This window comes from Anomaloglossus baeobatrachus, chromosome 8, assembly GCF_048569485.1.
Source record: "Anomaloglossus baeobatrachus isolate aAnoBae1 chromosome 8, aAnoBae1.hap1, whole genome shotgun sequence".
NCBI lineage: Eukaryota > Metazoa > Chordata > Amphibia > Anura > Aromobatidae > Anomaloglossus > Anomaloglossus baeobatrachus.
The window spans coordinates 82,972,770-83,044,858 of record NC_134360.1 but is presented as its reverse complement, the minus strand read 5'-3'; the positions used below and the strand labels follow the sequence as shown (position 1 = coordinate 83,044,858).

Below are 72,089 nucleotides of genomic sequence, written 5' to 3'. Positions count from 1 at the left end.
CAAGTACTGATACCCTTATGTGAGATCGCTCAGTGAGGCTACTGTACAAAAAGATTTTTTTCTTTTCTTACTTTCTCTAGAGATCGGGCCGATGCCCACAGGTGCAAACCACTTTATGTTTATTTAATCGCTCAGTGAAGCTACTGTACAAAAAGATTTTTTTTCTTTTTACTTTCTCTAGAGGTCGGGCCAATGCCCATAGGTGCAAACCACTTTATGTTTTTTAATCTTAATCCTATTAGGAAGTGTAACCAGTCAATCCTGAAGCAGGAAATAATGAGATTAGAAGAACGAAATAGGTTCCTGGTGGTGGAGCAACTCCTGTGTGAATGCCAGTGTGAATCCTGCGGGGTGACTATGACTAACTGCAGGCCCATCCATGTCCACAGGCCCATCTGCTTGGAAGGATTCCTCCTACGCCGCAACCTACAACCCAAGGCTAAAGGAAGCAGGTCACTAAAGACCCCATCACACGCTACGATATGTCTAACGATATGTTGTCGGGGTCACGGAATTTGTGACGCACATCCGGCATCGTTAGAGATGTCGTAGCATGTGACATCTCCGAACGACTGTAACGAGCAAAAATACTCACCTTATTATCGTTGCTCGTTGACACGTCGTTCATTTTCATAATGTCGTTCCTTCTTCTGCGCTCCGGTTGTTCGACGTTCCCGAGGCAGCACACATCACTACGTGTGACACCTCGGGAACGACGAACACAGCTTACCTGCGTCCCGCGGCAATGCGGAAGGAAGGAGGTGGGAGGGATGTTACGTCCCGCTCATCTCCGCCCCTCCGCTTCTATTGGGCGGCCACTGTGTGACGTCGCTGTGATGCCGAACATCCCTCCCCCTTCAGGAAGAGGATGTTCGCCGCCCACAGCAACGTCGTTAGGGAGATAAGTACGTGTGACGGGGATTAACGACTTTGTGCGCCACGGGCAACTAATTGCCCGTGACGCACAAATGACGGGGGCGGGTGCGATCGCTCTTGCAATTGAATGATATATCGGCGCGTGTGACGCAGCCTTAATAGGAGGGTCCCTGGAGGGGTATCTGCAGAGCCGAGGTCTCAGAGCGATATCCAATGAAAGTCGCTCCGGTGGCCTGGCTCTGCGTGGACAAGTGTCAATTATACAGGCAATGACTTCAAACTGGTGCAATTAATACTGGTAATGAGCGCAGAGTAGGAGCTTCTTAAAGAAAAAATAACAGGTCTGTGAGACCCGGAATTCTTGCTGGTTGAAAGGTGATCAAATTCTTATTTTATGCAATCAAATGGAAAGTTGGCAGTGTATCAAATACTTATTCCCCGCTGTAGTTAAATAGATTGACAAAAGACTCAGGGCAATCAAGACCAACCTTTCTCCAACAGTTCTACATTCTCTATCGCTAGATTCAATAACCCACAATGCTATTTGTCGTGAAAAAAGCATTCAGCCCTTTTTTTAAAGACATAGTCAGTAACTTTAACTCAAGCAGAAGTTCCAAAATACAGTATATTTTTAGACTATATGTATTCTTTTAATTGTAAATTGTGCTAATTTTACATACTGTATTTATAAACAATGTTTCCTCTCTATTGGGCTATTTTCACACAATTGTATTAAAAAAATAATCTGCTTTAAACCAGAATCTATGGACGATTTTCCATCTCAATTGTCATCCACTGTTATAAATAGTGCATGGTGTGATTTTTATTTTACATGCAGATTCAGTCCCTGAAATAATAACGGTCACCTCTGCAGCCCCATTAGATATCAATGGTTTAATATCATGGGTTTGAGTCAGTTTTCTTCAGAGAGGACTCAGAATGAAAATACATTCATGTGAATGAGCCTTCACTGTGATTACATCGTGTGCAGGACTGGCTCTGGGCAAAGCAGAGCTGTACTCTGTGGCCCCAGTGACAAATTATCATGGGGTGTGATAGGATAACCGGGGTCTCTTAAACTGGTCCTCAGACTGGGGCAGCTTTAGCTATCCCTGATCCCAGAGATACGGGTAATAGTGATGATGTCTGGGCCACCTTCCTTACCCTGGTCTTGTACAGCCCTGATTTAATACCCCCTCTCCCTCACTCCAGGTGAGGGCTAGTATAGGAGACATAGAACCCACAGACAAGAACAAAAAGGGGAAACCAAAACTAGATCACAAAGCACGGTCACACAGAAGTATTACACAACAATTGATAAGGAGGAAAATAAGAGCAAGGAGAAAATAACCAGACAATGAGACAACTCGACAAACAACTCCACGCACAAGATAATATAATCACCAGCAGGACTGGGACAAAACAGCAAATGGACCAGTGTAGCTAAAGCTATAGTCAGCATGGGAAGATAGGCTCCTCTATCTTAAAAATGAAAAAACAGAAGAAATGCTGCTATTTCATGAGGAGGCTCTGCATCGGATCGAATGGCAGGAGCTCTTGCCAACACTCAATATGAAGAGGAAAAACAAAATCCAGCAAGCTCAGCAGTAGATGAAATATAAAATATTCTTCTTTATTTCAAAATTTGATACAAAATATCAGATAGCAGCATATGACAAGTTAATTCAGGCAGAGATGGAAAAAATTATTACTGCTTGAATATTGAAATAAAGAAGAATATTTTATATTTTTTCTACTGCTGAGCTCGCTGGATTTTGTCTTTCCTTTTCTATCTTAAAAAGGCGAGGAGTGACTGTGATAGGTCTCCCACAACATATGATCCAAGAGGTAACCAGCAGGCTAGCAGAAATTAGCTCCTGCAAGCCTGATCACTAATGAGAACACAGCGGGTCGACACCGTAGCCTGTCTGTGTAACTCAGAAGCACCAAAGGAAGCATAGTGAGGAGTGTCAGACTCTGTAGTGTGAACAGCGTCAGATTCTGCCATGACACTCGGCACGTTTAGAGCCAAACACCGTATGACAGAGGTGCACAATTTGAAGGATCTCATAGTGTGAGCTCTACCATCTTTATGGCACTCACAGTGAGAAGAGAGGAGTAGAGGTGCCGACGTAGCACTCTCCCGCTGTCACTGTAATGACGCCACCACAAGAGTGAAAAGAGGAGTGAAGTCGGCACTAGAGTTGAGCACGGTTCGCGGTTCGTGGTTCTCCAATTCGCGGTTCGAGTGATTTTGGGGGCTGTTCTAGATCGAACTAGAACTCGAGCATTTTGCTAAAGCTCGATAGTTCTAGTTACGTTCGAGAACGGTTCTAGCAGCAAAAAGACAAGCTAATTCCTAGCTGGCTTTCCGCTGTAATAGTGTAAGTCACTCTGTGACTCACACTATTATGAAATTTCAGCGTGTAGTGTGCGGGAACAGCGCATTCAGATCACTGCTGTATGGATAATGGCGATCGCCATTTTTCATTTTTTCCTTGTCTTCCTTCCCTAAGCGCGCGCGTGTAGTGGGGCGGGCCAGCATGTCTGCCAATCCCAGACACACACACAGCTAAGTGGACTTTTAGCCAGAGAAGCAACGGCATGTGTGATAGGATGTCCATGTCACATGTCCCTGCATTATAAAAACGGACATTTTCCTCCAGCACGCCATTATCTGCCTTCTGCGTCTGGGTGTCAGTCACCGCTGGCGTAGCTCCTGTCTCCGATACTGCTGTGTACGCTCTACACACAGTGCTATCCAGAATAGGGATAGAAGTTTCTATTAGTCCTTGTAAGGGCTAATACCAGCAGGGTCAGAGCCATAGGTGACAGTCAGGTCCGTGAAAACAGATTTTAACAGCTACACAAGATGACAGTGTCTGTGTAGCTAAGGTCAGGGATTTCCTCGCTGTATTTCCCCATTAGGAGGGATAGAAAGTGAGGCTTCCTTTCCTCTACCCAGACCCACAACCCTGCCACTGTACCCTCCTACCCTTTGCACACTCAAGCTCATTGTTACTAAGCCATTATACTAGCAAACACTGAGTAAACTTAGTGGCATCCTAAAAGTGGCTGTTGGACTTCCATTAGTGTCCCACTAGTGCAAATCTATGTGCAGCACCTCTGCATTGCACACTCAAACTCATTGTTACTAAGCTATTATACTAGCAAACACTGAGTAAACTTAGTGGCATCCTAAAAGTGGCTGTTGGACTTCCATTAGTGTCCCACTGGTGCAAAGCTATTTGCAGCACCACTGCATTGCACACTCAAACTCATTGTTACTAAGCCATTATACTAGCAAACACTGAGTAAACTTAGTGGCATCCTAAAAGTGGCTGTTGGACTTCCATTAGTGTCCCACTGGTGCAAAGCTATTTGCAGCACCACTGCATTGCACACTCAAACTCATTGTTACTAAGCCATTATACTAGCAAACACTGATTAAACTTAGTGGCATCCTAAAAGTGTCTGTTGGACTTCCATTAGCGTCCCACTAGTGCAAATCTATGTGCAGCACCTCTGCATTGCACACTCAAACTCATTGTTACTAAGCCATTATACTAGCAAACACTGAGTAAAGTTAGTGGCATCCTAAAAGTGGCTGTTGGAATTCCATTAGTGTCCCACTGGTGCAAAGCTATTTGCAGCACCACTGCATTGCACACTCAAACTCATTGTTACTAAGCCATTATACTAGCAAACACTGATTAAACTTAGTGGCATCCTAAAAGTGGCTGTTGGACTTCCATTAGTGTCCCACTGGTGAAAAGCTATTTGCAGCACCACTGCATTGCACACTTAAACTCATTGTTACTAAGCCATTATACTAGCAAACACTGAGTAAACTTAGTGGCATCCTAAAAGTGGCTGTTGGACTTCCATTAGTGTCCCACTGGTGCAAAGCTATTTGCAGCACCACTGCATTGCACACTCAAACTCATTGTTACTAAGCCATTATACTAGCAAACACTGATTAAACTTAGTGGCATCCTAAAAGTGGCTGTTGGACTTCCATTAGTGTCCCACTAGTGCAAATCTATGTGCAGCACCTCTGCATTGCACACTCAAACTCATTGTTACTAAGCTATTATACTAGCAAACACTGAATAAACTTAGTGGTATCCTAAAAGTGGCTGTTGGACTTCCATTAGTGTCCCACTGGTGCAAAGCTATTTGCAGCACCACTGCATTGCACACTCAAACTTATTATTACTAAGCCATTATACTAGCAAACACTGAGTAAACTTCGTGGCATCCTAAAAGTGGCTGTTGGACTTCCATTAGTGTCCCACTAGTGCAAATCTATGTGCAGCACCTCTGCATTGCACACTTAAACTCATTGTTACTAAGCCATTATACTAGCAAACACTGATTAAACTTAGTGGCATCCTAAAAGTGGCTGTTGGACTTCCATTAGTGTCCCACTAGTGCAAATCTATGTGCAGCACCTCTGCATTGCACACTCAAACTCATTGTTACTAAGCCATTATACTAGCAAACTATGCTGCCAGTTTAAGGGCCGTAGTTGCATTGTCAGGGATAGTTATTGTTGTTTATTCTGCTGTTAATAAAGATAGACCACCGCTGCAATCTACACCACCTCTCAATTTTTACTACCACATTTTAAGTGCACAATCTTGTAGCAATCAAAATGAGTGGCAAAATGACAGATGCTGGTGGAAAGGGGAAGAGGCGTGGTGGAAAAGGAAAAAAAGGGTTTGTCCATGGGGAAGGTGGCAAAGCTACATTAACATCTGCTGAAGATAGACCATCTTCCAGCAAAAGTAAGATGTCTACTACTTACCGTGGACAATCCGATGTGCTCCCTTTTTTACAGACACGAACAACTGGAACAAAGGTAGGTGATGGCCAAAAAAAGAAAATGCTTGAATGGATCTCAAGTGGTCCAACAAGTGCCCTCTCCTCCACCTCAACTACCGCATCCAAAAAACACCAGTCCTCTGAGTTGTCATCCCAATCACACTTGCTTTCTCCCAGCTCTGAAGTCTCCATCCGCCCTGCACAGTATGGTGGAACTGAGATGGCTGAGTCTGCAAAGCTGTTCAGTCAAACTATAGCCTGGGAATCAGAGGTCTGCTCCCAAGCTACAGTGAGTACAGAACAGGAAATGGTCTGCAGTGATGCCCAGAACCTTTGTGACTCAGATTCAGGCCGTGATGAACAAGTTTCTGAGCATAATGTTGACCCTTATTCACAAACTGAAACACCTGTTGTAATAGACAATGAGGAACATACTGATGACGATGAGAAGCAGATACCAGATTGGGATGACAACTTAAATATTCGGTCAGGGCAAGAAAAGGCTCGGTCTGAGGGTGAGGGGAGTGCAAACACAACAATTGATGAGGAAGTTCTAGATGCCACCTACTGTCAACCCACAGTCAGGCCCTCGAGGAGGTCAACAGAGACGGTGGAGGAGGATGCAACTGATGACGAAGTTACCTTGCGCCTTCCTGGACAGAGTCGGAGTACTGGTAGCACGTCTACAACTGCATCCTCAGCCACCACTGTGCCTCTGAGCACTAGTCGGGGTGGATCAGCAGGTCGCATGCCCTCTAAGCCTTGCCTAGCTTGGTCCTTTTTTGACATAGCAAAAGATCGCCCAAATTATGTGATCTGTAAAATTTGTCGTGATTTTGTTAGTAGAGGGCAAAACCTCAGCAGTTTGACAACTTCTTCCATAAATTGTCACATGAATAAATATCATATGTCCCAGTGGGAAGCTCACCGTGCTGCAATGCGGCCTAGCGGAGTGAACCATCCACCGCCTGCCCCTTCCAGTGCATCCGCACGCTCTTCATCTTCTAGGACTGTGGGGACAGCGGTCACACCTGGTTTTCCACGCACAACTTCCACACAGCTCTCTCAGACATTGTGTACAGCTCTCTCAGACATCGATAGCACCAACGTTGGATGAAGGCAACATCATGTCTACGCCTGCACTTTCCTCACAAACCTGCATTTTTCCAGGGACACCCTTGTGGAGACACGGGGCTCAGTGGGCGCTCTCGTCCACTAAAACCCGCCGCCTTTAGAAAGACAGCGTGGCTCAGGGCTCATCCCAACTGAACGCCGGCCTCCTTAACCGTGGGCGTAACACTACTCAGACAACACAGGGTGAGGGAACCACAATAATTAGACTTTATTGGATCCCCAAACAATTAACGGCACATAACACATAACCAGCAAAACACACAAATGTAACAGGCAACAGAGTCTCACCCTTCCGCTGGCTCACCAGGGATTATAATGTCCATGCCTCACAGGTTCCAAGCTGTCTGAGGTCTGCAAAGTCTGTAACAGGTGACTGAACTGTCCCAACCTGCGTATCCTTCTTAGGTAGTCCTGGTTTGATGTTACAATCCTGGCAGCTGGAGTCGAAGTCCCTAGGCTGTGGATATGGTCTCCAACCGGGTCCGGAGTCCCTAGGTTGAAGCCATAAGATGTCCTGATCCTCCAGTCAGCTCCAAAGAGCTTAGACTGAATCCCTCAACCATCAACAACCCCTGGTGGCTTAAAGAAGTCCTTTTTATAGCCACAACCTTCCACTTGGGTACACTGCGTCCTCATCGATTGGTTGGACAAGATTGCTTCTCCCATTGGAGGAATTTCAAGCTGCATGGACAATGTTCATTTAAATGATATGGGTAGAAAGCCTGAGGGTGTACATGTAAACTGGGAGTCACCGTCTAGACAATGGCTACTAAGGTAATTACATTATCAATACACAACTACAATACGTCTAGCTTTCAGTGGCCAACACAAGTACATTGAGTCAACAAGAGTCTTGTAAAAACAATGAGGGACTTCTCCCCCGTCTATAGACAATCTATCATGCTGTCTGGCTGGATTTTAAGAAACTTTAACCCATGTCGTCACATTCCTCCCCCTTCTTAATATTAGCCAGACATGATAGGCTTCCGATCATCCTTCTCCTCTTGTCGGGAAAGCCCATCCGCATTTCCATGGTTCTTGCCTTGTTTATGGGAGATGGAAAAATTGTAAGATTGTAATGCCAGACTCCACCTGAGCAAGCGTCCGTTGTCCCCGGCAGTGCGATTTAGCCAACTCAATGGATTGTGGTCAGTGAGGACTGTGAACTCATTGCCATAGAGGTAGGGCTGCAATTTTTTTTAGGGCCCAGACTATGGCCAGGCATTCTTTTTCTATGGTGGCATAAGCCCTCTCTCGGTCCAACAGTTTCCGGGAGAGGTAAGCTATCGGATGTTCCTCACCGTTGTCCCCCACTTGGCTAAGTACAGCTCCTAGTCCTGTGTGCTATGCGTCTGTTTGGACAATGAATCTGCGACGGAAGTCAGGAGCAGTCAAGACTGGGCTTTGGGCTAGCCGGTCTTTCAATTGGAGGAACGCAGTTTCACATTCTGGGGTCCAGATAAGGTTACGGGCATATCTTTTGGTTGTGAGGTCAGTGAGCGGTTTTGCTATGGTACTGTAATTGGGGATAAACGTTCGATAGTAGTTTGCGGTTCCTAGAAATGCACGGACCTGTTTTTGATTGACCGGGCGTGGCCACTGGATAATGGCTTCTACTTTTGCAGGTTCAGGACGAATGCATCCACTTCCCACCCGATGTCCCAGGTATAGCACTTCGGCCATCCCCATTTGGCATTTGTCAGGTCGGATGGTGAGCTGGGCTTTGGCTACCCTCTGCAGCACCTGGGACACATGCTGAAGATGCTCTTCCCAAGTGTCGCTGAAGATAGCGATGTCATCCAAATAGGCCTGGGCATACCCCTGACATCCCTCTAGTAAATGGTCTACCATCCTCTGGAAGGTGGCTGGGGCGTTTTTCATCCCAAAAGGCATGCTGGTAAACTCAAAGAGGCCAAAAGGGGTTATGAAGGCCGATTTCTCTTGAGCGTCTTTTGTGAGTGGGATCTGCCAGTATCCCTTGCTCAAATCGAGGGTAGATATAAACCGAGACCCCCCTAACCTATCTAGTAGTTCATCCACCCGGGGCATGGGGTAAGCATCTGTAATCGTGACCTCATTGAGCCGTCTATGGTCCACACAGAAACGAGTACTCTTGTCCTTTTTTGGCACCAATACCACACTGGCAGCCCATGGGCTATGGGAGGGGACTATGACTCCCATATTTAACATGTCATCCACCTCGGCCTTCATCATTGCCAACACAGGAGGGGTCACCCGGTAGGCGGGTTGTCTTAGTGGGGTGGCTGCCCCTGTATTGACATGATGCTGGACCAGGGGGGTTCTACCAGGCTGACTTGTGAACAGGGTTTCATATGTTCCGAGTATGTCTGATATCTGTCGCTTCTGTGATGGACAAAGCTGCTCCCCTAGTGATACATCTTTTACCCCCATTTCCCTTTTGGAGTCCACTAATAGGTCTGGGATCTGGTCCAACTCTGGATCATCTAACTCTGGACAGCAAACTGCTAAATTGGTGACTTCTCGTTCCTCATAAGCTTTTAGCCTGTTGATGTGGTAGGTACGCTCACGAACACCTGCTCGATCCAGGGCCACGGTGTAGTCAGTATTGCCACATTTCTTGGTAATGGTGAATGGACCCGCCCACATGGCTTGCAGCTTGTTTTTCCGCACCGGTACTAGTACTAGGACCTTCTGTCCACAGGCAAATTCTCGGGGCCGGGCAGTGCGGTCGTAACATCGTTTTTGCCTTTCCTGAGCCACTTCTAAATTCCCATGGGCTAACGCCATGAGGTGCCTCATCCTTTCCCTAAACTTTTGAACATAGTCCAGTATGGGAACCTCTTCTGTGGGGAAGGTGCCCTCCCAACTCTCTCGTACCAGCTCTAGGGGCCCTCGTACTTTTCGGCCGTACAGCAATTCAAAGGGAGAGAACCCAGTGGAGTCCTGCGGCACCTCCCGGTAAGCAAAAAGGAGCTGCTGCAAGTTTTTCTCCCAGTCCCCCCCCTCGGACTCCACATATCGGCTAATGAGCTGTTTGAGCGTTTTGTTGAAGCGCTCACACAATCCATTTGTTTCAGGATGGTAGGGGGTTGTGCGCATGGGGCGGACTCCATGTTTTTCCCACAGGGTGTGAATCAGTTCACTTTGGAACTGTGCCCCCTGGTCAGTCAATACTTCCTGTGGAAACCCTACCCGGCTAAAGATGTCCAGTAGAGCTTGAGCCACGTGCTCTGCATCTATGGAGGTTAAGGCAACGGCTTCTGGGTAACGGGTGGCAAAGTCTACCAGGGTGAGGATGAATCTTTTTCCACTGCGGCTGGGGATGGCTAAGGGGCCTACTATATCAATGGCAACTCTCTGGAACGGTTCTCCTATCAAGGGCATGGGTTGAAGTGGGGCACGGCATGGGGCTCCCCCCATACGCTGACACACTGGGCAAGAGGCTCTGTATTTTTGCACTTCTTGAGTGACCCTTGGCCAGAAAAAACTACGCAGCAGGCGGGCCCGAGTCTTTTTGGTCCCCATGTGCCCTATATACCTCCCCCTGATTTCCTCCCCCAGGTTGGGTGGCCGCACTACGGATAAGCTCTAAGGTGGGGTCTGACAGTTGAGCTTCCCTGAACTCTTTACGATCTATCTCCCCCCAATCAATGGCCACAGTTGGGTCTGATGTACTCACATTTGTTGGCTCTGATGAGGAGGCTGAAGATTGAGGAGTTGGGTTCTCCTCTGATGGGCTGGAAGAAAGACCTGCACCAGGATGGTGTTTGGCTTGGCTGCGGGTGATGGCGGTGACAAACTGGCTGGATAGTCCTTGTCCTAGGTCATTTCCCAAAATTACAGGGGTGGGGAGGCCGTCCATGAGCCCCACTTCAACCTCTCCTTGGTCAGTTCCCCAGTCCAACTGCACTCGTGCCAGAGGGATGTTCGAGCGCTGGCCCCCAGCAAGGATGATGGTCACTTGGCGGCCAGGTAAATGATGTTCTGTGGGAACAATATCTGGGCTGACCAGGGTGATGGAAGATCCCGAGTCTCGAAGTCCCTGAGCCTGTATATCACCGACCTTGACCGTCTGGATGTGGGGATGGAGGTTAGCTGGTGTACGGTGTCCGGCCTGCCGTAGGGTGTGGACTGGATAAACCACTTCCTCAGCTATTGGTGTTTCTCGGGAGTAGCATTCCTCAGGTCTCGTTGGTTCATCTCGGCATATGTTGACTGGTAGACGGGCTCCAGGCATGGGGCCCCGGTTTTGTAGACACTCTTTGGCCATGTGTCCAAGGCGCCCACACGTATAACAGCGCCGTGGGTTAGACAAGTCACCCACCCTGTTGGTAAACCTTTGTCTTGTTGGGGCTTCTGTGGGGTAACGAGTTAGTCCAGCACGTGAGTCTGGGGGTCGCTTGGATCCATGGTTGAGGGACCTATTGGGCCTCCAGCTGGGTCGGTTGGCTGTAAATTCGTCAGCCAATCGCGCTGCTTGCTCTGGGGTGTCGGGCTTCCTGTCAGCTACCCATTCTCGGATTTCTGGGTCCATCTGCACCAGCAGCTGTTCAAGCACTATCACATCACGGAGGGCAGCAGCGGAGTGGGCAGCCCGTCCATCGAGCCAGCGATTACAGTGTCGTCGGAGTTGACTGCCAAATTCGACGTACGAGACACCCTGGCGAGACATAGTCCGGAACTTAGTGCGATGTCTCTCGGGTGTTATGGTAAAAAGGGCCAACAAAGTGTCCTTAATAATTCCGTAGTCCAAGCAGTCCTGAGGCCCAAGTGATCGGACAGCCTCCTGGGCCCGGACCGGCAAGCTTGTCCACAGGTATTTGGACCACTCATCTGTGGGCACCTGGTGCATACGCATTAGCATCTCAAAGTTTTGCAAGTGTTCATCTATCTCAGTGCTGGAATCATTAAACACTGGTACATCCCTGTAGCGAAGATGACTTCCTTGGTGGTGGTCTATCCTGGAGGTAGGTGCTGATGGTAAGGAAATTGGAAATCCAAACACAAATTGCAGAACACCAGCCCTCTCTTCCCTTGAAGCTTCAGGCCCCAATGCAGTAAACAATTCCTTGACTTGGTCTGCTTGGTTTTGGTTTGTTTCCAGACTGTCACTGGATCTAGGATGAGATACAGGGTTTACCTCCTCTGATACCACAACGGCAGTGTCCTCATCATCCTCTGCATCATTCTGGGCATCCCAACAGACTAATTTCTGGATCAAGTCTGACCGAGTGTCAGTGTTCCTATAGTCAACCTTTCGCATCTGGCACAGATCCTGTAGCATCCATTTACTGCTGCGGTCGTAACTCCTCTCTGGTCCTTGTCCCATGGCTGAGCTGGTGGGGTTGGACATGGCAGCGTCCGAAACCTGAATGCCTCCCCTATGGCCTGCTGGGTATGCTTATGTGCCTCCCTGGTTGTTGAGCCCTGGACGGTGTCCAAAAACACCAGTCCACTGCAGCTCCCCTGGGTAAACCAGGCTGAGTAGTATCCCACCGCTGCCACCAATTGTGGAGACACGGGGCTCAGTGGGCGCTCTCGTCCACTAAAACCCGCCGCCTTTAGAAAGACAGCGTGGCTCAGGGCTCATCCCAACTGAACGCCGGCCTCCTTAACCGTGGGCGTAACACTACTCAGACAACACAGGGTGAGGGAACCACAATAATTAGACTTTATTGGATCCCCAAACAATTAACGGCACATAACACATAACCAGCAAAACACACAAATGTAACAGGCAACAGAGTCTCACCCTTCCGCTGGCTCACCAGGGATTATAATGTCCATGCCTCACAGGTTCCAAGCTGTCTGAGGTCTGCAAAGTCTGTAACAGGTGACTGAACTGTCCCAACCTGCGTATCCTTCTTAGGTAGTCCTGGTTTGATGTTACAATCCTGGCAGCTGGAGTCGAAGTCCCTAGGCTGTGGATATGGTCTCCAACCGGGTCCGGAGTCCCTAGGTTGAAGCCATAAGATGTCCTGATCCTCCAGTCAGCTCCAAAGAGCTTAGACTGAATCCCTCAACCATCAACAACCCCTGGTGGCTTAAAGAAGTCCTTTTTATAGCCACAACCTTCCACTTGGGTACACTGCGTCCTCATCGATTGGTTGGACAAGATTGCTTCTCCCATTGGAGGAATTTCAAGCTGCATGGACAATGTTCATTTAAATGATATGGGTAGAAAGCCTGAGGGTGTACATGTAAACTGGGAGTCACCGTCTAGACAATGGCTACTAAGGTAATTACATTATCAATACACAACTACAATACGTCTAGCTTTCAGTGGCCAACACAAGTACATTGAGTCAACAAGAGTCTTGTAAAAACAATGAGGGACTTCTCCCCCGTCTATAGACAATCTATCATGCTGTCTGGCTGGATTTTAAGAAACTTTAACCCATGTCGTCACAACCCTACTCAACACCATCTACACACAGCAGCCAGATCTCTGTCCCTCAGATGTGGACAAATAAAAGGCCATTTCCTGCGACCCATGACAAAGCTAAGAGGTTGACTTTATCCCTCTGTAAGCTCTTGGCTATCGAAATGCTGCCTTTCCGCCTGGTGGACACACAGGATTTTAGAGACCTTATGTCTGTTGCTGTGCCCCAGTACCAGATGCCCAGTCGCCACTACTTCTCTAAGAAAGGTGTGCCCGCGCTACACCAGCATGTCGCACACAACATCACCGCTTCCTTGAGAAACTCTGTGTGTGAACGGGTGCATTTCACCACCGATACTTGGACCAGTAAGCATGGACAGGGACGTTACATGTCGCTGACTGGGCACTGGATAACTATGGTGATAGATGGTGAAGGGTCTGCTGCACAAGTCTTGCCGTCCCCACGACTTGTGTGTCAGTCCTCTGTCTGTCCAAGTTCCGCCACTGCTTCTGCCTCCTCCACCTCATCTGGGTCCTCCACCTCCACCCCAAGCCTGCCTGGTCAGGCCACCAGCGTTCTCACTGCGCAGAAGGAATCACGCACCCCTCATTACTATGCTGGCAGCAGAGCGCAACGGCATCAGGCGGTCTTTAGCTTGAAATGTCTTGGAAATAAGAGTCACACAGCGGCTGAGTTGTGGGCAGCTCTGGAGACTGAGTTTAATAAATGGTTGTCTCCACTCAACCTGCAGCCTGGTAAGGCCATGTGCGACAATGCTGCAAACCTGGGTGGGGCCCTTCGCCTGGGCAAGGTGACACACGTGCCTTGTATGGCTCACGTGTTGAACCTTGTTGTCCAACAATTTTTAACACACTATCCCGGCCTAGATGGCTTTCTGAACAGGGCACGAAAACTGTCTGCTCACTTCTGCCGTTCAACCACCGCTGCTGAGCGACTTGCATCGCTCCAGAAGTCTTTTGGCCTGCTGGTTCATCGCCTGAAATGCGATGTGGCGACACGCTGGAATTCGACTCTCCACATGTTACAGCGACTGTGGCAGCACCGCCGAGCCCTGGTGCAATACGTCATGACGTATAGCCTGGGCCAACGAGATGCAGAGGTGGGGCAGATCACCCTGATGGAGTGGTCTCAGATCAAGGACCTATGCACCCTTCTGCACAGTTTCGACATGGCGACGAATATGTTTAGCGCTGACAATGCCATTATCAGCATGACAATTCCAGTCATTTACATGCTGGAGCACACACTAAACACTATTCGGAGTCAGGGGGTGGGACAACAGGAAGGGGAGGAACTACAGGAGGATTCATATGCGCAAGAGACAACAACATCACCAAGGTCCAGACGTTCATCATCACCAACGCGGCAGGCATGAGACCATGGGGGACAGGGATCAACAAGGGCGCATGGTAGCAGGCGAAATGTTGAGGAAGGTGCAGGAGAACATGAAGAAATGGAGGACGAACTGTCCATGGACATGGAAGACTCAGCGGATGAGGGAGACCTTGGTCAAATTTCAATTGAAAGAGGTTGGGGGGAGATGTCAGAGGAAGAAAGAACGGTTAGCACCTCTATGCCACAAACACAGCGTGGACTTGGTCCGCATGGCTGCACAAGACACATGAGTGCCTTCTTGCTGCACTACCTCCAACATGACCCTCGTATTGTCAAAATTAGAAGTGATGATGACTACTGGCTTGCCACACTATTAGATCCCCGGTACAAGTCCAAATTTTGTGACATAATTCCAGCCATAGAAAGGGACGCACGTATGCATGAGTATCAGCAGAAGCTGTTACTCGATCTTAGCTCGGCTTTTCCACCAAACAACCGTGCAGGTGCAGGGAGTGAATCTCCCAGTTGTAACTTGACAAACATGGGACGGTCTCTTCATCTTCAACAGTCTACCCGTACCAGTAGCACCGTATCTGGTGCTGGTAACGGCAATTTTATTGAATCTTTTCATAATTTTTTAGACCCTCCTTTGCAAGGCCACCAGAGACAACAAGTCTAACACATAGTCAACGGCTGGAGAGGATGATACAGGAGTATCTCCAAATGAACATCGATGCCATTACTTTGCAAATGGAGCCTTGCTCATTTTGGGCTTCAAATCTTGAAAAATGGCCAGAGCTCTCCACTTACGCCTTGGAGATTTTGTCGTGTCCAGCTGCCAGCGTTGTCTCTGAACGTGTCTTCAGTGCTGCTGGGTGTGTGCTGACAGATAAGCGCACACGTCTGTCCAGTGACAATGTGGACAGACTAACGTTCATCAAAATGAACAAGTCATGGATCCACAAGGAATTTACTACCCCTGTGTCATCCTGGGGAGAGTAAATGCTTGTGTATTTTGAATGTGCTTGATGCAAATCTAGCTGTGAAGTGTACAACTAGGGCACAAGTGCTGCCACTGATGGGGTGTCTGTGTGGCCCAATTTTTGGGAAAAAGGGAGACTCCGCTTGGAGTAACCCTTGCTTGCTGTGTTTTTTAAAAGAAGCCAAGATGAACAAGTCATGGTTCAGCAAAGACTTTGCTACCTACCCCGGGGTCATCCTGGGAACGGTTAAGTATGGCGTATTTTTGAATGTGCTTGATGCAAATCTAGCTGTGAAGTGTTACACGTCGTGGCTCTCTTGTTGCAAGGAATGAGGTGGTCCCCCATTCCTTGTCAGCCACGAGCCCTACTGCTCAGCAGCACCAAAGGTCTGGGAGACTGTGCAGTCTGCAGGAGTTGCCTTCTCTGAGACACAGCAGAAGGGTGACACCTAGTGGTTCTCCCCTTGCAGGGAATGGAGCGGTCTCCCATCCCTTGCCTGCCACGAGCTCTCCTGCTCAGCATCATGGAGGCTCTGGGAAGTTGCGCAGTGTGCAAAGAATAGATGCTCAGGGAAGCAGCAAGACTTCCCATGTCTCTGCACATTGTGAAACCGGGGATCCCGCCTTTATGACCCAGAGGCAGGAGGATGAGCATGTGCTCCACGTGACGTCTTCTGATTCGCTCACTGATATCACACGGCCCCATGACGAGGCTGGTGATGTGCTGAATCCTGACTGGCTGGGCCAGGACGTCACGAACCCTGATTGAGTCACGCCCGTCTCGCGCCCGCCCTTGGGTGGAGCTACACCTCCTTAAAAGCTCCCCCTGCCATCATGGCGGGGTGCGACCGTCCTTCTATGTTTGGATGTCTGGCAGCGTGCTGCCACGCCACTGTACAGACGTCATTGTCTTTTGTGGGCTTTGCCCTTGCTGCTCAGGCAGCACCTGGTTTGCAGGCCGTGTTCCTGCCTTGCTGCTCCGGCAGTATCTCCTTCAACAGGCCGTGTTCCTGTCCCAGGTGAGCTCCTCGAGTCTCCACCGGACTCACCTGGTTATTGAAAGCACACGTGCGTGGGCACCTCTGTGCTACCCTCGTGCCATATCCTGTGACTCCCGCTGGCACACGTGCGTAGGCACCTCTGTGCGTCCCCGTGCAACAGGTACACCGTACGGGAAGCCCCGAGCCATACAACCCTCACGGGTTAGGGCGGACCGGTGTACATAGATCGTCTGTGACGTTCCAGACGATCACTAGTAGCAACCCGCTCACTCTTTCCTGACCATAGCAGCGGTCCCTTACACCGCACAGTGGACCTTGACCGGCGGAAGCTGTCCATTTCCCATCTTGGCACGCTTCCCCGGGTTCCCCTCGTAACAGTGAAGTGTACAACTGGGGCACAAGTGCTGCCACTGAATGGGTGGGTGTGTGTGGGGCCCAATTTTTTGAAAAAAAGGGAGACTCCGCTTCGAGTAACCCTTGCTTACATTGTTTTTAAAAATGATCCAAGATTAACAGAGCTGGGATCAGGAAAGACTTTGCTACCTACCCCGGTGTCATCCTGGGGACGGTTAAGTATGGCGTATTTTTGAATGTGCTTGATGCAAATCTAGCTGTGAAGTGTACAACTGGGGCACAAGTGCTGCCACTGAAGGGGTGGGTGTGTGTGTGGCCCAATTTTTGGAAAAAAGGGAGACTCCACTTGGAGTCACCTTGCGGTGTTTTACATGATTTTAGAAGGGCGTGCCATGCCTATATCTGTGTCTTCTCCTCTTTTTCCTTGTCCTGCTCTTTTGTTTTCGCATGAGTAGATGTCCTTGTCACTTTCCCATGTGTTTGTGTTGTGTTGTGAGTTGTTTGTCACCTTTTGGACACCTTTGATGGTGTTTTCTAGGTGTTTTTATGTGATTGTGATTGCCTCCCATTGTTTCCTATGCGGTTCGAGTAATTCTCCGAACTGGTTCGCCAAACCGAACTCGAACGAGACCTCCGTTCGGCGAACCGAACTCGAGCCGAACCGCGGCCGGTTCGCTCATCTCTAGTCGGCACATCGTGCTCACTGTCAATGTAACGATGCATCCACCATAGTGAGAAGAGAGGAGTGGAGTCAGCATAGAGTGCTCACTGTCCCTGCACACCACCACCACAGTGAGAGGAGAGGCCTGTTATTGCCCTGCTTTCCCTGAAACAGATTCAATTAAATGTTTGCATGATAACAGGTTTTATGTATCAGAGGGAAGTGGGATCATATTGTAGCGCCCCGGAAGCCACCAGGGAGCTACAAGGTACTGCATCCCCACCAGGATGCAGGACGTACCCCCTAGGGACCCAGAAGACAGTGCCGGTAACACAGAAACACTCCAGACAATCCTTGTTTTCCCCAAATTTCCCCCATAGAATGGTACCAGGCTAGGGTTGAACCAATGGATGGCTGTCTAGAGGTGGAGCCAGTCCAGTCCACTAGACGACCAGGTGGGAGGGACGGACAGTGGACAGTGAGAGTTAGTCGGTGACGGTGAAAGAGGGAGGTAGGACTGTCAAGAGTGTAACAGTGACTTGTGGGCCCAGGCAGTTAGTTGCCGTTGGAATACGGTGGAGTACTCCCGGAACTACGCACCAACAGGGTACAGAATCCTAGGTCAGGCAGACTGATAAAATCTGCACAGTGAGGGGACCATCAAGGACCTCACTGACCTTGAAGTTCGGGACACAGTAGCAACGGGAGAACCGGGGACAGGACCAGAGACTCTAACCCCACAGGGTTCACGCTACCGTCATACGGACTGCCATTAAGAGACTACCAGGAGGGGACCCCCAGCCGCTCCAAGCCACGGGGACCCACCAACCAAAGATAGATGCAGGGGAAAGAAGCCACCAGGTCACTACACCGGCACTGGGACTAAAGGGACTTGCGGTTGAGACCAGCCGGCTTCGGGTGACCAGTTACCAGCTTACTGTGAGTAAAGGAACCAGTTACACTGCAACCCCTTGTGTGGCCTACCTTCTTTCAACACCCATCCACCTCACCTATCCTCTGGGGCCTGGCCCTGCTTGTGGGGGGCCTAACATTCAGGCTGCCACTAACATCAGCCCCAGTAGTGAAAACTGTGCAGCGGCGACACATTCCTTGCTGCTGCTACGTTAACCCAAAAGTATTTTTCAAGGCTAATTCAAATTATTCTATTCTCTAATAATACCAGTTTTAGAGCGCAATTAGTTTAGGGAGAGGTGCTGGAGAATGGATAGTGTATTAGAGGCATCTAGTAAGGGATTCTTGCTTTACATTCCTTGCTGCTGCTGCTACATTATCTCAAAAGTCATTTTTAGGGACTAATTAAAATATATTCTATGCTCTAATAATACCACTCTTCTCTGCAATTAATGTTTGGAGAGCTGCTGGAGAAGGAATAATGTATTAGAGGCATATCAGCAGTGATTATTGTCATACATTCCTTGCTGCTGGTACGTTAACCTAAAATTCCCCTATTCTCTAATAATACTGCTGTTAGCTGCAATTAGCTTAGGGAGAGCTGCTGAAGAACAAATAGTGTATTAGAGGCATCTAGAAAGGGATTATTGCTTTATATTCCTTACTGCTATGTTAACCCAAAAGTCATTCTCAGGGGCAAATTCAAATATATTCTATTCTGTAATAATACCGCTATTAGTTGTAATTAGTGTAGGACTAGCTGCTGGAGAAGGGATAGTGTATTAGAGGCATATGGGCAGTGATTACTGCCTTACATTCCTTGCTGCTGCTACGTTAACCCAAAAGTTCTTTTCAGGGCTAATTAAAGGGAACCTGTCAGGTCAAAAAAGCGTTCTGACCTACAAGCCGGAGCATGTGTGAGCTGCTAACCCCTTCCTACCCATCCCTGTGTTGTTATATTGTGTAATATGAAAGTAATAAAATAACGTTTTATTACTTTTATATGTCCTATGTAAATGAGCAGCTCTTTAGCCCCATGGACGTCACATCGCCCTGTGGGCATCTAAATGCTTTCCATAGTATGACGCCCCTGTGGGCGTGATACCATGGATTTACATCAGCTACGTGACCGTCACTACTTCAGAATATCGCGGGCGCGCGCTTACCATTCTCGCCTCCTCATCCTGGTGTTTGCGTGTTGGCTTCTGACACGCACTGTGCATGCTCAGAAGACGCCTGCGGTTCCAGTCATGCGCAGTGCACATCAGAAGCTGAGAGGCAAGCGCCAGGATGAGGTGGCGGTGAGAATGGTAAGCGCATCCACGCGAGATTCTGAAGCTGCAGAAGTGACGTCGCTGATAGAAATCCATGGTATCGCGCCCACAGGGACGTGATATCATGGAAAGCATGTAGACACCCACAGGGCGATGAGACGCCCATGGGGCTAGAGACCTATGCTATTTACATAGGACATATGAAAGTAATAAAATATATTTTATGACTTTCATATTACACAATATAACAACACAGGGATGGGTAGGAAGGGGTTAGCAGCTCACACAGGCTCCTGCTTGTAGGTCAGAACACTTTTTTGACCTGGCAGGTTCCCTTTAAAATTATTCTATTTTGTAATAATAGCACATTTAGCTGTAATTAGTTTAGAAAAAGCTGCTGAAGAAAGAATAGTGTATTGAGGCATCTAGGAAGGGATCATTGCCTTACATTTCTTGCTGCTGCTATATTAACCCAAAAGTCCTTTTTAGAGCTAATCAAAATAACTCTATTCACTAATAGTACCACTCTTAGCTGCATATGTGGCGCCCTGGACAAGCCAGGACGTCACAGGTACTGCAACAACACACCCTACACCCCGGTTAGGAACATCAAGGTCAGACATAAATCCTTGTTGCCTTCCTCCAGGGGCTGATGTCCACACCAGGTGGGGCGGAGCCAGGCGGTTGGCTCCACCCACCGAGGAGTTCACAGTCCTGGAGGCGGGAAAAGGAAGACAGAACAGTTTAGGAGTTGTAGAGTGAGGAAGTAGGAGTGGAAGAACTGACTGTCCGGGTACATGGCCCGGGCACCTGACAGCAAGGTTGGCAGACGGTGGTGACCGTCTGCAGGAGAGGCCGATTGACGCACAACCGTGAGGACCGGGGACAGGCGGTGGCCCGCCGGTACCGAACCGGGGAGCGAAGAGAAGCTAGCACCATCCGGCAGGGCCTACGGACCCCGACCAGGCTAGGAGTCACCGTAAAACTGGTCAAATCCATCAGCGACGGGAACCTCCAGAGTTTCCCAGCAGTAAAGACCCGACTGAAGGCAACCGTCCGAACCGGGAGGGATATAAAGCTACCGCCAGAGCTAGAGCTCCCAGGGCCAGAGCCTGTGGGCAAAGGAAGGGCTCCCTTAGCCAACATACCGCTGGGGAGCGGGCTATCAGTGGGAAGCCATTGGGGCCGAGAACAGAACACCGGTGCAGGGAGAGACAGTTACCGCCAACCTACCGGGAGTGACCGCCGCAGCCGTCTGTGGCACTCGTCCATCCAGCCGTTTGTTTTACCAGAGACTCCGTGTGCGTTACTGGCTGAGTAAGTACGACCGTGCCGTCTGGCCCCGCGACCCTGTACCCGGCCAGGCCCTGCAACCCACCTTCCGACCTCCACCACCGGGCCCCGGGACCACCAAAACCCCCCTACCCACGGAGGGGAGAAAACATCTCAGCTGATCCCTGTCAATGCTCCCGGGATCCCAGTACAGAGCAGCGGTGGTGTCCCAAAATCACCACAAACCGTGGGTGGCGTCACGGACAATATCCCTACACCAAACCACCCCTTTCACTCACGGGCGAGGAGCGCCGCTCAAGTCCCCGGGATCCGGCCCACCGCTCGAGCCACCGACCGAGCGAGCAGCAGCAGCAGTCGGACCCGAGCAGTGGGTGAGCGCAGCGTCCCCTCCCCGCCCGCGACACATACCTAATTTAAATTGCACAAGGTGTATGGTAATGGACATGGAACTGGACATCCCGCTGATGATAATTCATGCAGAGGCCATGGGCCAGGGCAATCTGTCCCTAATGTGGTAGAGCAACAAACACAATCATCATCTATACCTAACTTCCAGTCCCACTTTACAGGGGGGCTCAGTACATCACTGTTGAAACCAGAACAGTGCGAACAGGTGGTCAGTTGGATGGAAGGCAATGCTTTTAGTTTGTTTCCAAGCACTACCCTGCCTTACACATAGTCTAATCTCACTAGCCAAGAGTCTTAAACACATAATCCTCACCCCGATCTTCCTTCCTCCCACGATGGCGAGTCCCAGGAGACAAATGATCCCACATTGGAACACTCCAAGGAACCTTTACACTTTACACTTATGGCTTCTTGTGGCATCTCACAGTGCATGTTTCAAGATGGACATTATGTGATCATGTGTGGTGATGCCCAAATATTTCAGCAGCCACAGTCACAAGAAGACGATGGTAATAGCAATTTCTTTCTCAAAAGGTTGATGATAATGAGACACGAATGCCAACAAGTCGTGTTGTTAAGTCAACAATTCAAGAGGAGGACCAGAGTGCGGAAGTGAAAGACGAGGTGGTGGACGAAGAAGTCACTCAACCTGGCAAAGAGACATGCAGAGTGAGTACAGCAGCACACAGGGGAGGGATCCCCAACAGGTAGGAAGAGGCAGTGGAGTGGTCAGAGGGAGAAGATGGGCAACTGTTCTCCATAGCACCCACATGCTGTCAAATCCCATGTCAAGGGTTGGGTGTTCTCTAGTTTGGAGCTTTTTTTCAGAAAGTTTGGATGACAAGAAAATGGTAATTTGTAATCTGTGCCGTACCAAGCTCATCAGGGACTTGACCACCACCAGCATATTCAGGCACATCTCATCTAAGCACGCCAACTAGTGCGAATGTCTGGGTCCATCAGTATCTGTAGGTGACATTACTGCCTTTTCCCCTGTGCAACATACTGGGCAATCCCCTGCCCAGGACGCTGACGCGGATTACCCAAACACCATCAGCAACCATGTTCACTTCCTTGTCCCAACACAGTCTTCAGCTATCTCTACGCCTGGCCTTGGAATGCCAGAGGAAATACTAAGGAACCTACTCACAGGTCCAAACACAAAACGGGCACCTTTCATGACTGCTTACAGAAAGTAATAAATATGACTTAAAACATTCTCTCATTATTCTGGAATTTGGTAAATATAAATCATTTTGGTTCCTAATTGACCTAAAACAGGAAAAGTTTATTCTGATTTTATGTCAGATAGGGAGAAAAACATGCAGATGTGTCTTTTTAGATGTAAACATCCGGTTTCAAATGTGTACATATATATAAATTTATGTAAAACATAAAAAGTTCAAACTACAGTGATATTTTATTATAAAAGTATGGATTTTAAGTAAAAAACATGTAATGGTGATTTCCTCATCTCAAACAATTTATTGACACAAAATCCAACAACAGTGGTGAGTATATGTATCGCCCCGCGGCCTCGGCTGCGGCCGCCGAGCCGCTCGGATCCATGCTCGCGTTCTACGGGTGGTGGCTCGAGCCTCTCACGGACCCGGGGGTCACTCTGCAAGGGGGTTTGGCGCTACGCGCGGGGGATGCGGGTATTTGGTTTTGGGATGATTGTTCGTGACGCCACCCAGGGGTTGTGGTGATTGTGGACAACACCGCTGCGGTGAAGGTACGGGGACTCCCGGAAGCGGTGTAGTGGCGCAGCTAGGTGTTGACCCCTCCGTGGGTAGGGGATGTTGGTCCCGGGGCCCGGTTGGCGAGGGCCGGGGTGCAGGGCGCAGTGTTGCGGTGTGGTGCCTGAGGGCACTAGTGTACTCACTCTGATACAAGACACTGGAGGCACTGGTAAACCAAACGGGGTGATGAACGGGGCCCGTAGCCGGCTGCAGCTTCTCCAGTCTGGTTGGCAATGTCCGCCTTTCTCCTGCACCTGTGTATGTATCTTGACTACTGTGCCTGGGCACTGGAAGTCTGCTCCCCAGCGTATAAGTGTCATAGGAGCCCGTTTGCCCGCAGACGCTGGCCTTTTGGATCTCTGGCCTTTGGCGGTGGCTCCTATCCGGATGGGTTGGGCTGTTGCCTTCAAACGGGACTTAGGTGGGAATGAACCCCTGAGGTCCAGACCGCAATCAGTTGATTTGACTATGGTGGTGGCTTATAGCCTAGTTCGGGGTCTGAGTACCCTGCCTGGTGCTCCGGTATCCAGTTGGCTCCCCGGTTCGGTTCTGGCAGGCCACTACCCTGTCCCGGTCTCTTACGGTTCCACCGGTCGTATTCCCGGTCTCCTGCAGGCGGCCACTACCGTCTGCCTGCCTGACTGATTGGGGGTCCTAGGCTCCAACCCAGGCCCCACGCAGAACTGTACTCCTCTCACTTACAAATTTAATCTCGATCTGCTTGTGTTTTCCTTCCTCAGGCCAGCAGACTCCTCGGAGGGCGTGTCTATCCACCTGACTCCGCCCACCTGGTGTGCCTGTCTGACTCTGAGGGAGGCAATCAGGTCTTTGGTTGACTGATGGTACCTTACTGGGGTGGGGGTGTATGTGGTGTGTGTATTGACCTGTGATCCCTGGGTGTCCAGAGCGTCACATTCCCCCTTGGTTTAATGCAGACCGTCCGCTGGCTGCCCGTCCATCACCGGTTTTTATTTTTCTGTAAAATAAACAAACAATTGAAAAACATTCAAAAAGCATTTTTCATTTCTTCCCTTACGGGAGGCACATTACTTGAACTGTTGCAAACAGGAACATTTTTATTAAACATACGGGGAACGGGTCCATGTCCTTCCGCTTTCCCACCCAAGCAACCTAGACCTTGGTGCTGTCCCTAAGAAATGGGTAGCACCCCTTTTCCCCAGTCCGGAAACAGGAACCTGGCCAGGCTACCCAAGCGGGAATGGGTACGGTGCTACGCACCCGGCAGTCATTCAGAGGCCCCACGTCCAGGGGGCCCCTGACCCGGAGGATGGTCACCGGTCCTGATGGTGACCGGACCCCAGCCTGCTCTGCTGCGGGTAACTCCTCCAACCAGCCTCTCCGGAGACTGGCAGTTGCGGGAAGGGCAATTGGGGCAATATTTACAAGCCCAATAGTTGTTGGGTGGCTTGCTAGTTCTCAGCCTTGTCTTTGGGGAAAAAGGGGACATCAGTCCCAAAAGGGACGGGCACTTCAGTAGCCAACGGGCTACCACAAAAACACAAACTGTAGGGTCCCAACGGGGACTGTCCTTTTTGACAACGGGAGTCCGCTGCCTTATTTCAGATCACCTTCTTCATATGCCTCCTCTAGCTCCACATCAGGGCTGTACGGTGGGGGAGGGGACTGGAACTGCTCCGGGACAATACGGCTTCTGCCACTGCGGACATCCAGGGCAAACCAGCCCCTCTCCCCTCGATGCCGGGTGTACTGCACCAGGTCACCGGGTAGCAAATCATGGTCCGGGTGACCATACGGGAGGTGTGCGTTCACGTCCCTACGGGAAAAGAACACCTCGGCCTCCAGGCCGGGGTCGTAGAGGAATTCCCATCCCTTGTCGCAGTTGAACCGCCGGACTTGACCTTGGTGCGTGGGGCCCCGCACCCAGTAGGTAGAGCTTCGTAGACTTTCCTTCTCCCGGATTGTACGGGTGAGGATCTCCGCTCTCCGCTTCTCATGGGCCGCTACCCCCTGGCACACTTGGTTTGGCAGCCGCTCCCAATAGGGGGCGTCTGCTTGCCCAGGGTCGGTATCAGTAGGGGTCTGGCCCAGCCGGTGCTCCACGGTGGCGGCTACGACCGTCACTCTCCGAAGGGAGCCCCACTGTGTCACGGCTGGCTCTCCTGCCTTGCAGCCGCCTCCCCACAGAACCTCAGCCGAGGTCCGGGACCCAGGAGCGGCCTGCCTCACCTTTGGGGCCTTCCTCCGGTCAGCGTCCATCTTTTCCCAGGCCGGGAGGACTGCCGGGGCCGGGACCACCTTGGGCGCGGTCACTTCCGGGACCGGTGGCTTTACCTCGCGGACGGGTACCTCCCGGGGAATCTTCCACGGCAACTGGATCGGTGCGGGTGGTACAAAGGGCCGTCCACGGGCAACGTCTGCAGGCTCGTCCTCATGGGCAGATGGGATAATCTCCACGGCCGGTGTTGGGGGCAGCGGACCAGTTGGCGGGGCGGTGGCAGCCGATACAGGCATCAGGGGACGCAGCAAGGTGAGCGGGAGCAGGCCAGACCCCTCAGCTGCAGCGGCCGGTCCTTCAGGGACACAGGGACGTGGGTCGCTTACCCGCTCCTCTAACACTGCCTCCACCTCGCGTTTCCGCACGGCCGCCGCTACTTCCTCCATTTTGGCCACCCACCTTTCCATGAGGAACTGGACTTGAGCTTGTAGACGGCAGCACATCTGCGCTGCCTGGGCTTCCACCCACGCCGCTGCTCCTGGCGTGGGCTGCGGGATTTCGGGGTTGCTGGTCGGGTTGGACAGCTTGCAGAGTGCTCGGGTTCCAGGAACAAGATGGATGCAGAGTCCTGGCGTCCCTGCTTCTTATCCCCGGGATCACATGGGGCCAGCTCTTCGCCCGCCCCCCTTGGTCTTTCTACAGCACTTCTCTCTTTGGGGGCGGGGCTTCACTTTCGCGCCTTCACTGCTCGGGGAAGACGACTCTAGCGGGAAATTCTCGCGCCCAAGATGGTGGATCTTCAAATTTTTCAGCGGGACGCCGCTGACGGGGACTACAAGGTGCACTTCTACTGGTAAGTAGACTGGTTCTATCCTGTTCGTGACGCCAGAAGAGTCGATGTGTACCGCCCCGCGGCCTCGGCTGTGGCCGCCGAGCCGCTCGGATCCATGCTCGCGTTGTACGGGTCGTGGCTTGAGCCTCTCACGGACCCGGGGGTCACGTCGCTCTGCAAGGGGGTTTGGCGCTACGCGCGGGGGATGCGGGTGTTTGGTTTTGGGATGATTGTTCGTGACGCCACCCTGTCCCGATCTCTTATGGTTCCACCAGTCATATTCCCGGTCTCCTGCAGGCGGCCACTACCGTCTGCCTGCCTGACTGATTGGGGGTCGTAGGCTCCAACCCAGGCCCCACGCAGAACTGTACTCCTCTCACTTCCAAACTTAATCTCGATCTGCTTGTGATTTCCTGCCTCAGGCCAGCAGACTCCTCGTAGGGCATGTCTATCCGCCTGACTCCGCCCACCTGGTGTGCCTGTCTGTCTCTGTCTCTGTGGGAGGCAATCAGGTCTTTGGTTGACTGATGGTACCTTACTGGGGTGGGGGTGTATATGGTGTGTGTAGTGACCTGTGACCCCTGGGTGTCCAGGGCGTCACATATACCACACAAAAAATGTCAATATCTCATTAACATGTCATGTGCCCTTGAGCATCAATTACAGCTTGACAACAAGATCTCATGCTGTTTTCAAATCAAGTTATTTTCTGTAGACACATGCCATCCCACTCTTCAGGGGTGGCCCTCAGATCATTAAGGTTCTGGAGTACAGAGTTACAAGCCTCTAAAAGGCAACTCAGCTGATCCCATAGGTTTTCTACGGGATTATGGTCTGGAGAAAGTGACGGCCGCTCCATTTGAGGTCTCCCAGTGTCCAGCAGCCGTTCCCTAATGATGGAACCTTGATGAGATGTAGTGTTGTCATCCATGAAGATTAGGCCTCTTTTGTTCATGCAAAGGCCCTATAACTCTATTAAGGATGTTATTCAAGTAGTAGGGACTTATCACTCTACCACTCACACAAATTGTAGGGCACTTTTGTATTGACTAGATACAGCTGCCCACACTGTAACATCTCACCATCAAAGGCTCGTCTGGTGACAACAGTGACTCATGCATAGCGCTCTGCTTGACATCTGCAACATTGTTGGTGTGGCGCCCCTGAGGCTCTGGCCGCTACAGGGTACTGCAACTGAGTTAAGGAGCAGAATCTATCTGGGGTAAGTGACAGGTGGTTTGCAGTTGCTCACACCAGACACATTACACATGCAGTTAGGTGCCTTCCCCACAGGGGGAGTAAATTGTTAATTCAGTCCCTCATCTGTATTAGTGTTTTTGGATCCCAGTAACATAAAAGTGCTGATACAGTGAGGGGAGAGGCTGTGTGACCTCAGGATTTTTCCATATCAGAAATGCTGGTATAAATTTGGGTTTTTTACAGTTGCAGACAGTGCTCCTTCCTATCCTTTCATATAAAGATGGAACTATATAAACCAGCCAGAACAAGCGAGGTTCTGAGCGTGTGAGGTACTGCAGCAAAGTGCGGGGATTTCAGATAAGTGTGGCATAGTTTAAACACAATTTCATAGTTTGACACAAGAACATAGTTTGAATTTATCCTTATACGTTTCCCATTGTTTTTTTTTTATTTCTTTGTTTTTCTACTTTACTGTTTATCCCCATTTAATAGGTGCTCCATGGACAATGCTACTGTACCGCCTCGCACTCGGCTGCAGCCGAGCCGCTCGGATCCGGGCTCGTTGGTGGGTGGCTCGAGCGCCTCCGGACCCGGGGTCACTTCGCTCTGAAAGGATGCTGGCGCTATGTAGGGGTTAGGTTTACGGCCGGGGCCGTGGTTTGTAGTTAAGTTCGTGACGCCACCCATGGGCTGTGGTGAGTGTGGACACCACCGCTGCTGTTTACTAGGCACCCGGGGGAGATGTTGCGCAGCAAAGGTGTTAACCCCTCCGTGGGCAGGGGTGATGGCCCCGGGACCCGATTGGGATGGTATGTCGGTGCTTGGCGGTGCAGGGCGGTGCGTGGCCCTAGGGCACAGTTGTACTCACTATGATTGATGCACAAGAGTCTCTGGTAAACCAAGATGATGGTGGTGCAGATCCCCGCAGCCGGCTGCGTCTGGTCCCCCACCCGGTTCGGTGGTCTTTGCCATTCTCCTGCACCGTGAAGTGTGTATGTAGACTGCCTTTGCTTCAGCGACGGGAGTCCGCATCCCGGCGGTATGTGTGTCGGGAAAGCTCGTTTGCCTGCAGACGCTGGCCCGTGGGATCTCTCTGCCTGTGCGGTGGCTTTCTATCCCCCTCGGTGGGCTGTTGTCTTCAGTCGGGACTTGGGCGGGAAAGGACCTATAGTCCAGACCTCAATCAGTGAATTAATTCAGTCCAGTGGCTTCTGGACCTCGTTTCAGGCCCTGAGTACCCCCCCTGTGTGCTCCGGTTTACAGTCGGTTCCCCGGGTCGGTCCTGGCGGGCCACTACCCTGTCCCGGTCCACCACGGTTCCACCTGGCCGTCTTCCCGGCTCCTGCAGGCTAAGGCCACCGTATGCCTCCTAGCCGAGGTACCAGGGCTACGACCCTGGCACCTGTCAGTCTGACACAGGCCTGTACCACAGGCCTGACCTCCTCCACTGCTGTCACTAATCTGACTCCACTGACTTAACTGAACTCAACTCAACTGACTGTTTGTGTCCTGCCTCAGGCCCTCTGAACTCCTCGGTGGGTGTGGCCAACCACCTGTCTCCGCCCCCTGGTGTGTCCATTAAGCACTGAGGGAGGTGACTAGGGTGTATGTGTTTGGCTGGTGTTACCTGTGTGGGACTGGTGTTATGCAAGGGCCTACGTGTGACTACCTGGCTAGTCCAGGGCGTCACACTACCAGGTGTGTATCTTGTCAGATGTATGCATGCCTTGAGCAGCCGTTCGAGGGTGAATATGTCTGCACTCGATGCAAGCATGTTGCGTATTTGGAAGCCAAGGTAATTGATTTAAATAAGCAGTTTGCAACACTCAGGGGCATTGCAAACCTGGAGAGGAGTTTAGAGCTCACTGAGCTTTCTCTGGCTGGGGCCAGTGATATGGAGGAGGGTGGAGGTGGGGAAAATCAGGACCCAGATGTAGGTAGCTGGGTAACAGTTAGAAGAAGAGGTAGGGGGGAAAAGTGTCAGGGAGCCTAGTCCTGACCTGGCACAACCTAGTAAATATGCCTGTTTGGCTGATATTAGGAATGAAGGGCCAGGACTAGGGTCCCTACAGCAGGACGTTGCTCCTAGCAACCAGGAAAACGACTGCTGTAGGAAGGAGGGAAATAGGAGTGCAGCAAAGCCCAGACAGATGTTGATGGTAGGGAACTCTATAATTAGGCGGACAGACAGGGTCATCTGTTGCCGAGACCGTGAATGCCGAACAGTGTGTTGTCTGCTGGGTGCTCGGGTTCGGCATATTGCAGATCGGATAGACAGATTGCTGGGTGGGGCTGGGGAAAACCCAGCGGTTATGGTGCACATCGGTACTAATGACAAAGTTAGAGGCAGGTGGAAGGTCCTTAAAAATGATTACAGGGAACTAGGAGAGAAGCTGAAGTCCAGGACCTCCAAAGTGGTGTTTTCAGAAATACTACTGGTGCCACGAGCGTCACTAGAAAGACAGCGGGAGCTTAGGTAGATAAATACGTGGCTTAGAAATTGGTGCAGGAAGGAAGGGTTCGGGTTCATGGAGAACTGGGCCGACTTCTCAGTCGGCTACAGGCTCTACGGTAGGGACGGGCTGCATCTCAATGGGGAAGGTGCAGCTGTGCTGGGGGAGAAAATGGTCAGAAGGATGGAGGAGCTTTTAAACTAGGATCTGGGGGGAGTGAGGGTAGTGGACCAAAAAAAGGGATAGATAGAACAGATAGAGACAGTGAGACAGTAGGGGTCAATGAAGGATTAGGGGGGGATGCGACATACAAGGAACGTAGGGAGGCTAGGAGTAATAAAGGTGTTAGGCTATGTGCCCACGCTGCGGAAAATGCGTGGATTTTGCCGCGGATTTCTCGCGGAAAAGCCGCGGATTTTCCGAAAATCTGCAGCACAGCTACTCCCCAGCCATTTCTATGGCATTTGGGAAATGCCCACGCTGCGGATTTTTCCGCAGCGGAAATCGTGCGGATTTCCGTGCGGAAAAATCTGCAGCATGTAAATTATTGTAGCGGATTTCTCCGCAGGGTCCCATATACTTACCTGCCTTGATAGAGACCCGAGTCACTTTCTCCGTCCGGTGTAGCGGCAACAGCGCGGTGGATCCAGCCAGGTACAGGAAGGAAGAGGTGGGCGGAGCCAGCACGAGCTCCGGTCATGTGACAGCCAGAGCTAGTTCAGGCCCGCCCACCTCCAGCACAGTGAAACCAGACGCTGCCTGACAGTGACCCGGCCGCCGGAAAGCGAGGTGCTGCATGATGGAGGTAAGTATAAACTTCCCCGATCACGGCAGCACTTGTTCTGCATTCAGAATGCAGTGCCGAAGCCATGGTACTGTATCCTCAATGCAGAATGCCCGCAGCATATCCGCACGACATTCCGCAGCATGGAAACAGACAAAAGTTGTGGTGCTGTTTCCTGGGATCACCTGCGGAATGTCGTGCGGATATATCCGCAGGACACTTTCCCCGTGGGCACATAGCCTAAATGGTATTAAATGTCTACTGGCAAATACAAGAAGTCTTGCAAACAAAATGAATGAATTGGAGACTCTTATGTCAACCATGGATTATGATGTGGTGGGCATTACGGAAACCTGGCTGGATGAAAGCCATGACTGGGTGACAAATATACAGGGTTATAGTACATTTAGGAGTGACAGGAAAGACAAAAAAGGTGGTGGGGTGTGTAGATTTATCAAATCTGACCTAAAACCTGTATTAAATGATGACATTGGGGGGAACTGCAACAATGTAAAGTCAGTATGGGTAAATGTACATGGGGAGGGGAACAATGGAAAAATGCTAATTGGAGTTTGCTATAAGCCTCCTAACATACCTGAATAAATAGAGGGTGAAATTCTGGAACAAATGGAAAAGGCAGCTAATAATAATAATCGGGTTCTTATTATGGGGAATTTCAACAATCCAGACATACAGTGGAACAAAGAATCTTCTGGTTGTGCTAAAAGCTGTAAATTCTTATCTACTATTCAAGACAATTTCCTCTCTCAGATGGTAGATGAACCGACGAGAGGAGATAATTTTCTAGATCTGATCCTGTCAAATAGACCGGATACAATATCAGATCTACAGGTCCGGGAGCACTTGGGCACCAGCGATCATAATATGGTAATCTTCAAAGTAATATTCAATAGAACATTTCAAAGGGGAAATGCTAAAACCTGGAATTTTAGGAAAGCTGATTTCAACAAATTAAGGGAAGAGCTTAAATGTGTAGATTTGGACAAAGTCATGGTAACTGGGGATACCGAACATAAATGGGGAAACTTTAAGGATATACTGCTAGAGTCCTGTAAAAAACTTATACCCTCTGGTAATAAAATGTCCAGGAATAAAAATAAACCACTATGGATAAATCAGACTGTACAAAGTATAATAAAACAAAAACAAAGGGCGTTTAAAATCTTAAAAGCTGAGAATACAGAAATAGCATTTCAGAAGTATAAAGATATCAATGGGAAATGTAAAAAATAAATCAAACAAGCAAAACTAGCTACTGAAACAAAAATCGCCAATGACATTAATATAAATTCCAAAATCTTTTATAAATACATTAATGCCAAAAGGAAAACAAAGGATAGTTTTGGCCCCTTAAAATATAATAACAAGTTAGTTATAGAGGACAAACAAAAGACTGAGATATTAAATAGGCATTTCTCATCTGTGTTCACCAGCAAAATGACTGTACCAGGGATCATTCAACAAGTGAAAAATCAAAGTTCACCACCCGATATAATTAATTTAACACAAGAAGAAGTACGCCTACGTCTGAGTAAATTAAACATTGCCAAAAGGCCAGGGCCAGATGGCATTCATACATGAATATTGAAGGAATTGAGCTCCATAAATCGACAGACCGCTGTATCTCATCTTTTTAGACTCGCTTATAACAGGGTTGGTGCCTCAGGATTGGAGGATTGCTGATGTGGTACCGATATTTAAGAAAGGTAAGAGGGTAGATCCAGGCAACTACCGTCCAGTAAGCCTAACATCAGTAGTATGCAAAGTTTTTGAGGGCATTTTAAGGGATGACATGCAAAAATATATTGCAGAAAATAATATAATAACTGACAGACAGCATAGATTCATGAAAGATAAGTAGTGTCTAACCAACCTGTTGGGGTTCTATGAGGGGGTAAGTGCAAACCTGGATATTGGTAATGCAGCTGATGTGATTTATTTGGACTTTGCTGTACCACATAATAGCCTTATACTAAAGCTCCAGAAGCAAGGACTAGGGGAAACTATATGCAACTGGGTAAGGAATTGGCTAAAAGATAGGAAACAAAGAGTGGTACAAATGGTACATTCTCTAAATGGGCTATAGTCAGCAGTGGGGTGCCGCAGGGATCTGTGCTAGGACCGACTCTTTTTAATCTCTTTATTAATGACCTTATGGATGGGATTGATAGTAAAGTGTCAGTCTTTGCTGATCACACCAAACTATGTAGGATATTAAAAACTGACCTTGATAGTACAATATTACAAAAAGATCTGGATAAGATGTCAGAATGGACAGACACTTGGCAAATGAGATTTAATGTTGATAAATGTAATGTAATGTACCTAGGACGGAGTAATCCTATAATTGCGTATACATTAAATGGAAGTATACTTGGGACTACAGAACAGGAGAAGGACTTGGGTATTCTCATTACAAATATGCTGAGCAGCAGCACTCAATGTCAAGCAGCAGCTGCTAAAGCAAACAAGATTTTAGGGTGTATAAAAAGAGAGATTAGATCCCGTTATCCCAACGTATTGTTACCCCTCTATAAATCACTTGTAAGGCCACATCTGGAATATGGGATCCAGTTTTGGGCTCCACATTTTAAAAAGGACATTCTGAAGTTAGAGTCAGTTCAAAGGCAGGCAACTAGACTACTACAAGGAATGGAAGGCCTCCCATATGATGACAGGTTGAAAAAGTTAGATCTGTTTAGCTTAGAAAAAAGACGTCTCAGAGGAGATCTCATTTCTATGTATAAATACATGTGTGGTCAATATAAAGGACTGGCACATGACTTATTTCTTCCAAAGACAATACTAAGGACCAGGGGGCACTCACTGCGAGTGGAAGAAAAGCGATTCCGACAGCTAAATAGTAAAAGGTTCTTTACAGTTAGAGCAGTCAGACTGTGGAATGTCCTACCACAACAGGTAGTAATGGCAGATACTATAACAGCTTTTAAAAAAGAGCTGGATGATTTCCTCAGTACACAAAACATTGTTGGTTATAAATGACTTAGTGACCAAATGTAGAACTGGTGGAGGAAGGTTGAACTAGATGGACCTAGGTCTTTTTTCAACCCAAGTAACTAAAAGATAGCTTGGGGCTCACCTTTGCTGAATCTGTCTTTTCTAGCTCTGTATTGTGGTTTTTTTTATCATCCTCGGTCCCTGTATCATAACAGTTGATATTGTCTCCCGAAAGGGAAAGGTATTACAGTTACTGAGCATAAGAAAGTTTTCCAGTATGCACTGAGTTTTTGTATTAGCAGCCCGGGAGTGCTGCTGTTTGCTGCCAGGGTATGTGGCGCCCCTGAGGCTCTGGCCACTACAGGGTACTGCAACTGAGTTAAGGAGCAGTATCTATCTGGGGTAAGTGACAGGTGGTTTGCCGGTGCTCACACCAGACACATTACACATGCAGTTAGGTGCCTTCCCCACAGGGGGGAGTGGACTGGGGTGCACAGGGAGAGTTAGCTATCCAGTACTATGGGGCTTCCCGGTCACCAGGACAACCACTGGGGGGGCATGTGCTACATGGGGTATACAAGGAGGTAGCCATAGCATATAGTGGGCTTTCTGGAGGAACGTCCCATGAGACCAGACTGGGTGTAGGAGAGCACCAGTGCTGGTGGGAAGACACACAGCTTAACTTTCCATTGTGGAGCCTGGGGCTTGTGAGCTGGAGCTCAGCCCAGGTTCCTTCTGCCAGTCGCTGGATAGCGAGGACAAAGAGGACATTTACACTGACACCAGTAATCGCCTGGAACTTGCACCGGATAACCAGAGACTTACCAGCAGTGAACCAGTACACTCTCAGGCAATCTCCTAACCAGTGAGTAAACACCTGAACCGCAGCTCTTGCCTCATATCCATTATTTACCAGCGACGCCGTCCCGCGCTCTGGTACCCACAGCCCACTATCAGCCAGCCGGCCACCCTCCCGGGGCAATCACTCCGCCAGTGGGGAGTGACTCCATCTTGGCTGCAATCAACATCGACCCCCAGTGAGAAAAACCCTGCAGCGGCTGCCCCCTACCTGGCGGCACACCATAGGTGGCATCACGACAAAAACTTTATTATTATTCCCCTGTATATAACCCCTTTCAAGCGACTCCCAGGGTCACGGAACCGGGCAACGGCCACCCAGTGAACTGTTCCCATAAATATATGGCCCGGGACCCCATAGCTCTGGGGCGAGTTATTGGCAGCCATCATTTCAGCTCAACGTGAATCGACTTTCATCAGTGAACAGCTCTAAGGGGCACTTTGCACACTACGACATCGCAAGCCGATGCTGCGATGTCGTGCGCGATAGTCACCGCCCCCGTCGCAGCTGCGATATCATGGTGATAGCTGCTGTAGTGAACATTATCGCTACGGCAGCTTCACATGCACTCACCTGCCCTGCGACGTCGCTCTTGCCGGCGAACCGCCTCCTTATTAAGGGGGCGGGCCGTGCGGCGTCCCACCCACCTCCTTCCTTCCGCACAGCCGGCAAGAGCCGCAGGACGCAGGTAAGGAGATGTTCCTCGCTCCTGCGGCTTCACACACAGCGATGTGTGCTGCCGCAGGAACGAGGAACAACATCGTAACATCGGTATTTCCCAATTAATGGAAATGACCGACGCTACACCAAAGATACGATTACGACGCTTTTGCGCTCGTTAATCGTATCATAAAGGATTTACACACTACGATGTCGAGAGCAACGCCGGATGTGCGTCACTTTCGATGTGACCCCACCGACATCGCACCTGCGATGTCGTAGTGTGCAAAGTGCCCCTAAAGCCACTGGTCCCTCATCCATCAGGACAATGACATCTGTGCCTGATGGTGTGGTCATGTATCATTGCAGGTCATTTAGCACACATTCCACGCTGATGGTAAAGGTTTTGAATGATCGGACACTTGAGTGCCTCTCACCTCCCTTAAATGTGCTTGGAGCTGTGTGCCATTCATCATCTGGTTCTGATGGGTATTGTTCACAATGAAGCGATCATTAATATGGGATGTGGCCAAAGGATGCCCACTTTTATGACTCTTCCAGTCTTTCTGTATCTCTGTTGCAACCTGCTGATGATGACACTCTGTGACCATCTAAACTCAGTGGTCACTTCCATCTGAGAACATCCCGCTTACTGCCTCGCAATGGCGAGGTACTGTTGATCAACGGTAAGTGTCATCTTGGTCTCATGCGCCGCTGCCCCAGCCCATCACCGCAGTGCGGTTTCTGCACCACGGTGATGGACAGCGGCAGTGCATATTATATGAGCGGGAGCAGGAGATCTAACGCTCCCTCCTGCAGCTTTTACCAGCCCCCAGCAGCATTTGGGGGAACAAAGGTGCGTCTTATAAAGCAAAAAATATGGTGTAATATATATATATATATATATATATATATATATATATATATATAATTTTATTTTTTTTCTTAAAAGTAAAAAGACAACTAATTCAAAAACTTTCTTTTCTTTTTAATACAAATGTAATCCCTTTTGATACAAATTGCTTGGGGTTTTCTTTGTACAATTTAAATATTGAATATAAATTACTTTACATGTTACATCAATATTTTTCATTTTAATTGACAGGCAGAGCTGTGTGCAAAGAGAAAGGAATTCAGAGTAATGGGAAGGAAATGGATAAATCATTTCAGGAATACTGGAAACTGTATGAAGAAGGACAAATTAAAGAAGCCACACGTTAACAGTATTCTGCCACTATATATGGAAAAAACACTGTCTATTAATTAGACAACCTCCAGTTCTCCATTAGATGTCAAATGACAACTCTTTTTCCATTGTTGCACTGTACATGGTTTGCTCCATTAGCTTAAAGCAGAAATACACCTGTTATATTTGGCCTGTGGCTCTTTCCTTCTCAGTAGTTGCAACATAGAAATACATAAATACTGGGCTATGGTGATGAAGGTCAATAAGAATTAAGTTCCATTCCCATGTTTCAGTCTCTGTCCTGTCTCGTGCAATCTGAGCAAAGGAAACCACTTTTTACAAAAATATGTATATATTTATATATATATAAAAATACAACATAAAGTACATTAAATAAGGTGACAAAATACATCCAGTGAGCTCAAGAGTGGCTTTGTGTTCCCTATTCTTTTCCCACCACCCCTGAAAATCAGAGGTTTAAACTTAGAAATTGGCAGTACGTTCCTTGCGGCTGTCAAAAAGGAACGCAATCCTTTAATCTCTGTTGTTGGGAGAAATGTGCAGTGGGAGCAGTGGGTACAGATGGAAAACAGTCTTTTTGTCTCTGTAAAGCACCAGCGGCACCAAGTCCGGAATTTGAATCTTCCGGTCAGAAGTCCATGGACCCCATGGGGGCCAAATTCGATGTGGCTGTGTATCCTAGGCAAAAATATAAAGGGATATTTAGAGAGTTGGATTTCACAAATGGGTGAATTCTCTAACATGGGCAATTATACTAATACAATGAGAAACACAACGGAATGTTAATACGTACTAAATATTAAAGAGAACTTGTCACCAGGTTTTTCCTTTATGAGCTGCAGCCACCACCAGTGAGCCCTTATGTACAGCATACTGTAGAATACTGTATATAATACAGAATACTGTATATAAGAGCCCAAGCCGTGCTGTATAACGTAAAAAACACTTTTATAATACTCACCTAGAGGGCGGTCCGATCTGATGGGTGTTGCTGCTCTCGGTCCGGCTCCTCCTCTACCTTGTGCGATCGTTGACCTCCTGCCCAACCCAGTGTGTATGACATGTCCTGCATCATTTACACAGAGACCTCCATTGCACTCCTGTGCATGTGTATTTTGACCTACCCGGCTAAAGGTAGATCAAAGTACTGTAGTGCGCATGCGCAAGCGGTCTTTGACCTTTCCTTGCACCTGTGGATTATAGTTCTTTCCTCTCCCTCAGCAGGGCAGATCAAAGTGTGCAGGAGCGCAACGGAGGCCTCTGTGTGAATGGCTCAGGAGAGTCATGCACACGGGGCTGAGCAGGAGGATGATGATCGCACAAGGCTGAGGAGTCGCCGGACCGAGAGCAGCGACACCCATCGGACCGAACCGCCCCCTATAGTATATTAAAGGGGTATTCTTATGTTCCACACAGGGCTGGGCTCTTATATACAGTATTCTAAAGTGCTGTATATAAGGGCTCACTGGTGGTGGCTGCAGCTCGTAAGGGAAAAACCTGATGACTGGTTCCCTTTAAATGATATTAGAAAACAAATATGGTATGGACGAGTGCGGTCGGCTAGGTTTCAACATTTACTGTTTCATATTAGTGAAGTAACAGGACGGTAACCTGTCGAAACCAGCAAGAAATAGTGAACAATGTTATCTGCTTCTGAATCAGAAGCATTAGCTGTCATTACATAAAATGATATAATAGGATCAAACAGGCTTAAGGCTGCATATATTATTCTTAGATATTTAGAGATAATCTCATAACTGTTTGTTAATTGGTGAGGAAGAATTAAGGGTTAGTTACTCCATTCTTTTAGCAATTCCTAAAGAAGTTAAAGATTTAAAGGATTTCAATGCCGTTACAGAAATCCGTATTTAATCCTTCAAGTTGTTAATTGTTGCAACCCCATTTCTCATCACTTTTGAGATTAATTTAACATGTTAAAGGGGTTTTCTCATGTTGTATGTTCAGGAGCGCACCACTCCTCTGCCTTCCAGCATTCTGGTTGCTGGGGACAGTGGCTCCTGATGTTTGACAGCTCAAACAAGCAACATGGTTGCACCGATGGAACAAACTGAGAGCTCTTTGATGGCGGTAGCAGAGGCAAGTTTTCCTCTACAACATTGTAGAAGCACAAATCCAGAAGGTTCAGAGCGGCACAACTATACAGCTTGCAGGTGGCACATGTTCCTTACCCAAGTAACTGGCCAATCTGACACTGCAGGGTGGCCGGCACCCTAGACAATGAGCTGCACGCTATAAAATTAAAAATGGAGAAGATTTTTAGGAAAATTTGCTTGTATTTGAAATTTTACCAGTTTAAGAACTTGAGACAACCCATTTATTAATTGGTAGGAGGGGAAGGGGTATCACATCTTACCTGTTTAGTAAGAGATACAACGAAACATTCCCAGGGCACTACGTGGTTAGAAGAAGTTTCTGCTCCTTTTTGCTAGGATGGTGCTTAAATTTTCTACTTTTCCGTTTCAGCTGTCGTAGTTGAGAGTCCTCTTTATGAGTTACAGTGGTTGGAGGTGGAGTAGTTACAGGTACCTCTATATTAAACAATCAAGAACAATACGGATTAGTGTTTGTGAAAATGAAGGCATCAGTGATGTAAGATACACAATGGTTTGGGATAATAATTACCTGCAACCTTCCTGTGTTCATTGACAGTGTGGTGACTTCTTACAGATACGGAGCGTACAGGCTCGCACTTGCACTCCACATGGTCTTCTAATGGAATAGGCACAAGTATGATATTTCTTAGGTTTCGATGAATCACAATCTTCCTCACCTGTATCAACAGGACAATCATTATTAAGGATCAGAAAACTAAAAAGTGTTAACAAACTATAAAACAATAACCAGATTGCTACTAATCCACAAGGTGCCATAAACCATTACTCCAAGTAATTAGTAGACACTTCCATTTTACTAGTCTGTAAGAGTCCATGCTATAGTCTCACGTTGCACTGAATGACCGCACTGCCTATGTAGTAGATCTTTCCATTTCCCAACAACATATTCCATCACACAAATATCTAGCCAGGAATGTTCCATAAAAAATACTCAACTTTTCCAAAGCACAATGTTTTCCTGGAAAGTACCCCCAACAGTGGGGCACATTAGCAGCACAATGGATGAGATACTGTGTTATTACACATTAGAGTGTGGACATGGACAATGAAAAGCTGTCTGACTAAAAATATATCATGGTGTTTTTACTGGACATTTGTAATAATTTACGAAAGATGACATCATACGTCCATCAACCGAACAGCTCGGCCTGGCATTCCACACTGACGGGAAGTTGGCAGTGTGTCAAGTCTATCATAGCTTTGATTTTATGGAAATTGGGGAGGAGGGGTGTCACGTTTGAAGTTGTTTGATTTGTTTTTCTTCTGGGAATTTTTCATGTAAGTTTACACGGTAGATTGCAAATTCAGTAACAGATTTCACAATCTCCCGGAGATTAAATTGTCCAAGCTGTGCGTTAGCACTCAAGTCCTTGTAAATATATATTTATCACTGTGACATCTGCAATACCTTGATTTACTAATAGAGTGAAATGGGAGCTTGATAAGTCAACAGATTGAATAGGTTTAAGCCCCCGAACACTTAGATGGCTGTCAGTCAAATAATGCTTCAGTCAATCATTTTGTCACTCACCATCTCTTACCATACACAGGAGCACTCATTTGGCCAAGCACACCTGTGGTCTCTATGGGGAAAGCCGTTATACAAAAGATAATACCAGGCACTCCAATGGTGTGAAAAATTAACATTTTATTATAATTACAACTTCATATTCAGTTCTCAGTTGACGCTTCGGTCAAAAACTAAACCTTCTTCCAGAACTAGCTATGAGGCCATCGGGATAATGTTATAGAGCAACTTTTTGTAAAGAAGCAAAGGACAAAGAATGGCAGATCAAAATGCCCACCACGTTCCCCACCAGCGGTGTTCACTGCGTGTTTTCTTCCATCTGGTGACGACAGCCAGACCACTACATCATTTATATAAGCGGTGGCTACCGCATAAACCCATTTCCCCTTTTTGGTTCCAGCAGACCTTATTTATAATCATACATCAATAACGCTGAGGTTGACACCGCATATATCTCTTTTTCTTTCTGGTGTCAGCAACCAGCTATCTATACTATTGCCTCCTTTACCAGCAGTGGATTCCACACAGATTTGATCTGCCATTCTTTGTCCTTTGCTTCTTCACAAAAATTTGCTCTATAACATTATCCCAATGGCCTCATAACTAGTTCTGGAAGAAGGTCTAGTTTTTGACTGAAACTTCAACTGAGAACTGAATATGAAGTTGTAATTATAATAAAAATTTAATTTTTCACACTATTGGAGTGCCTGGTATTATCTTTTGTATTACGGACTTGGACCCTACCGGAGCACCCTAATCTCACAGAAGTGCCATGACATTTTGTTTCTATGGGGAAAGCCGTCATCAGACATGTCTGCCGAATGTCTGCCGATGATTTGTCTCCGGGAGAACAAAACAATCAATCGTCTAATATTGGACATGCCTGATCGACATCTCACCCGACGATCAGTTCTACCATACACATCCAACTGAAGTCAGAAGCAGTCGATAACAGTGGGTGAAGTCGTCATTAGCCTACTGTGTATGAGGGGCTTAAGAGAATAGCAGCAGTACATAGTTCCATATGGCTAGCAAACAGCTCCTTGAAATGAAAGCAAAAAATGGCTACTTTCTGATGGACAGCAAAGGTGGAGGTGACCACTAGAAACACAATTGATGCCAAAGGTGATCATTTATAGGGAATCTGTCAGGAGATTTTTGCAATATAAACTGAGGACAGCATGCTGTAGGGGTTAAAAAACAAAAATCAACTATGCCCCTCTTATCAGGCTGTGTGCTGCTTTTTACTTAAACTAAGGGCTTAATCAATAGATCATTATCATTCATGTGACGACATGGTTTGCACCATGTTGTTCGACAAGCCGTCTCTTCTGAATGACACCTGACTGTCAATGTACAATATCTATTGAGAGCCTGGTTTGGGTGAGGCAGCTCTATCAGCTCTGCTGCTTTGCTAAATCTAAAATCTCAGATTATATGAGAACGTCTGTAGCCAGTAATCTAAGTGATACATCATTAGATTCAGAGTTTCTTTGCCTACATCATGCTGCTCTCAGATGAGGTACCAAAAACCTGCTGACAGATTCCCTTTAAACATATGCATTAAAATCACACCCATAGGTAGGTCACCTGGCACAAAGTTACCTGGACATGCCGAATATGTACGCGAAATGGCACACATTTCATGTTCCTGGAGTTGCAACATCCAGAGCACCTCTGCACCTCTACGCAAGACGGCTGAACTACAAAGTTAGCATTGGTTGGATCGATCATATTGCGAGTGATTTCAAAAACTTCCGTTCTTGTTTTGCACTGTGCGAGCTGAGCTGGTTCAGCATCTGAAAGAAAAAAGACGTAAATCAGTTACACAAAATGCAAAGAGGAAATGTCAATATTCTAAGACACAAACAAGGTTACAAAAACGGTTGTTACAAAGTTGTGCAATGTGCAATTGCAAAAACATCAGAATCATGAAAAAATACACAAATTCAATATGATTATGAAATGAGCGGCTATCCATAAAATCGGAATGCATGATGTCACTGCTGGATTATGCCTGCGAAATGGTTTAGCACAGGGAGTCTCTTACCTATACTGCGAATGACCCGGGAGTGGCTGGAATTGCCCCTAGGCAAGCTTCTTGTTCCATTCCTGTTTAGCTCATGTGCATCCTCCTCGTCATCTATTGGGATAGACAAAAATGTTCGTTATCATGCAATTACATTAATGGTTCATGATTGTAAAATACATCACATCCAATAAAAGAAGATTTTTACATGAGAGACACACACAATTTGCTTTACTTTTAATACTACTTTTGATACTACTGTACAAAGTCATTTTACTGAGTTGAAAGAGGTTGTTTGGGTCAAACAGGATCTGCAATGGATCAGGGACTGAGTTTTTCCCTTTTTATTTTTTTTTTAACCAATCTGAGCCCTTCTAAAAACAGTTTTTCTCTTCTGGGCAATCCTTTAATTTTTCTTGCTTTCTCTTTGTAAACATACATAATAGGGGCCTTACATGATGATTACACAAAAGTTATATTGAAGTATGACTCACGAAATCACAAGAAATTTGTAATGTGCAACTGTACAAATGACTCTCTTGATATGAGAATCACATGAAACTGCTAACGCCTGGGCCCGCACCAAATTGTTATGATGTGGGTTTTACCCTAGTTTCTGCAAAACACTTCAAAATAATATTAAGGGAAATTTGTCACCAGGTTTTTGCTACTCCACAATGTAGGTGTAGGAGGAGGTCGTGCTCCCCCCTCTACTGTTTTATGCTATTTTCCTGTGCTGTGCATGATGTGTTTTATACTAAGCATAATGTACGGATCGTGGGCACATACCCTTAGAGTTTGTTAGTTCTAAAGTGAATCTTCTGGTACATGAACAGACACTGATCAAAGAGGGTCCTGTGCAAATACAGCTTAAGGGTCCTTTGCAGTTCGATGGCTCATCATACAGCTCCCCCTTTATGTATCTATGATAGAAGAAGCTTGGTGTTTTGGAAGTGACAGAGGCCCCCTTAGCTCTTGAACCCCTGTGCGGCTGCTCAGATTGCACTGATGGCTACCTTGTGGATAGGATTGTTAGTAAAGTGTCAGTCTTTGCTGATGACACCAAACTGTATTAAAAACTGACCTTGATATTACAAAAAGATCTGGATAAGATGTCAGAATAGGCAGATACTTGGCAAATGAGATTTAATGTTGATAAATGTAAAGTAATGCACCTAGGACGGAGTAATCCTATAACTGCGTATACATTAAATGGAATTAAACTCGGGACTACAGAACAGGAGAAGGATTTGGGTATTCTCATTACAAATAAGCTGAGCAGCAGCACTCAATGTCAAACAGCAGCTGCAAAAGCAAACAAGATTCTAGGGTGTATAAAAAGAGACATTAGATCCCGTGATCCCAACTTATTGTTACCCCTATATAAATCACTTGTAAGGCATCTAGAATATGGGATCCAGTTTTCGGCTCCACATTTTAAAAAAGGCATTCAGAAGTTAGAGTCAGTTCAAAGGCGGGCAACTAGACTATTACAAGGAATGGAGGCCGCCCGTATGATGACAGGTTGGAAAAGTTAGATTTGTTTAGCTCAGAAAAAAGACGTCTTAGAGGATATCTTATTTATATGTATAAATACATGTGTAGTCGATATAAAGGACTGGCACATGACTTATTCCTTCGAAAGACAATACTAAGGACCAGGGGCATACAGTGCGAGTGGAAGAAAAGCGATTCCGGCAGCCAAATAGGAAAGGGTTCTTTACAGTTAGAGCAGTCAGACTGTGGAATGCCCTAGCACAAGAGGTAGTAATGGCAGATATTATAACAACTTTTAAAAAAGGGCTGGATGATTTCCTCAGTACACGACATTGTTGGTTATAAGTGACTTAGTGACAAAATGTATAATTGGTGGAGGAAGGTTGAACTAGATGGACCTAGGTCTTTTTTCAACCTATGTAACTATGTACTGTATGTCTGCCACTGTACTGGTACAAAAGCTGATACATAAGTAACCCAAATGTGGTTATTTACACTTTTTAGTGATAAAGTGAATATGGATCTAAATCTCTTGAATTGATGCCCATCTTCTACAGGCCTGGATATGTAACCATGATAAAAGATCTGTGTAAACCACAGCTGTAGAGTCAAGGCCATGCACCTCTGGCTGACGATAATAAAAAGCCTTTTCATGTTATTTTTGGCACCGTCTACAAATATGTAGGTAAAAATGACTGAAACAATTACAATGAAAAGCATTTCTTTCCAAGGGGATGGACTTTGAATGATATCACTGTTTTTCCCAAAGCCTGGACGTAGTGAAAACACAACCTACTGAGAGATTCCATGGAACAACCAGTGTGTATATGTAAGCCACCAGTCATGTAGGCAGACTACATTGTAGAGCTAATTAAGGGGATCCCAGGGGGGCTTCCAATTGTTTATGGTACGATTTCTCCTGATAGCCACTCAGGTCAGCAGGGGTAAAATTGTTTGAAAAGAAAGAGGTGAGCTTTATATACTTTTGATCGCGAAAAAATGTCATCACGTACAAACACTGACTCCCTAGACTTTCCTTGCACCATACTTTGACCCCTTTGCGGGCCTTTTAGTAGATGATTTTGGTGTCATTAGATATTAATGGACACTGTACTGCAAATGGTTGCTGCGGGTAGAGATTTTCTTAACGCAGCTAACAAAGAGTGTGGTGGTTTCCATAGCATCCAATCATAGCATTTCTCTCATTCTACCTCAGCAGCATAAGAAGTTAAAGCTGTGCTGTGATTGGTTGTTATGGACACTAAAGGTTTTTTTTTTAGTCACAGTTCATACCAGTATCCAATCAGAACACAGCTTTCATTTTACCTCAGCAGTATAAGAACTGAAAGCTGCACTGTGATTTCTTTTAGACAGAGTTCATAAGAGTGTGGCGGTGTGCTTAGCACGATTCCTTTCAGTATTTAGTGGTTGTCGTGGATTAAGCTTCTGTTTCTAAGCACGTGTTCAAAATGGCTACAAGGGGGTGTCGTAATTCATCTGACTACTTTTCCTACATTTGCGGTTGCTTTATGTGAAGAAACAACAGAAGGATCATTACGGACTTAGCTGGAAAAGTGTATCATGTGTAAAATGGTGTAAAACTAGTTGATCATCACAAGTCGTAGGCTCCACATTTAGTGGGTTCTGTTTGTGTAGAACTACAACAATGGTCTAAAGGGAACAAAGTGAACTTTGGTTTTGGCGTGCCTATGATCTGGAGGGAAGCGCAAAATCATACTGATGACTGCTACTTTTGTACGTGCAATGTGGGAGCGATTGAACCTTAAAAATAAGAAGGAAATTAGATACCCGGACCTCATGTCCGCGATTTACCATGTGCCTCACGGTCCAGGAATATCTGTCCCTTTACAACTGCAAAAACTTGAAGATACCCCTCCCTGATTCAGAAGATTCAGAACATGAAGATCAGGATTACAATGAAGACTTTCACGCACGTCCCACTCAGCCACAGCTTTTTCCACAGCTCAAATTAAATAATTTAGTCAGTGACTTGGACCTTCCTAAAAACATTCTGCAGAACTTTTAGGCTCTAGAATAAAGGAAAAGAACCTGCTAGCTCCTAGTACCTGCTTTTCATGGTACAGTAGCAGAGAAAAGGAATTCCTTCCATACTTTTCTCAAGACGGTCCTGTAGTCTATTGCAGTGATGTTCCTGGGCTGATAGAAAAATTTTACACTCAATGTGAGCGAGTGGAGACTCTTTATTGATTCATCCAAAAAGTCTGAAAGCTGCTACTGCCCAATGGCAGCAATTATGCGTCAATGCCTGTAGGGCATTCTGTACACTGGAAGGAAAGCTATGAGAATTTACACTTTATTCTCAAGATTCTTAACTACAAGGATCAAAGATGATCAATATGTGGTGATCTGAAAGTTCTCTCTTTGCTCCTTGGGCAGCAAGGAGGATAGTCATGCTTTTTGTGTGACTAGGACAGCCGGGAAATGGACCCATCACTGGAGCAAAGGAAGTTGGCCAACGAGAACCTTTTTTGCAATCTGGACTCAAGAACATAGTTGCAGAAAGTTTAGTTGATACCATTAAAGTTCTCCTGCCACAACTCCACATTACGTTTTGACTGTTGAAGCAGTTTGTGAAAGCTCTACAGAAAGAAGAAGAGACTTATAAGTACCTGTGTACAAAATTTCAGAGACTATCTGACGCAAAACTGGAGAAAGTCAGTTTTGTAGGTACAGTTATTCGGAAGCTCATGAAGAATGACGTGCTCAAAATAAAAATGAAAGTTATTAAGAAAAAGGCTTAGGATTCTTTTAAAGAAGTCGTGAAGACATTTTTTTGGTAACTACAACGATTCAAAATTTAAGTCCATCATGGAGAACATTCTGAAACATTTCAAAGTCTTGGATTGTCTGGTGAACTTGAAGTAACTTTTTTCTACATTCCCATTTGAACTACTTTCCTGAAAACCTTGGTGCTGTTAGCAAAAAGCAAGGAGAAAGAATTCTTCAGGATATCAAGGAGATAGAACAACGATACCAAGGTAGATGTAGCGTGATCATGATGGGGGACGACTGCTGGATGCTTCACAGAGAAGATCCACAGGGCTTCTATAAGAGAGAAGGGATCAAGAGAAGCTTTGAAGAGAAAAGGAAAAGACGCAAGAATTAATTTCCAATAAAGTTGCAGAATAAATGTTGAATAATTTTTTAGATATCATATTGTGTACACTTTTGGCTACAATAAGGACTTTTCTTGTTCCTCTCGCTTGTACGTAATTTCAAGCGCGTTTTGTGCAAAATCCATACATGATGGTTAAAAATAGAAGTGTTTTCTATAGTCTATCATTATTCTTAAGGCCAGGATATCAAATCTGTGAAACAGTTGCTATTTTCAGTGTTTTGTGTATACAGTAGGTGAATTCACATTCTGTAATTATTTCATAAAAAAATATTATACTGGAATCTTAACCTTTAGGCTTTATGAAACAATGAGACGCTGATATTAAGGGTGCAAGGACAATAACATGCAGTGACACATTGACATTTAGGGTCCAACAAGAATGGCACACTGACATTTAGGGTCTAAGTTCAATGATACACTGGCATTTGGGGTCCTAGGGTAATGACAAAATGAGTGAGAGTACTGGCCTAGGAATAAAGCCGCGCCGACACTTGGAGCCCCATAATAATGACACATTGGCTTACATCAATGAACCAAGAACAATGAAGTGCAGACAATTGGAAGCCCAGAATAAAGACACACAGACTAACTCCAAGTGATCCGGGACAAAGGCTGTCTGACACTTGGGGTCACAACATTATTAAGAAAGAATCCCGGTGAGTATATCTCCAGAATGCACACTGAGTAAATACTTCACCTCACTGGACAAAATTCTTAAGATAGCTTTCTATTTGGACTTATCATTCTAAAGATCATTTCGGGTTTATGTAAAAAAAATGTAACCTTTGGTAAAATTCCTATTATTACACTTTTCATCGAACACATTACAAGTAACACTGTCATAAAAGAGATAACAACAGTATATATGTCGACACCACAGCATATATCTAGTCAGTTTGCTAATAAATGTCATGTAAGTATACATTACAGTAGTGGAGGTCGAGTAGCATAAAAGGGTTATTTAAAGTAAGGGGACAAAAAGCTACTTAATTACAAGAGCTGAATAAGTAATTAGATTCATTTGTAGTTAATAACTTTGTTTTGTGTTTTGTTTAAACTGTTTGATTGTGAAAAGTCTCCATTCTGGGAAAGGAATAAGACAAAACAATGGCTATTATTTAAATTTTAGGTAAAACTAAGAAGTCTGTTTCCAAAACAGCTGCTTACCACACCCTGTCTGTATGAGAACACACCAAGGACAAACAGTGAATAGGCTGGGAGACGCTGAGGTCTGGCCGTCCACAGGCACATTATTAATTGACCCTCTAATTAGGAAGTGATATGCTAAAACTACCGCCAACTGATTTTCTATTTTACTATATGGCAAATCAATATATTCTAATGAAAAATATTGGCAAAATAAATGATGGCAGAAGAAATCATCCTTATAGAACATCTGTGTATAGCAAATAGTAGCAAACATTTGAATATTTTTTAATATGTCGCCATCTCCGTCCACTACTGTTGATGGTGGCGTTCGATTCACTCAAACCAAGAGACGGAAGTGCACAGCATATGCTCAACTGCACGTAGATTGATAAACAAACCCCTAAAGTTGATATCCGGTACTTTTTTTAACAATGTGTGTAATACTAACAAGCAGGTAGTTTCCAACTACTTGCCTGTTGTGCGCAAAGCCATTCTTCACCAGCATAGGGCGATCACAGTTCACTCCTGCCGGAGGTTCAGCGACTTCCCCTGATGTCACATCAACAGAGCAGCTGCTTCTCTTCCAATCTGCTCTGTTGACGTGGAAACTGCCGACATCGTGGTGATTGACAGCCAACCACCTGCTGCCTTACTGCCGGTACATAGTGGTGCTTGACTGCTCCTACCGGCGATTCAGCTGTTTCACGTCATCTGACCAGCTCTTCTACGTCTGGGCTGCTCTATTGAGGCGTGACAGCCGACGTCATACTGATTGACAGGCAAGTTACATACATGAGTAACTATGTATGTAAGTAGGCTGTCAATCAGTATGACGTCAGCAGACTGGATGGAGTTGTGCTAGTCTGTCTATTGTAACGTGTACATGTATTCTGTATGTAACCCCCTCATGTACAGCACCATGGAATCAATGGTGCTCTATAAATAAACAATAATAATAATAATAATAATATGATGGCTTATTTTTTGCAAGACGATACAACGTTTTTATTGCTACCAACATTTTTTATACTTATTACAGTTCTTAAAAGTCCCTTTACAGAACTTGAATCTGCGATTGTTTGATCACTTGTGCTATATACAGCGATGCCACAGCACTGCTGCATATAGTGAAAATCACAGTCTCCTTTGAAATCCAGCCAAACAGTGAGGTCCACAGCATACTGCTTGCTGTCATAGCAACCCATCGACAACCCACAGTCAAGTCACAGGGGCAATGATGAGTGTTTAGAATGGCGCCCCCCCTATGCCGGCATGTGATAAATGCCGCTGTCAGAGTTTGACAGCTGGATTTAATAGGTTAGCAATCACAGTCAGAGCTCTGCTTTATGTACAGCAGATGTCATAAAGGGGTTTAGAGTCTGATGGCGGCTTATATCAGGAGAACAAAGCTATTGCCAGTACAAAATCAGACGTGTCCGATTGTCATCTTCCCCAATAATCAGCTGTCCAAGGCCACAATACATATTAGACTGTTGACCAAATCCTTCTATATCATTGGGTTAGCCCAACATTAGTCTAATATGTATGGTGGCTTTAGACTTTCTACTTTCCCAGTGAAAAGATTAATTTCTGATGCAATTCTACTAGATCATATGGACCCTGTTGTGGTACCAGAAATTAAGTCCCCCAGGAAAAAATGAGCGCATGGCAAGGTGAAAAAGGAAAAAATGTTTCTGACATGTTAAAATAAATGTAAATGTTAGTGTTTATCCAGGAAGGATTGATAATTTGCCTAAGGAAAAATTCTAAAATGATCATGTAATAATTAATGATAATGCCACCAGATATGTGACCTCAAGACACTTGAAGAGAAGTAGATATATGAGGGCAAAAATCTAGTGTTGATGCCCTGTACTTGAGTACCCTAGCAAATGTTGAGTGGTTTATTTGGTTTTCACCCAGTAGCCAGGGCATGTGCCCTACTGGTACTCTACTTGCTACACCCCTGACATAAGACTTGATATTTTAACAATTTTCCCCGTTCATTTAGTTCTTTCCCATGAAGCTGCAAAAACAGTAGTGAATGCCCTTATTATCTCCTGTCTGGACTACTGCAACCTCCTACTCTGTGGCCTCCCTTCTAACAGTCTCACACCCCTTCAATCTATTGTAAACTATGCTGCCCGACTAATCCACCTGTCCCCCCACTACTCCCCGACTTATTCTCTTCCAATCCCTTCAGTGGTTTCCCATTGCCCAACGACTCCAGCTCAAAACCCTAACCATGTACAAAGCCATCCACAACCTGTCTCCTCCATACATCTGTGACCTAGTCTACTGGTACTTACCTGCACGTAACCTCCGATCCTCACAAGATCTCCTCCTCTGCTCCCCTCTCATCTCCTCTTCCCACCATCGCATCCAAGATTTCTCCCGTGCCTGCTCCATACTCTGGAACTCGCTACTTCAACATATCAAACTCTCGCCCACCTTGAAAAGCTTCAGAAGGAACCTGAAGACCCACCTCTTCCGACAAGCCTACAACCTGCAGTAGCCCTCAGTCCTCCATAGAGTTGCACGACCATCTCCACCCTCACCTACTGTATCCTCACCCATCCCTTGTAGACTTTGATCCCTTGCAGTCAGGATCCTTTCTCCTCCTGTACCAGTCTGTGCCTCGTAATGTTTATAATTATTGTACTTGTCCTTATTATGTGTACCCTTTTCACACGTAAAGCGCCATGGAATAAATGGCACTATAATAATAAATAATAATAATTATTGATAATTGACCACTGAAAATGGCCATTTAGACAATATACAAAAACAAAAGGTACCCAAACCTAATTTATATGTCCTTCTATGACTCTATACACCAGGTCCCATAATTTTTTGCCAAATTCTCCCTGGCACTGCCAGGCAGATGTGGGTATTAATAGCACATACAGCTGCAGCAGCTGGACGAAGTCTGGAATTGGGAAGGGTGGGTTGTGTGAAGGGGGAGGGAGGGCAAGGAATTCTTTTCAAGCATAAGCCAGAGTTTGAGACTGGCACATCAGACAAAGAGGGGAAGTTGTGTCCAGACACAGATAGCGGAGTGCAGGGGTCTGACGTGCGCAGGGAGACAATAGCAAGGAGGGAGGTCACAGTACAGCATAGCAAACTCTGGTGTACTGCAAACACTGCTCTCCTGGCAGGACTTCATGCACACTCAGGCCATCTCTACGTGTTATGGTCATTAACCCCTACACTAAGGTGAAAACTATTCCCCAAACATATCTAGATTATAATTAAGGCCAGTACATTCCTGTATGTTTAAGACTGCATATTGTAACTTGCAAATAATTGAAGGCACCTGGTTCCTAGAGATGTTCATGCACCGACATGCCGATAAAAAGTGAATAACACATAATATGAACAGAACACGAGTGAATTATGGCTAATGTCAACATTAGCAGCCCGTTATGTAAAATTTAAAGAATAATACCCAGGATTCTGCTGGGATGTCGCCAACAATGTCTACACTGGGGTTCCTCATCATCAATGCATATATCAGCATATATCAGCATGTTTAGGAAGAATAAACAGGTCGTCTGGGGCTTTAATATTGATGGTATATGCTCAGGATAAGTCATCAATACCAAATCGGTGGAGTGCAATACTCCACACTCAGGGCGATATGGTGTTCCCGGTGACGCCAGATGTGATCATTAGAAAAGCGCAGCTGTATAGTGGTTACAGTGGGGTAATGTAGATCACCCCTTTTATCATTTTAATAGGGGTAGGATGTGCAATACCTGGCTGCGGCTACGACGCCGTTGACAGCAGCCTTATGAAACTCCACAATTCAACATATCTGGCTGCCACCAGAACCAGGAACAGCTGCTCGGCTGGGCTGCCAGGTGTCGCACGCCCACCAATCTGAAATTGATGACCTATTCCAAGGATATGCCATTAATATTAAAGTATTGGACAACCCCTTTAACTATGAATGTAACTAATTTAAATCAACATCAAAGCTAAGACAATATTGGCTCTTTACGAAGTATAAAAAGGTGTCTTCACCGTAAGGCCAAGTTCATACGTTGAGTTTTTTTACCTCAGTATTTGTAAGCCAAAACCAGCAGTGGGTAAAAAATGGTGCGCGTTTTTCTACTTTTACTTTGACTGTTCCACTCCTGGTTTTGGCTACAAATACTGAGGTAAAAAAATGAACACATTTTCAAAATATGTACGTGGCCTCACAGTCAGCCTTAATGGAAATCTGCCACTTTTTTCAGTTGCCCTATTTCAGCTCAGCATGAATTGGGTACAAAGGCTCTGATGCTAGCACTGTATGCTACTTTTAATCCCTGGTTATATTCTGAAGTGGTAAGGCCTCTATACACACTAGACTAAAGTCAGACAACCCCACTGATCTTGGTGGGATCTGCCAAGAGTCTAATGTGTATTGTGGCCTCCCAGCTCTCCCCCGACATATGAAGTCAGAGGAGAGAAGGATCCGGCCTGTTCAATATAAGCTCAGAGATAAGCCTTTGTCAGATTATTCTGACTCTCATAGAGAACACAGGAGTACTCGGCCAAGTTGAGCGTTTTTGCGTATAGGGGAGTTGAGAGAGATACATAATGGTTCTCTAATGAACTATGCAGGCCTCTAAATTTCTCATGTTCTTAAGCTGTGCCTCATGAATGCTCCCTGTATACTGTGCACAGAGAAATAACTGTCAATCAGTGGTGAGTGGAGGAGGGAGCTGCAGTTCATGAATATAAAGGGTTCAGCAGTTAACACACCTAATAGAGAAGACTCCTGCACAGCCAAAGTTCACCAAGGATTTCATGAAATTAAAAGGGTTGTCTGTAACTTTAACATTGATGACCCATTGTTAGGATAGGTCATCCATGTCTGATCTGATTGCTGGGGATGGTACACCTGCTACTATTGCCGGTCAGCTGTTCTTGTTGCACCACCGGCAAGAACTAATCAGTCGTTGAGCTGCACAGCTCTATCTACGGAATAGTTGCCTCTGCTGGATACTATTGATTTGAATAGGGTGCGGACATGCAGCACCCAGCCTTGGCAACTATATGGTTGATGGAACTGCTGTGCAAGTCCGCAACTGAGTAGTTCCAGTGGCAGCACCAGGAACAGCTGATTGGCAGGGCTGCCTGTTGTTGTACTTCCACTGATCAGACATTGATGACCTATCCATAGGTCATCAATGTTAAAGTCCATGACAACCTCTTTAAGTGATACAGCACTGGACTCAAGGTCTCAGTAACAACTATATGTTGTCCCTCAATGGGGAAACTTAAACCTTGTGACAGATTCCCAGTAAGAAAATCATGCACAACATCAGACACAATTCTGTAGAGATTTACCTACGGATTCTATCTGCAGCAACCTTCTTATATCGGCTATAGACTTCACAGATCCTCCAGTAATTTTCTCGTACATCTCACTCGGAATGGGGTCTCCCTGTTAAGCGAATAGACCATAATTATTCTACAATCACATTAGTAAAAACAGTGAATATACGAAATTGACAGTAGCACATTAATGACCACAATATTTGACTCATCTTACATATCCACAATCTGATGATTCACAAGTAGAGTTGAGCAGACTTCTAATAATCCGGGTCCGGCAGATCCGTCGCGGGTTGGTAAAGAAGTCCGGATCCGATCCGGAATCCGGACCCATGTATGTGAATGGGGAGCGGATCCGGGGGAGGGAGGGAGAGAGGGAGAGAGAGGGAGAGAGAGGGAGAGAGAGAGAGAGACAGAGACAGAGACAGAGACAGAGAGAGAGAGAGAGAAAAAAAAATCCCGGATCCGGATCGTGCAGCCGGATTCCCACGTCCGGGTCGGACCCGGATCGGACACTGAAACCGCACGGATCCGGACTTTTACAGTTCGGATCCGCTCAACACTATTCACAAGTGTTTCCAAGGCTCAACCAGGACAAACATCTTCAAATCATGCCAGTATTTAAGGCCCTGTCACACACAGAGATAAATTTGCTGCAGATCTGTGGTTGCAGTGAAATTGTGGACAGTCAATGCCAGGTTTGTGGCGGTGTACAAATGGAACAATATGTCCATGATTTCACTGAAACCACAGATCTGCCAAAGATTTATCTCTGTGTGTGCCGGAGCCTTTACTCCATCAAGTGCGCATTGTACAGTATATGTTATAATGTCATTGTAACCTAGAATGGTTCTCAATGAGTCCCTTAGGGGTACTTTGCACGCTGCGACATCGCAGGCCGATGCTGCAATGCCGAGCGCGATAGTCCCCGACCCCGTCGCAGCAGCGATTTCCTTGTGATAGCTGCCGTAGCGAACATTATCGCTACGGCAGCTTCACATGGACTCACCTGTCCTGCGACCGTCGCTCTGGCCGGCGACCCGCCTCCTTGTTAAGGGGGCGTGTCGTGCGGCGTCATAGCGACGTCACACGCCAGGCGGCCAATCGGAGCGGAGGGGCAGAGATGAGTGGGATGTAAACATCCCGCCCATCTCCTTCCTTCCGCATATCCTACGGAAGCCGCAGTGACGCCGGTAGGAGATGTTCCTCGCTCCTGCGACTTCACACACAGCGATGTGTGCTGCCACAGGAGCGAGGAACAACATCGGACCGTCGCATCAGCGTAATCATGGATTACGCCGACGCTGCAGCAATGATACGATTAGGACGCTTTTGCGCTCGTTAATCGTATCATCGAGCCTTTACACACTACGATGTCGCATGCGATGCCAGAAGTGCGTCATTTTCAATTTGACCCCACCGACATCGCACCTGCGATGTCGCAGTGTGCAAAGCCCGCCTTAGAACAGATGTTTTGTTACTATTTTGCCTCCATTCAGTGTTTGATGGATATGGAAGGAGGATGAATCAAATAATTGGCTAAAGACCCTGTGTAAATAGCTTTTTCGGAGCTTTTATGCATTCCTTGCTTGTCTTCCTGCCATACCTACCCATCACTTTGCACCAATTTATTTGCAAAATGAATACATGAACATTGCAGCTGTCATCGTTTCCAGTGATGCTTTCCAGGTGCACATAACCGTGTGACTGTACTCTAGGCACAGAACATTGTAGCATTGAAACAATATAAAAATGGGCAGAAATAGCAGTATATATTGCATCTATTAAGGATCATTTCATACCAGAATTTGTTCAGCTATATATACCATTTGTCATCAGGATTTGAAGATTTATGAAGCATTATGCAGTCCTAACTCCTTTAATCTCAATTGAAACTTTGGGTGTTTTTTTCCGCCAATATCGGCTCTTTTGAGGGTTATGTCCTTACGTGAAACTCTGGGTTGACATCATTTTATTAAGAACCACATTTTTCAAAACCATACCGCACTTTAATAAGGTGCTCAGTTCTCACAGAGAGAAAATCCCAACCCAGAGGCTGAACAAGCCAGGACACAGAACATTTTGGCAAGAAACCTTTCTAGGAAAGAAATACTAGGATTGTAGGGAGAGATGCCAGCTATTGTTCTTCATAGAAATGTATTGCCCTGTTAGAGAGAGGTGAGAGGGCTAAATAGGGGGGTAGTGAAAAACTTTGGGAATAGACGGGGACAGAGAGAATTTCGAGAAGAGTGGGGTAGGCAAAAGTCACCTATGGGCACTTTTCAAGAATAGTCAATATCTCAAGGAGAAGTGGACTAATTTATTGTTTTATGTATATAAATGTACATCCTAGATAAAAAAAGGCATAATTTATTCTTCTGAATTAAATATCTCTTAGTACAAATAATAAAGGTAAAATAAACAAGCAATGAACAAAGAAACAAAGAGGAAGGCTTGAGCAGACAGCAGGTCCAGACAGCCTGACATAAAGCACCTGTATTGGAAGTCATCCAAAGAACATGCATCATTGCTGCCCCGTGTTTATGTTCTGGCAGCTAGAATTGCTGGCAAGATGGGGAGTCCTGTCTATTTTCTGGTGTTAGTGGCCCAAAAATGATGAATATATGTTGGGGCGTATGGTGCACACCCCTAAGATCCGACACGATTCTCAGACCACACACAGACTTGTCATGGAGTAAAGTTTCCTACTATTCGTAGACGTGGTTGAGAGCTTGATAAGAAACAAAGATGGCTCCTTTGATCTTTAGGAGGTCTATTTGGGGCATGAAATGAAACGGGAGCATTAGAAAACGTATATATATATATATGTAATTGTAAGGCTGAGTTCACATGTGCAGTAACCATCTGTTAGAACAGATCCGTTGGCAAAAAAGTTGTGCAACTTTTTTGGCCGTATTTAAGTTACTAATTTCTGCCGGATCCGTTTTTTTAAATATTGGAGACTGGATCAGTTAACTGATTGCTATTGGAGTCTGTGGAGAACTAATCCATTAATGGATTGCTATTGGAGTCTATAGAGAATGGATCCGTTAACAAATTGCTATTGGAGTCTATGGAGAACTGATCCATTAACGGATTGCTATTGGAGTCTATGGAGAACTGATCCATTAATGAATTGCTACTGGAGTCTATAGAGAATGGATCTGTTAACAAATTGCTATTGGAGTCTATGGAGAACTGATCCATTAACGGATTGCTATTAGAGTCTGTGGAGAACTGAACCATTAATGGATTGCTATTGAAGTCTATGGAGAACAGATCCGTTAATGGATTGATATTTATCCTCCATGTGAAACGGATCTTATAAAAAAAAAATGAATCCGTTACAAATGCAAGAAAAATGGATGACTAGTGATCCATTAACATATCCGTTCTCCATAGACTCCAATGTTAAAAAAAACTATGGACAAAAATGTTTTGTTTGCACAATTTTTTTTTACCAACGGATCCGTTCTAATGGATGATTACTGGACATGTGAACTGAGCCTTACATGTACAGTATTTGTAGGATAAAATATCACCCGCAGTGCTGAGAAAAAAACACAGCAGCACATGAGTTCTGATATATGACAAACTCGGCATTTCTATACTGTAACACTCGGCTCTGGTAAATCTGTATAGTGTGGAATTTGACAGACGTTCACTGGGGGGTCCTAGACCACCACTCCATTAAAACGAAAGACAATCGCCGCTGTACTTATGATGAGTGGGGTCCCAGCTATCCTGGGGGTAGATTATAGGTGTTGATTTTTGGAGCGCCACCTTTAGGTCTACCTTAACAGATGTATTGCTTTCTTCTTTTTACAACCTGTCCTCGTGTACATTTCTCTGCCTCCCTCCACGCTGCTCTCTCCCTGCCTGGCAGGCATGTGTGCATGTTGTAATGTAACCTGCCCTCCTCGCTCTCCCTGAGGCTGCACATAGTGTGTTCCAGGCAGCTGGCCATACAGCCACTTCCGCATACACCGCAGTCACTGCTGGCAGGTGCTAAGGGACTCCGCGGGTCACCTCTACGAGGGCCATCCAACAATCCTCATGTTACAGCATTCCCAATGATAGTGGCCAGGTGCAGCATGAAACACAATTTTAATAGAAGCGCTGTGCATAGTTAATTGGGCGCCAGGTGAAGCAAATTAATTAACGATACTTTACAAATTAAGTAATAATAATAATAATATTCTGGTTTTTTCATATAAATGTATAATCAGCCCTACATAAAATGTGACGAATGTCAGACTATATATATCTTTCGGATTTATTCATTATATTTTGGAGTAATTAGGAAAACATTGGGGTTTACTACACCCAAGGTAGCAAAGAATCGATTTCTACTATGTTGAGAAGTAGGATTAAGATTTCCCAGCAATCTGATTTCCATTTTCGATTAGGAGAATTTGAAACATTCAGAATTGATTAGCCAGGGAGAAGATTCACGATATGTCCCTATGGAAAGAATGGAAGGACAGCACGCCCCCAATAAATGATAAAGGTGTCCCTATAGAAAGAATGGAACGACAGCACGCCCCTAATAAATGACAAAGGTGTCCCTATAGAAAGAATGGAACGACAGTACGCCCCTAATAAATGACAAAGGTGTCCCTATAGAAAGAATGGAACGACAGCATGCCCCTAATAAATGACAAAGGTGTCCCTATAGAAAGAATGCAACAACAGCACGCCCCTAATAAATGACAAATGTGTCCCTATAGAAAGAATGGAACGACGGCACGTCCCTAGTAAATGATAAAGGTGTCCCTATAGAAAGAATTGACCGAAGGCATGCCTCTAATAAATGACAAAGGTGTCTCTATAGAAAGAATTAACCAACGGCACATCCCTAATAAATGACAAAGATGTCCCTATAGAAAAAAATGACCAACGGCATGCCTCTAATAAATGACAAAGGTGTCCCTATAGAAAGAATTGACCAACGGCACATCCCTAATAAATGACAAAGGTGTCCCTATAGAAAGAATTGACCGACGGCATGCCTCTAATAAATGACAAAGGTGTCCCTATAGAAAGAATTGACCGACGGCATGCCTCTAATAAATGAGAAAGGTGTCTCTATAGAAAGAATTAACCAACGGCACATCCCTAATAAATGACAAAGCTGTCCCTATAGAAAAAATTGACTGACGGCACGTCCCTAATAAATGACAAAGGTGTGCCTATAGAAAGAATCGATAGATGACAAGTCTCTAATCAATGATAATATAAAGATGTCCCTATATAAAGAATTGAAGGATGGCATGTCCCTAATAAATTACAATATAGAGGTGCACGGACGCCCAATCTTAAATATTGTATGGATTACTATAGCCAAGCTTACCTCAGCACGAGTCACATGCAGAAGCCAAATCGACATTAGCAGACCCCCAAGATTCATCCTGTAGTCCAAGGGAGAATATGTGGAACATGTATATGGCAGCTGTCAGATCTTCTCAGATAGTGAATAGCAGGGAGGCTGGCACCCTTCCAATAGGGGATACCCCTCCCCAAAAAAAGATCTCCTTATTCCAAAGTCTGCAGGCTAGATGTTGTTGAAGGTAGAATTTTAAGGTTGTATGTAGAAAGGGAGAAACAAGATGTGAAAGGTGATAGGTGGCATCAGTATTCCAGCAGAGTGACACAGACTGTCATGTAGGAGGCTGGGTGTAGGGTTTCCTTCCACAGCAGATGCTCAGCGCTGACCTAAAGCCTCTGATTCCACTTGTAAGTGTGCAGTTTTCTTTAGCTGTCCCAGTGAGGAGGCGGTGCTGTGAGGGGATGGGCCGGCGGCTGAGGGAGGCTGTCTGCGAAAGTCAGGACTGTACGGCAAGGTGTGCAGGGAGTGAGAATGGGAGTGAGGAGGAGGAGGGAGAACACCCATAACGGTGCAGACACCACTCCATTCACCAATCCTTCATGTATTGCTGATCATCACACATTGCCTGGCTGCTGGCTCATAGGGGAGAGCAGCTCTCATTGTCAGCGTGCGCTCACCATCAGGGCAGGGGCGGACATAGTGCAACCTGTGCAGCCACACAAGGGGCCGAGAGATAGCACAGCTCCATCTCCACAGGAGCAAGCAGCTTCTGTCATAGACAGGGAAAGGGGCCATTACTGTGCTTCCGCAGGGGCCCCGGTCTGTGTGTCCTCCATTGCCTCAGACATACCATCCTGCAGGGGTAGACTGACCAGTGGTGCAGGGGTGGACATTCCATGGGAGCAACCTGTGTCTGGTTTGTCTGTGTCCACCATTGCTGTAGACATACCATCACTGCAGGGGTGGACAAACCCTGGGACACAAGAGATAAGGGGGCCCAATCCCACCTCCAAAGAAGCAAATACCAGTCATAAACACAGATAGGGGGCCAATTACTGTTCCTCCACCGGGGCCGTGTTCTGTCTGTGTCCACCATTGCTGTAGACATACCATCGCTGCAGGGGTGGACATTCCATGGGTGCAGCCACACAAGGGTCCAAAAGCTAGGTGGCCCCCATTCCACCTGCAAAGGAGCACACTGCATTTTCCTCCATCAGGTTTTCAGGATTTCCTTAATGTTACACGGGTGTTGGAATTATTTCCTGTCTAATATTGAGGAAAACCTGAAAACATTATCTGTTGGTGGGTCTTGAGGACTGGAGTTGAGAAACAACTGTTCTTCCATAGGGGACCTGTTCTGTCTTTGTCCACCATTGCCTAAGGGCATAGATAGACATACTGCAGGGGTGGACATAACATGGGTGCAACCCGTGCAGCCACACAAGGGTCCAAAAGATAAGGTGGACCCAATTCCACCTGCAAAGGCATGCCGGTTCTGTCATAGAGACGGAAAGCGAGCCACTTACTGTTCTTCCACAGGGGACCTGTTCTGTCTGTGTCCACCATTGCCTCAGACATACCATCACTGCAACCTGTGCAGCTGAACAAGAGCCCAAAAGATAAGGGGGCCCAACTGCACCTGTAAAGGAGCAAGCAGCTTCTGTCATAGACACAGAATGGGGGCCATTTACTGTTATTTCACAGCTGCCCTGTTTTGTCTTTGTCCACCATTGCCTAAGGGCATAGATAGACATACCATTGCTGCAGGGATGGACATAACATGAGTGCAACCTGTGGAGCTACACAAGGGTCCAAGAGATAAGGGGGCCCAATTGCACCTTCAAATGAGCAAGCAGATTCTGTCATAGACACAGAAAGGAGGCCATTTACTGTTCTTTCACAACTGCCCTCTTCTGTCTGTGTCCACCATTGCCTCACGGCATGGGTAGACATAACATTGCTGCAGGGGTGAACAAACTATTGATGCAACCTGTGCAGCCACGCAAGGGTCTAAGAGATAAGGGGGCCCAATTCCACCTCCAAATTAGCAAACAGCTTCCAGCATAGACACAGAGAAGGGCCCATTTACTATTCTTTCACAGCTGCCCCCTTTTGTCTTTGTCCACAATGGCATCAAGGCATAGATAGACATACGATAGCTGCAGGTAGACAGACAATTGGTGCAACCTGTGCAGCCACACAGGAGCCCAAGAGATAAGGGGACCCAATTCCATTTCCATAGGAGCAAGGAGCTTCTATCATAGACACAGAAGGGGGCCCATTTACTGTTCTTTCACAGCTGCTGATTTTTGTCTGTGTCCACCATTGCCTCAGGGCATAGACATACATACCATTGCTACAGGGGTGGACATACCATGGGTGCAATCTGTGCAGCCGCACAGGGGCCCATGAGGTAAGGGGGCCACTACCATGACCAAAGCAGCAACTTCTGTCACACACACATAACAGGGCGCATTATCCTAAACTATTGGACTGCTAAGGGCCCATCAACTGTTCTTGCACAGAGGCTCCTATTCTGTCCGTGTCTGCCCTTGCCTATCTATTCATATGTTAAACATATAAGTCATATCGTTTTTTGTATTTTGTATTTTTTGTCATAGCTTGTATATAAATTACAAAAGTAACACCCAATACACAGAACAAACCCATCAGAGGACAAACTGTAAATGTAGTGTATATATTATATATAATTGATTCATGATTTTCCTTTTTGTTAAGTAACTTTCTTTTTTGTCTTCTAGTATTCATTGCTATTTTACACTATCAATTCTTTAAAATGGTGCATGAAGTTCATGAATTTTGTGCAAAGTAAAAGATGGTCTATATGTTTTACTTTAATCATTTTTGTGCCTTTTTAGAATAAAAATTCCACTGTTGCAATACTTGTAAAAAAATATATAAGTTACTTAACATGTTTTGATCAGAAAATGATAAATATTGCAACTTTTTCAAAAGTCTCATTTGATGAATCAGTGTAAAACATCTGGAAAAGTCACATTGTCATAGGAATCAGAGAATTAACTAAATCACAAAAAAACAACTTTAAAGAAGACGCAAATCCTTTGCTGAAATTCTTGCAATAAAAAGTCGCTTAATGAGATGTATTCGTGCCAAAAAAACTGGCAAAAATGCAATAATGAATCAGGCCCTATGAGTGTTGTGCGGCTCTGCAGGACGGTGACAGCGTTGCCAACCTGTTTCTCTTTTTCTGGACAACTTCAAAATTACTAGATAATTGCTGGAAAATATTGCCCTTGTTTATGAAGATCTTCCCAGTTAGGCCCCTTTCACACATTAGATATTTGCCGTCAGTCACAATTTGTCGAATTTTGAAAAAAACTGATCCGGCGACTGATGCCGCTGGATCCATTTTTTTGTCATCGACTTGTATTAGCAACGGATTGAGATGGATGGCCTCATGTTCCATCCGTCGTTCAACGGATCCGCTGAAAATTGTCTGGCGGACGGAGACAACGGGCAAAGTAACGTTTTTGTCTATGTTGAAAAATCGGACAGTGACAAATCCTGTCGCCGTCTATCGTTTGGTGGAATGGAAGCCTATGGATCCGTCGTAATCCATCGTAATCCTGCGGCGAATTACGTTTTTTAAACTGAGCATGCTCCAATTATTATTTAGCCCCCAGCTAGTTGGATCCGTCAAAAAACGGATCCATCATAGCAGTTTTGCCACTATCTGCGATGGATCCATCGATCCGTCGGGCCATCGGATTGTGACTGACGGCAGAAAACGGATGTGTGAAAGGGGCCTTAGCAGCCCTGGATAGTGAGCTGTGAACTGACTGTGGCTTTAGGTCCTGTCTTTTTGGACCAATGGGTTAGAAAAGTTTCAGAGCCCGATTCATCAAAGCTTTAACTCTAGAAAAAAAACTTGAAAAAAAAATGGAGAAAAATATTTGCACAATGGGAAGTGGTGGCGGACGAAGACTTTAAGATGACATCTGAGGCTGTATTTTGTACCCTAAAATAGGGAGTATAAATAAGCAGAACAACATAATGGCTCTGTTGTAAGCAATGTTACCTCTTAGTAGGCTTGGGTCCAGGGTTATATCTTACCCGGGCAGCTAGAGTTTATGTGTTCTCTCAAAAAGTGCTTGCGTGGGTGTCATGTGGGAGCTCTGGCACGGCATGTTCTCAGGGTGCTGGGTGCCAGGGGGACAATATTTATTTTTATATACAGGGCAAGGACAGCAAACTAAATCCTTTGCCCAAGTGTAGGAATGCAGTACCATTACTCGGTCTAACCCCATTCCATTTTATTTTTTAAAAGCAGCTTAACCCCTTCAGCCCCGGGGCACTTTCCGTTTTTGCGTTTTTATTTTTGCTCCCCTTCTTCCGAGAGCAGTAACTTTTTTATTTTTCTGTCAATCTTGCCATATGAGGGCTCGTTTTTTGCGGGACAAGTTGTACTTTTAAATGAAACCATAAGTTTTACCATATGGTGTACTGGAAAACAGCAAAAAAATTCCAAGTGTCCAAAAACTGCAAAAAAAGTGTGATGGCACAATAGTTTTTGGGATGTTTTATTCACGGTGTTCACTATATGGTGAAACTGATGTATGGGTATGATGCCTGAGGTCGGTGCGAGTTTGTAGACACCAAACATGTATAGGTTTACTTGTATCTAAGGGGTTAAAAAAAATTCACAAGTTTGTTCAATAAAAGTGGCGCACGTTTTGCGCCATTTTCCGAAACACGTAGCGTTCTCATTTTTTGGGATGTATGGCTCAGTGACGGCTTATTTTTTGCGTCTCGAGCTGTCTTTTCTAATGGTACAATATTTGCGCAGATGCTACGTTTTGATCGCCTGTTATTGCATTTTGCGTAAAACTTGCGGCGACCAAAAAACGTAATTATGGCGTTTGGAATTTTCTTGCCACTACGCCGTTTACCAATCAGATTAATTGATTTTATATTTTGATAGATCGGGCATTTTCTGAACGCGGCAATACCAAATATGTGTATATTTATTTATTTTTTAACCCTTTAATTTTCAATGGTGGGAAAGGGAGGTGATTTGAACTTTTAGGTTTTTTTTGTTTTTTTTTATTTTTTAAAATTTTTTTAGTTTATTTTTTATTTTACTAGTCCCCCTAGGGGGCTATAGCGATCAGCAATCCGATCGCTGTTATCTATCTGCTGATCACAGCTATACAGCTGTAAACAGCAGATTCAGCCACTTTCTGTTTCTCTCTGCTCGCGAGGGAAAACGAAAGTGAAACTTCATAGCTGCAGGCATCATCACATGACCCTGTGCTACGATGGCAACCACCAAAAGTCACGTGATCACGCACGTGACTTACGGTGGGGACGGCGGTAAGTAAAAAACATGGCCGCGCGCATATTGATCTTGCTGCCAGACTTTGGCAACGACATTTAAGGGGTTAATGGCCGCGGGTGGAAGCGATTCCACCCGCGGCTAGCAGGCACACATGTCAGCTGTTGAAAACAGCTGATATGTGTGCCGACCGCCGCCTGCCTGCGGCAGGGGGCGGGGCTTAACGGGACACGCTCCATGACGGATATATCCGTCCATGGTCATGAAGGGGTTAAAAAGGTGGAAAATAACGAAAGAGGCAGCACTCACCTTATTAATCTCTTACCACTCCTGCTCGAATGCTTTCCTGATACCCAGTTGGTCTTTTTTTACCCGTCTCTTGTGATGAAGTGTTGACCATTGTAGCTTATCTCTGACCATAGCAGTGACCTCAGTGGTGTCTGAACATCACAATGCTGAAGCAGAGACACATCTCGTTGACAGGTCATTGCTAAAGTCAGGGGAAAAGAGACCAGAAGTGGATTAGGGAAGCACATGCAAGGGAGGAACAGGGCATTGGTAATCATTGAGGGCAGACCAAAGTACTGTAGTGCGCAGGTGCGAGGAAAGGTCAAAGACTGCCCCTGCAGACGCACTACAGGGCTATAGAGCCATCTCTGTGAATGACACAGGACACATTATACATATGGGGGCGGCCAGGATGATGATGATCCCACAATATGGAGAAGGCACCAGACCGACAGCATCGACACCCATCAGACCAGACTGCCCCCTAGGGGAGTATTATAAAGCTGTTTTTTACATTATACACAATGGCATGGGCTCCTATATACAGTATTCTAGAATGCTGTATATAAGAGCTCAGTGGTGGTTACCGCCGCAGCTCATAAGGGAAAACCAGGTGACAGGTTCCCTTTAATGAATATATTTTAGCTATATTGCACCATCATATTATGCAGCACTTTATAGACATGATCATCACTGTCCCCATTGGGGCTCACAAGCTAAATTCCTTATCAGTATGGCTTAGAAGTGTGGGAGGAAAACAGAGAACCCAGCGGAAATCCAAGCACTTAAAGGGAATCTGTCAGCAGGATTTTGGTACCTCATCTGAGAGCAACATAATGTAGGCAGAGACTCTGACTCCAATGATGTATCCAGGGCCGTATTTGGGGTTTTTGCTGCCCTAGGCACTGTCAGTGGTGGCGCCCCCTTCTGCTCAGTCAGATTAAGGGTATGTGCACACAGCATTTTTTTTTCAGACAGATCCACGCTGAAACCCGCCCAAAAAACCCAAAATCTACATATTAAAGAAATGAACTCATACACTGCAATGTAAAACCGACTTGCTGTCCATATGTTCAGTCTTTGGAGTTTTTTAAGCGCGTCTGGTTTCCTCAGACATGAAGCGGCTGACAGTGACCGGTCCATTATATGGCGGCTGCTGCTTGGATGACGCTTACTACTTCATTTAAAAAATATAAGTAAAATCCAGTAGCTAAAAGATGTTGGAAAAAACAACCAAGAAGCAACAGCAAAAAAATATATATTTGCTACAGGATAAAATGATGACTGTCCTGAAGTGTATTCTGTCTGAATAATTCCGGGGGTTCACAGACAACTACAAGAGGTCTGCACATTCCCTGATAGAGCCCAGAGTCTTCAGATAGTAGTTAAAGAAGTTGTCCAGTTACCAAAACTGATTTTTTTTTTTTCTGATAAATCTTGCTAATATGTGCCCCTCAACACATCTATTATGTTTTTTCAGCAAAATTACCTTTTATTGTGCACTAGCAGCACACGGTCATTGCTGGCTCCAGCTCTGATGGGGTTAATCTCTCCTCTGACTTCCTGTGTTCGGTTCCTACAAGTCCCAGAATTCTTTGTGGCTCTAGGGCGGTGTCTAGCTTATCTAACACACCCACTGTGTCTAATACACCCACTCTGCTCTCCACCCAAACCCTCCTCCCTGCCTCTTCCCAGTTGATGCACTGAGAGCAATCACACAGAGACAGCAGCAGCTCTACACAGCCAGGGGAAGAAAGTGTGTGTGCGCGTATATACAGTGTGTGTGTGTGTGTGCGCGGTTATACAGTGTGTGTGTGTATATACAGTGTGTGTGTATATACAGTGTGTGTGTGTATATACAGTGTGTGTGCGTATATACAGTGTGTGTGTGTGTGTGTGCGTATATACAGTGTGTGTGTATGTGTGCGCGTATATACAGTGTGTGTGTGTGTGTGTATATACAGTGTGTGTGCGTATATACAGTGTATGTGTATATACAGTGTGTGTGTATATACAGTGTGTGTGCGTATATACAGTGTGTGTGTGTGTGTGTGTGTGTATATATACAGTGTGTGTGCGTATATACAGTGTGAGTGTATGTGTGTGTGTGTATGTCATACTCACCTGTCTGCAGGGTCCCGGTGCCATGCCTGCTTCCAGCCCCTGTCCCGGTCCCGCCGCTCTGGCTGTGTGCAGTCTCCCCGGGGCACGTACGAAGCTTGCAGGACCTGGCGGTGGATCACCTGATGCAGTCACCTGACGCATCAGCTGATCGATTCTCGCGGTGTCGCCGGCTTTTTCGCACCCGGCCGGCTATCAGCTGATCCTGCCGTCAGGGGACTTCATCAGCTGATTACCGGCAGCTCCTGCAGTGATGGGCCAGGATCAGACTCCGCTGCAGGAGCTGCCGGTAATCAGCACATAAGTGAGTATGTATTTATTTATTTATTTTTTTTTTTTGCACTGATGCTTCAGCTGATTGTATAATCGGCTTTTATACAATCAGCTGATGTGTGATGTGATTCACGTAGTTTAACCTGACACATCATCTGATCGCTTTGCCTTCCAGCAAACCGATCAGATGATATTGGATCCGGATTGGACGGCGCGGGACCCTAACCCAGGATTACTGCGGAGGGGGGTTTATTTCAATAAAGATGGAGTCACTAATTGTGTTGTGTTTTATTTCTAATAAAAATATTTTTCTGTGTGTTGTGTTTTTTTTTATCATTACTAGAAATTCATGGTGGCCATGTCTAATATTGGCGTGACACCATGAATTTCGGGCTTAGGGCTAGCTGATAATATACAGCTAGCCCTAACTCCATTATTACCCAGCTAGCCACCCGGCATCAGGGCAGCTGGAAGAGTTGGATACAGCGCCAGAAGATGGCGCTTCTATGAAAGCGCCATTTTCTGGGGTGGCTGCGGACTGCAATTCGCAGTGGGGGTGCCCAGAAAGCTTGGGCACCCTGCACTGTGGATTCCAATCCCCAGCTGCCTAGTTGTCCCGGCTGGACACCAAACTTAGGCGAAGCTCACGTCATTTTTTTTTTTTAATTATTTCATGAAATTCATGAAATAATTAAAAAAAAAAAGGGCTTCTCTATATTTTTGGTTCCCAGCCGGGTAAATAGCAGCTGGGGGTTGGGGGCAGCCCGTACCTGCCTGCTGTACCCGGCTAGCATACAAAAATATGGCGAAGCCCATGTCATTTGTAGTTCTGCAGCTTCTGTCTGCTCTCCTGCATACACTAGTGAATGGAGGATGCTGAGCCTTGTAGTTCTGCAGCTGCTGTCTGCTCTCCTGCATACACTAGTGAATGGAGGATGCTGAGCCTTGTAGTTCTGCAGCTGCTGTCTGCTCTCCTGCATACACTAGTGAATGGAGGATGCTGAGCCTTGTAGTTCTGCAGCTTCTGTCTGCTCTACCGCATACACTAGTTCTGCAGCTGCTGTCTGCTCTCCTGCATACAATGAACATTTTGAATAAGGAAATGACATCAGACCTTTTTTTTTTTCATCAACAATCTTTAATGGCATTGTGCACTGATTAAAAACGCAGTGAGCAAAAACGCAGCAAAAAACGCACCAAATCGCGGCAAAAACGTGACATGCAGCACCGCAGGTGACAGAGCAGAGCAAGTTGGTGACATGCTCTGCTCTGACACATAGTGTGCTGCATGTCACTGTATCCACTCTGGGACTTGTTGTGCAGGTGACCGGATGCTACATGTCACTAACTGTCTCCACTGTGGGACTTGTTGTGCAGGTGACAGAGTGGAGCAGATTGGTCCCATGCAGCGTCCGGTCACCTGTGCTGCTGGTGGGAGTATATGATCACACTGCCGACACCGCCCGCTCTCCTGACAGCTGAGCACAGCGGGTGGGTGGATAGTGTGATCACATACTTGCGTGACAGGGGGGATTTCAGTGGAGGAAACCCCCCCTGTACTCCACACTGGAGCCCGTACTTCCCACAGCTGACGGAGGGTAAGAGCGCACTCTGCCTTCACCGCTCCACACTGGCATCCTCCGGCTCCTCCCCTCGATGCTGTGCTGTGACGTGCGTTAGTCACCGCCCACAGCCCAGTCAATCAGTGTGAGTGGCGCCGGCATCCTGTGACGTACCCGTCTAGTTTGAGAGCCCGGAAATGCCGGGACGTCAGAGGATGCCGGCGGCCACAGCTCCAGGGGGTCATGTGACAGGCACTGAGCGTGCAGGATAGCGCCGCTCAGTGCCAGAACTGGAAACAGAAGACAATGGAGAAGATGCATACAATGGTAAGTGATAATCATTGGGGGAAAAAAAAAAAATGGGTGAACCACCCCTTTAACACCTGCATACACATTAACCTAAAGTGGTCTAAACCCACCAATATCGACGGGTTCTGCTGACAGCCCAATGTGTATGGGGGCTCTCAATTCTGATTGTCGGGGGGGGAATAAGGATCCAGCATGTCCGATTACGGAGTGTAGATCCTATTATCCTCTAAATGATAAGCTGTTGCCGGAGATGTCCAGCAGTGGCTCTAATAAAGAACACAAACACTTGGCAGAATGAGTGCTCCTGTATATGGGAAAGCTGAGCAAGATAGCTGCCGGCCTAAAAATCAGACTATAGTGTATGGGGACTTTAGTCTCTTATTTATTAGGCTGACAGACATGCAGATAGCTGTATTTTTAGTCCAGCACGCTGACCTTATGTTTTAGGGCGGCTTTGCACGTTGCGACATTACACGTGCGATGTCGATGGGGTCAAATCGAAAGTGACGCACATACGGCGTCGCAGTCGATATCGCAACGTGTAAAACCTTTTTGATACGATGAACGAGCGCAAAAGCGTCGTTATCGTATCATCGCTGCAGCCTCCGAGATTTCCATAATGCCGATGCAGCGACAGGTGCGATGTTGTTCCTCGCTCCTGCGGCAGCACACATCGCTGTATATGAAGTCGCAGGAGCGAGGAACATCACCTTACCTGCCGCCGGCTGCAATGAGAAGGACGGAGGTGGGCGGGATGTTTACATCCTGCTCATCTCCGCCCCTCCACTTCAATTGGCCGCCTGCCGTGTGACGTCGCTGTGACGCCGCACGACCCGCCCCCTTAGGAAGGAGGCGGGTCGCCGGCCAAAGGGACGTCGCACGGCAGGTATGTGCGTGTGAAACTGCCGTAGCGATAATAATCGCTGCGGCAGCTTTCACTAGATATTGCACGTGCAACGGGGGCGGGACTATCGCTGCAGCATCGGTAACACATTGTTACCGATGTCGCAGCGTGCAAAGCCCGCCTTAGGATCAAGACTGATAAGGTAAAGATTACAACAGCTACATGACTATCACCAGAACCATTATCAGTACAGTAATACATCTCTAAAACCACACTAAATAGAAGAATACGTAACCAAAACCACAGTTTGTACAGTAATACATCAACAGAACTACTGTCAATACAGTAATATCACCAAAACCACCTTAAATACAATAATACATCACCAAACCCACCCTAAAGACAATAATACATTGCCAAACCCACCCTAAAGACAATAAGGCATCACCAAAACCACCATCAGTACATGAATACATTGCCAACTTCGTACAGCAATCAAGTGCAGTGTCAGGTTAGACCCATATACATATATGTATTCCATTAACGTACAACTCCCAGTATGTCCTTAACAATGGTGAGGAGATGCTGGTAGTTGTTACCAGCCATCATTAGACTGTAGACCATATAAGAACCACAATACTGATTAGTCCCAGGCAGTAGACTTAACTTTTGGAGGAGATCTTATATGTTTAGGTCCATTAATTCTGAGATTAGTAGGGCAGAGGTGGGCTCAGTAGGGAGAAGGGGCATCATGGGGTGGGACTTGAGACCCCCCACCAATTGCTCAAAAGACCTCTTAAGTGCACAGCTCAGGAGACAGGACTATGACATTTTACTCCCGGAATCCATTCTGTCTGCATGTTCTGGTTCTCGGAAAAACTCGGGGCCACGGTAGTCAGACCCCCAGCGATTGGAAAGTTATTCCCCATCCCAAGGATAGGGGGTAAGTTTCCAATGTGAGAAAACCCCTTTAAAGCATTGATTGATTCCAGCAATGTGTCACTTAAGCTGGGTTTACACACTGCAACATCGCAAAGGACATCGCTGTAACGTCACCGGTTTTGTGACGTAACAGCGACCTCCCTAAGTCTCTGCTAAGTCGCTGGTGAGCTGTCAAACAGGCAAACCTGGCCAACAACTCAACAGCGATCCGGACCTGCAGAGCGACTTAGCTGGTTGTTGGGGACGTTGATAAGCAGCCTTTTGAAAGGGAAGTTGCTAACAAAGTCGCTGCAAAGTCTTCACACACTGAAACTTCATGCTGCACAGCGGGAAACAAAGGACCTAGGAATGGTCCTGAACGATTTGTAACGATTACAACTTCACAGCAGGGGCCGGGTCGCTGATAGGTTTCACACACTGCAACATCACAAACAACATCGCTATATCGTCACAAAACCGGTGACGTTACAGCGATGTCGTTTGAGATGTTGCAGTGTGTAAACCCAGCTTTACTGAGCTGTTTGCTGTCGTTTTCTCTGCTGCAGATCTCGCAGCTATACAGAGCTCATGAATATGCTGGACTACCTGCAGCACACCAACATTAAGGAAAACAGAGCAGTGTATATGGGCTTCATTAGGAGTGAAAGGCAACAACTTCAATAGGTATGCAAAAATAAGAAGAAACAGAAGTCTTTAAATTTGCCTAAGTATATATCCCATGGTCAATAATTAGCGATAATAAAACTTTTTATGTGCACTATAGCGTTTATTAGACACAAGGTCCATGGGGTATAGAATATAATAAAACACAGGACAGGATTTGACATTGACAGGCGAATAATCCCCATGTGGGGCCACATGCGATCTCCCCCTGTTGGTAAGCTCCTGTACTGCGCCACATGCGATCTCCCCCTGTTGGTAAGCTCCTGTACTGCGCCACATGCGATCTCCCCCTGTTGGTAAGCTCCTGTACTGTGCCACATGCGATCTCCCCCTGTTGGTAAGCTCCCTGTACTACGATCTCCCCCTGTTGGTAAGCTCCCTGTACTGCGATCTCCCCCTGTTGGTAAGCTCCCTGTACTGCGATCTCCCCCTGTTGGTAAGCTCCCTGTATTGCGATCTCCCCCTGTTGGTAAGCTCCCTGTACTGCGATCTCCCCCTGTTGGTAAGCTCCCTGTATTGCGATCTCCTCCTGTTGGTACGCTCCCTGTACTGCGATATCCCCCTGTTGGTAAGCTCCCTGTACTGTGATCTCCCCCTGTTGGTAAGCTCCCTGTACTGCGATCTCCCCCTGTTGGTACGCTCCCTGTACTGCGATATCCCCCTGTTGGTAAGCTCCCTGTACTGTGATCTCCCCCTGTTGGTAAGCCCCTGTACTGCAATCTCCCCCTGTTGGTATGCTCCCTGTACTGCGATCTCCCCCTGTTGGTAAGCTCCCTGTACTGCGATCTCCCCCTGTTGGTAAGCTCCCTGTACTGCGATCTCCCCCTGTTGGTAAGCCCCTGTACTGCAATCTCCCCCTGTTGGTACGCTCCCTGTACTGCGATCTCCCCCTGTTGGTAAGCTCCCTGTACTGCGATCTCCCCCTGTTGGTAAGCCCCTGTACTGCAATCTCCCCCTGTTGGTACGCTCCCTGTACTGCAATCTCCCCCTGTTGGTAAGCCCCTGTACTGCAATCTCCCCCTGTTGGTACGCTCCCTGTACTGCGATCTCCCCCTGTTGGTAAGCCCCTATACTGCTAGCCAGTGCTGTTGTGGGTCTCTATGGCCCCCTGTACTGCTAGCCAGTGCTGTTGTGGGTCTCTATGGCCCCCTGTACTGCTAGCCAGTGCTGTTGTGGTTCTCCATGGCTCACTGTTTTTTCTAGCCTGTGATTATCTGACTCTGGTCAGTACACGGCTTTCAGTAAAGGCTGGGAGTTGT

At 46.5% G+C, this 72,089-nt stretch overlaps 1 protein-coding gene across 1 annotated transcript; it reads right to left on the bottom strand.

The window, feature by feature from the left end:
* Nucleotides 1-36,122: 36,122 nt before the first annotated feature.
* Nucleotides 36,123-58,931, bottom strand: PDGFB (platelet derived growth factor subunit B). Its single transcript, XM_075320875.1, has 7 exons — nt 58,536-58,931; nt 53,195-53,291; nt 42,070-42,162; nt 41,625-41,818; nt 39,000-39,147; nt 38,731-38,905; nt 36,123-37,034 (listed from the first exon to the last, which is right to left on the bottom strand). Exons 1-6 carry the CDS (start codon nt 58,590-58,592, stop codon nt 38,769-38,771), a joined length of 726 nt encoding a protein of 241 aa, XP_075176990.1. The 5' UTR covers nt 58,593-58,931; the 3' UTR covers nt 36,123-37,034; nt 38,731-38,768.
* Between the last annotated feature and the right edge of the window lie 13,158 nt (nt 58,932-72,089).

Bases quoted from the DNA above. Each gene is read 5' to 3' on its own strand.
- PDGFB (XM_075320875.1), bottom strand. From the start codon at position 58,592: ATGAATCTTGGGGGTCTGCTAATGTCGATTTGGCTTCTGCATGTGACT. The intron at 41,819-42,069 runs GTAAGAGACTCC...TTTTTCTTTCAG, and splicing joins CCGGGTCATTCGCAGTATAG to ATGCTGAACCAGCTCAGCTC. The intron at 38,906-38,999 runs GTAATTATTATC...TGTTTAATATAG, and splicing joins TGAACACAGGAAGGTTGCAG to AGGTACCTGTAACTACTCCA.